Source organism: Stegodyphus dumicola, chromosome 12, assembly GCF_044657685.1.
Source record: "Stegodyphus dumicola isolate Sdum_Otavi_A_Nest chromosome 12, ASM4465768v1".
NCBI lineage: Eukaryota > Metazoa > Arthropoda > Arachnida > Araneae > Eresidae > Stegodyphus > Stegodyphus dumicola.
In genome coordinates this window covers 1187628-1257183 of record NC_140779.1, presented here as the reverse complement: position 1 = coordinate 1257183, position 69556 = coordinate 1187628, and the positions used below count along the sequence as shown (strand labels likewise).

The following is a 69556-nucleotide window of genomic DNA, read 5'->3' as shown; positions in this document are numbered from 1 at the left end:
GAATCATTCGGTCGTTTTATAAGGTATTTCTCCCACCTTCTTAGCGTGCCTTCGTGGTACAGTGGTTCTGCACGCTGGACCGGTATTCCAGAGTCCATGGTTCGATTCCCGGCGAAGGCATTTGCTCATTTTTCATCTCTCCGCCTTCCAAAAATATACCTAATGTCTCTACAGTTTTATAGAAATAAACTAAAGGTATTCAAAATATTACATATATAACTCAAAGAACTAATTAGGTAATTTTGCATTTAAAAAACCTAATACTTGCGCTAAAGCTGCTAAGCAATAAAATAAGAATTTATTTACAAGAACCGTTTTTGGATTATTTCCTAAGAAAATTAATAAAGTGAGTTTTAATGCTAGTGCAGTAAAAATTCATTAGTAGTAAAAAATATTTCTAAAAACATATTTCTACATTTGAGACCGTTAGCCAGATATAAATTAATTTCTTTTGTTTGGAAACGTTTTAAAGCCAATTTTAACTAAAGCAGAAAAAGTCTCTTGCCAAATTTAAGAGAGCCCGGATGCAAACTAATTTTCTCGCCTTCCTAAAATAGCAACCAGCATGTCACCTTCTCCTTCTCTCCTTCTAACTACTACAACCCTTTTCGAATTCCTATACAGCGGACTTCGAACAGTGCATCCATTTTGTTTCCAATTCAAACTTAATAAACATGTAAGTTAACTTTAACTCATTCCTGGATCTTTAAATCCAATTATGATCTTTACAAAACTCTTCTACTTTTTTACTATTTTACTCGAAAAATAATACATTAATTTTTTAGTCTAATAAGAATGTATTAAATTTTATACTGTTTAAGTTTCTTTTATGTTTATATTATTTTATTTTTGTTTTGGTTTACTATGATCAGCCGCGAATGTGTCGGAGAATAAATTTCTATCAAAAAATCTAAATCTTTATTTGAATATTTAGTTTAGTTTAGTTCTTGACTTGTACTTGGAATCAATTTGGCAAACTTCTAAATAGTTACTTATTTTTCATATTAAGATTGATACGAAACAATTTTGGATCAATAGCTTCCTGGCTTGAAATTTTACAATTGTTTATTGCATATTAAGACGACGAAACACATTTACTTCTATTAATTATAGTTAATTGATCGCAAATTGTTTATTTCCTCTTGAAAGGTCAGTTAATTTCTGTTTAATAACAAACATTGTTTCATGTTTTCTTAACATTCGTTTTCTATTTTTTCACAAATTTACTTTTAATTAAACAATTTTTCATTTCCTAAGGACAATACTTGAATTTTTTACTACTGATAAATTTGTACTATACTAGCATTAAATTCTGTAGAGAGATTAGGCTATTTCGAAGCAGAAAAGCTGAAAAAAGAGGAATGCCCTCGCCGGGACTCGAATCACGGACCTCTCGAATACGCGTCGAATGTGCTGACCACTACACCACGAAGGCAATGCTAAGAAGTCGGAAGAAATACATTATATACTCCCCTCTTTTAAAGGGCGACTAGGGATCAGGGTACCCAATCGCCAAATCCTGGTGGTGGAGAATCATCATCCATCACCTTTTTTAGTTCGGGCGCCACTGTACAGACATTAGGTTATTTAGAGCAAGAAAGATGAAAAAAGAGCAATGCTCTCGTCGGGACTCGAACCACCGACCTCTCGAATACGAGTCGAGCGCGCTGACCACTACACCCCGAAGGCATGCTAAGAAGGGGGAGAATTACCTTATAAGTTCACTTTGTTAATTTTACTAATTTTATTTTCCTAAGAGATAATCTAATAAACTACTTATAAATAAAAGTAAAAAATATTCTTCTTATAAATAAATTTTTATGTGCAGTGTGAATGTACGAAGATGCTTTGATACGCGTGGAAATAAAGACTGAAAATTCTACTAGTTCATGTTTTGGTATCTTTATCTGTAAGCCTTCATCATAAACCACAACGACTGCAAGCTGATTCCTCTTCTGTGCTTCAAAAATATTACCTATATATATATATATATATATATATATATTGATTGAATGTACAAGTCCAATAAAAGGTTAATAAAAATTTATTCGTATGAAAAGAAATATAACAGAACGCTGCAATTTTCCTCAGAGATGTACAAGTGTCCAAAATATCACGCAGTATAATCAGTAGTTATACTTCAAACTACTAAAATCGTTAAAATACAACGCAATGAAAAAAGCAAACTAATCTGATCTCACCCTGAACTCGCAGCAATAACAACAGCAGCTAACTAAACAACTGGACTAAAACGCTCTTTTTTCGGTCTTTTATAGGTTTCAACTGATCGCGAGATATTTCTAGTCATTTCTGCTTCTCGAGATTTCTGGAAAGCAATAAGAGGATAGAATTACGGTTACAGCTCACATAGTGGTCGATTATATTTATTCAATTTCAATACAAATTAAAGAAATATTTATTAATTAAATGTTAAATGCACGTGCTCCTGTATTTTTTTTTCCCTTAATTTATTTTTCCGACATAGCTTTCTCTCCAAACTTGCCTCGCTCTGGGTTGCACGGGAAAATACAACAATTTTAATTATAATTAAACTAAAATTAGCTATTTAAATACAAAATTCGTAACACTGTCCCCTTCCCAAGGACTACACGTCTCAGGCAGTACAATCCCTGGACATTAAACCATACTTAAAACTAAAGCATCAATGCGATAATAAATATTACAATACAATAACAAACAACATAAACAATAAGTAACTTTAAAAAAATCAAACACCAAATTAATAAATGAGTGCAGAAATTTACAAATTTAGAAACAAGTTGCCAATTTACAAATGTAGAAAAAACCGTCGCCAAGTTGACTCGCTATCGTGCAAACATCTTCAACACTTCAAACCGTGCCTGGAAATCTTGTATCTAGTCTTCAGGCGATGAAGGCGCATCCGGAGGGCGACCAAACAAGAGATCGCAAGGCAGACGAAGGTCACGACGGAAGAGCATCTGAAATGGGGAATAGCTGGTAGTCTCGTGGTAAATCTCGTGGTCCAGTAAAATCAGAGGCAACTTCTTGTCCTAGTTCTGTTGGTTTTTGGAAATCACCAACGAGAGGTTATTAAGGATGGTTCAATCAAACCTCTCTACCATGCTGTCGGACTGGGGATGTAAAGTTATAGTTTGGGTTTTCTTAATGCCGAGTAGCTTGCAGAGTTCTTTAATTACAGCCGATGCAAAATTTCTTCCTTGATCGGAATGTAACTGTAAAGGCACCTCGAACCTGGAAATACAATACTGTATCATTACTTCTGCTATGGTGACATCCTCCTGATGAGGAATATGGTAAGCTTCAGGCCACTTAGTGAAGTAATCAGTGACAACAAGGATGTATTTGTTGCCCTCAGCAGTTCGTGGCTGAGATCCTAAGATGTCAAAGGCGATACGTTCAAAAGGCACTCCTACATTTGTAATGGTGTAGCTTACCTCGGCTGTGTTTCTCTGGTCCTTTCCAACTTGCACAGGTATCGCAAGATTGGCACTACTTTTGCACGTCCTCCTTTGCATTACACTGCAATAAAAGCGCTCTCGAGCACCCTGCAGTCTTCATTATTCCGAAGTGGCCTCCTATGGGGCTGCTATGTAGTTCTTTAATTATGTCTGGAATCCGAGATCTTGAAAGTATCAGTTGCCATCGGAAAATATCCGATTCGAATTTCCGGTACAAGACCCTGTTTTCGAATATGCAGCGAGTCCCAGAGAGCCCAATATTGTTTTGTCGTGGGACTACAGATCGAAATGTCCTGCCAGGTAGGTTTTCTGTTTGAAGACTTCATTAAGTCAACTATAAGTTCAGTGTCACCGCCCTCCAGCTGCTCTTTCCTGACTTCTTTGACCTGGGTCTCGCCTATCCAAGGTTGATGTTGTAATTTGTTGCCCGACTGGATTAAGCAGCTGGTATTCTGCTTCGACCCTGGAACAATATAGGCAGCTTTCTGGACAAGGCCTTCTAGACAGGACGTCGGTGTTTCCGAGTGATGATCCCTTCCAATGACGTAGAGTGATGTCATATTCCTGGAGTCTCTATATCCACCTGGCTATTTGACCTTCAAAATTTTTGAAATTTAAAAGCCAAGTCAACGATGCATGATTCGTGAGGAGGAGGAATTTTCTGCCGTAGAGATAGTGATGGAAATGTTCTCCGACTTAACCATAGCGAACAACTCTTGCCTAGTGACAGAGTAATTCCTCTCCCTTTAGACAGACACTTGGTCCAGTAGGCCACGAAACGTTCTTGGTCGTTTATTTCTTGGGCAAAAAAAGCACGGAAACTTTCATTGCTCGCATCCGCATCGAGAATAAATGGTCTGTCGAGCTGAGGATACGTCAGGATTCGAGCAGCTGTTAAAGCTTACTTCAGTTTCGTAAATGCATCCTCACATTCTTTTATCCACAAAAACGTTTGCTTGTTCTCTGTCAGATTTTGAAGGGATCTTGTGATGGAAAAAAAGTCCTTTACGAATCTCCTAGAGTAGGTGCAAAGCCCTATGAAGCTTCTCACCTGATGGACATTTTAGGGACGCCTCCAGTCTTTAACTGCTGACTCCTTTTGTAGATCCGTACACACACCTTCAGCAGAGATGACATGTTCGAGGTAAGTAACTTCCTCTCTGAATAATTTACATTTAGTGGAGTTTAAGTTTAGACTGGCTTCTTTCAGTTTCTGCAGCACGTTTCTAAGAGTTTCTAAATGATTTTAAAAACTCTTCCTGGCGATGGTGATGTAGTCCAGATATATCAGGCAGGCTTCGTAGGAAGGACCTCCCATCACAATCTCTAGAGGCGTTCGAATGTTGCTTGCGCATTACATTGTCCAAACGGCATCACCTGCAACTCCCAATTCCTTTTCCGGTAGTAAATGACGTCTTTAATCTTCCAGTTTATGAGAACGATTTGTATTTTGATGTATTATATCTTGTCTCCAGGACTCACTTAGGCATTTCTGTCCCTGCATCGCTACATGAAGCAAACAACTGAAGATAGCCTGTATACAGCTTGCACCTTTGCAAGTTAGACGCGGAGACAACGGCAAACGGAACGTAACCTATGCGTCAAATTCGCAAGAAGCGATATTTCCGTTAAATCCGACATAGCCAAAGCGAAAAGCATGAGCCAAAGACACTAGTTGGACGATGAAATGCGTTGGAGGGCTGTCGAAATGGTGCAAACTTGTGCAAGGCAATCCGCTATTGCGAGAGAGCTGAATGTACATCGTAGTGTCATCATTAGGCTGTAAAATCGTTACCAAAGGGATCAAAACTCCCGTAAAAGGTGTGGGTCTGGACGCCGGATGGTTATCACAACGGCAGACGATCTCTTTCTGTTGTTGTGTGCCGTAGGATCTACACTGACGCCATGGATGACTAACAGCATGACAGCTGGCGTCGCATCTCTCTGCTGCTGTAGGATGCCCATATTCTGCCAAACCTGTGTCGCGTAGGCAGCATGAAGGTGGACTGTACGCCCAATTACCTCTGGTTTGTGTTTCTGGTTTGTTGTTAAAGCGCGGTTCAATTAAATCCCTGAACATCCCACTCAGACACCACAGTAGTGGGGCCATGCACTCTTGACGGATGTGTCTCGATTTAACATCCAGAACGATTCCCGAAGGGCAATGGCGAGAACTCGGGACACGCTATCGGACGCCAGATATCGTCGAAAGAGACCGTTATAGAGGAGGAGGCTTACTTGTATGGCCTGGGATAGCAACGAACGGCCGAACCGACCTGTATGTGGTTGCTGATGGTTCCGTCATAGCCGTCCGATATCGTAACGAAATTCTGCCCCGTTTTATATGCCCTTCTATTAGTGTAATGAATACCGACGCGATATTTATGGACGATAACGCCCGCCCGCATAGAGCTCGAGTGGTGCGAAGTTATCTAGAGAGTGAACCCTTCCTTATCTGCAGTGGCCTGCTGGACCACCGGACTTGAATTGAGCATTTGTGGGATATACTGAGACGATGGATAGTAGGTCGCAGTGTGCCGCCAGACATCTTGTAGTAGCTCCGACATGCATTAATACAGAAATGGGCACTACTGCCAAAACAAGCGATCAAGGACACTTGCCTTGTCATCTTGCCTCTCCGTTATCAAGCATGTATTTCATCTAGCGTGATGTTCCCATTGCACATTCATCCGCCCCATTTGGTCTTCTGCGATGTGGTGATCGCAATACATGTGTTTTTGCATGTTTTGCTTTAATGCATGCTACGTAGTCTAATAATGCCACACTAACCTCTTGGATCAATATCCCGCATAGCCATTAAATAGTTTTGTTTTATTATCTGTTTTGCCTTTGTTGCTTATTTTTTTAGCAGAAGTGATTTAACATATTTATAACAAAACTCGATATCTTGACTAAAGACCTGGAAATGAAAATCGTGAAATATTTTCAACAGTTACGAAAACATAAAACATAGTAATTTTTCGAAATATTCTTGACATTCAAGAAAATGCTATCAAAACGTATTTATTATTATTACATAGGAAATAAAACAAGGTGCTCACAAAATATTTTATTAAATAAGTCTAAAAAATACATTTTAAAAAAATACATAATAAGTCTAAAAAATACATTTCACTTTATTTTATATCCATACAAAACAGAATTCGAAACAATGGAGTTAACGGAATTTATGTAACTAGAAATCCATGATTCAGAATTAATTGAATTTCAGATTAGCATAGTGTGAAAAATAAATTTAAAGCCAGTTTTAGGTAAATGTAATGTTAAAAACAAGAAGTGGAGCCGGATCCCAAACTACTATTTTTCAAAGTTATAACTAACATCGGTTTAGTTTCTGAAATGTTGTATCAATCATAAATAAATAATAAAAATAAATGAATGGCGAGTCTCAAAATTATTATTAATAGCAATACTTACTGTATCCATTGGAATATGCAGCCCGTTTACAATACAAGAGTATTGGTTATTTATATTTTTATGATGGGCTTAGAATTTTTATTTGTTTATTTATTGAAATTTTACGCGTTCGCTGCAATATCGTTACTTATTTCTTTCTGCTTATTTGTTTCAGTATTTTGGTCGAAGTTAATTTCATGCTAATAATTTTTTCTCCTTTGCTTAAGCAACACAGCTTCGATTTCTCGGTACCTACACTTTTTTCATGGTTTGTTTTGTTCAAATTTATTTTTTTGGTTGTTTTTTGTATAAAGTATCTATATAAACATCAGCAATGCAGTATTCAAATTACTTTCATAATATCGTTAAAATAATTCGTGGAATGGCTCACTTTGTTGTAATGTTTCTAAAATAACTCATGGTGGCTGGAATATCCCGGGCGGTACTTGCGTATTAACACCAGAATAGCTACCTTAACTCAATTTGACGATTTTTTACGCATGAAAGAGTAATAACTCGTGTCATCATTCAATTCAATCGCAAAAATTTATTTATTGCGCGCACAAACATTATTACATATATGTTTTACACTCTAATTAGATATTTATCCTGAAAATTAATAAATAAATCGACCTCCAAGCTGGTTTTTATTTCTTCTGTTCTGGTAGAGATGTAATGACAATTTTTTTAATAACAGATTCAAAACGATCGTTTCCTTTAGCATTTTTGGGATCAAGGGTCACTTTAGCGATAACGGGTAGTTTAGCAATAACATGATAATGTTTTCAGTAATTGAATTACAAAAATTATAAAGTAAACATAATTTAGGTAAAAGAAGTTGGATAATTAAAAAAAATATTAACATAATGCCGAAAATTTAAAGCATTTTATTACACTTACGCAAATAATATGAAAGGCATTTTTAACTCCGAATATAATGTAGATTTCTATTGAAGCTATAAAAGATAATAAAACTTGTGAACTCTTCCATTTGAAATGAGATCGTTCTACCTGAAAATTAAGTAATTAGGATCATTAGGTACTATTGTAGAGACATTAGGTTATTTCGAAACAGGAGAGATGAAATATGAGCAACGCCTTCGCCGGGACTCACACCACAAGCCTCTCGAATACGCGCCGAGCGTGCTGACCACTACACTACGAAGGCGGGAGAAATACCTTATATACTCCCCCTTTTAAAGGGCAACTGGGGGTACTCAATCGCCACATCCTGGCGGTGGAGACTCATCATCCACCGGTGGCTTTGCAAATGCGGTCGAGAGCAAGAGACTGACGTTAATTGGGGAAAGTAAACGGCTGTGTCAGGATCGTAAGAGGCGATATATTTTAAAAGAAGAGTGTTTTTAGGTCTCATTCAGTATCAGTATATCAGTATATCGCGCGCTGGATATAAATTTTTTTTTTCGTACAGTGTTGCTATTGCTCGCTTTGAAATGGCTGAGTTTTTTAATCAAAAATTCATTAAACAACTTTGAGCTTTCAGATGCCGATATTCTATGGAAGATTACGTTATTCAAATTTTGATGGCTCTAGGTACCGTCGTTTTATCATAAGCGAGAAACATACATACATACATTCATGCAGACTCTTCATTATTTAATTTCTTTAAATATAATACAGGGCGATAATATTTGGTGGCAACAATTTGAAAAGTGATACGCCGTTTATAGTTTTCAACGCAAAACGCCAAAATGAAATTAATAATCCTTCTCGGCAAATTGCCCCTTTAGACTAATAATGTATTGTAAGAGCGATGGGCTGATGCCTAGCAGTAAGGGTTTGGAATCAAGAATATATTTCGCAGAACTATTATATTACTTGGAAGTATTTCATTAACTGATATCGTTAAATTTTGAAATTTCATATAAACTAGAAAAGGGATATAAAAATTAGGAAATATTTTATTTTTAAATAAACATTCAATTTATGTGTAGATAGCTGCAAATATTTCACTCAGTTGTTGTCGCAGAGCTGTAATTTTATCGCGGGGGGGGAATAGGAAATTCCACTGGTTAAGTAATGGAAAATCGAGAAATTTTTGCGATCGAGGAGCAAAACGCTTTTTTCTGGGAAGGGGGGAGTGTTTATGTCAGAAAGGAAGTAATAACACAGATAACTAACATGTAACTAAATAAAATATTATACATTTTTTTAAATTACAACTTTACATTTATTAATCAATTCAAGAAATGCATACAAAAGCATCAAAGTCAAGATTATTGTTTAATTTGACGATATTTTTAGACATTACGCTAAAACGGTTTTTCTTCGTTAAGAAGTTCGTTTTTAAAAAGGTACCCTTTTTTCATCGAAATCGTAGGCACTGATACGAAATTAAGGGCGATTTATACTGTACCTCAATTTCCTGGGCTGAGACGCGCAGTGATTTATCAGGTTAAAACTTGGAAAAAATACTTAGACAGAAAAGGATTAAGTACCTATTTTAATGATAACACTTTATACAACGAAAACGGAACTGTTGCATTAAAAAATTAGCAAATACATCAGCGTTTCTTAGAATCCCAGAAATTCGTCATCACTGTTGCTAAAATCATAGTTATTTTCACTTAGGTTGTCACTGTAACTAGATTTGCCACTTTCCTAAAACACAATGTCGTCCTTATTTCCACCTAGTGCACTGCTAATTCTACACTTAAAAAGTCTTTTAAAAAAAGATTTATTGTAGGATAAAAGGATAAATGTATTTTTCAGTATTAACTTCATTCTGAAGAATTTTCTGCAGTCTAGTTTGCGTTATTTTATTCATAAGTCTCAAATTAAAAACAATTTAATGTTTATATGTCATTAGAAAATTAACCAAAAAGCAGCGACCACAATATAATTGAAAAACTGTCCTTAGATGTGAAAAAGTTGAAGGCCATTTGGGTTAAGACTATTTTCTCAGATACTCAGCTACTTCGCATACATGGAACATAGCATTCAAAATGAAAAATTCAATATTTACTACAAATTCATTGGTGTAACAAATATCTGTCTTTCTATTCCTACTTTAAAAAAAGATGTTATTTGCCTTACAGTTTATAGTTCAATAATACATTTTCATTGTACAAAATTGCATTCATTCGAAGAATTCAATTTGTATTTTCCTCTGCATAAAAATTAAATGTAGAGAAGTTAGATGTTTAAACGACCCCCACATTTTCTCAAGACCACGAGCAAAGAATCTCTAAGGAGAAGAATGAAAGCTTCCATAGACGGAATGTAAACCTGTTTCGCCTCTGCGCCGCTGTACCGAAGAGCCACGGCTATGCAGTGAAACACCAGCGCAGGGTGAAATTTAAACAGCGCAGTTCGAGGAGATAGTAAATTTTTTACTTTGAAATAACTCAAAATGTTTTATTTTCATGCATTTCTGGAGTTTTATGAGCAAAAGGATGTTAGTTGGAATTTTGGGGCGAATTATAGAAATCCTGTCCAATTTTTATTTCAATTTAAACAGCGAGCCGTACGAAGACTAAATTTAAATGAATTTCTTAATTCTTCTCTTCTGTAAACTTAAAAAGGGAGGGAAACACATGCCATACAAAACGTAATAAATTTTTATGGATCCATAGTTAAAATTTTGCAGTGAAATTTTAAAAGCAAAATTTGCAATAACTAACTGAAACAGAAAAAAATATTTAAAGACAATTAAAGGCATCCCTAAATAAATTGAAAACACTGAAATACATTATAATTATCCGACAACAACTTTAAAAACACATTACCATGAAAACGTTTAAACAATTATTTGGAATGACCATTGTGAAAACCAAGAGCAAAGTTTTCACCCAATAGCCAAAACCATTTCACTTACAGCATTACATTTAAAAAGGCCTTTAAAAGAATTTCACATAGCTAAAACCAAGTACCTCTGACTACAACAACAAAGAACGTTTTCGAACAACGTGGTAAAAGATTGCTAACATGGCCGACGGCATGCTGCATTCTTTGATGCTGCTTTGTTGCCTCCTGATGTTATTTCGCACATGCGCAGTGAGGTACGGAGGGTGGATAGCTTTGCCCCTTTAAAGTAAGCTTCAGGGATATACATAATGTGTCTCTTCGGTCTGACGGAGCCACATTTGCCCCGGGGAACCTTTAGTTCTTCTCCTTAGAGATTCTTTGCCACGAGCAAGATTATCCCCTCCTTTTCAGCCCCCCCCGTGAAAAAAGGGGTTCTAAATTTACGACCTGACCGCATATAGGGTGTTTTCCATCCACCACCTTTTAGTTCGGAAGCCACTGTAGAGACATTAGGTTATTTCGAAGCAGAAGATATGAAAAATGAAAAATGCCCTCGCCGGGACATCTCGAATTCGCATCGAGCGTGCTGACCACTACACTGGGAAGGCATGTCAAGAAGGTGAGAAAACTATGCGCTGGGTTTTTTATACATTTATTTTCGAGTACTTTCTCAGCAAAAATAAGTGATAATTTTAAACTGAAAAATATAAAATCTTTTTAATTAATTGATGCAGGCATGACTGAAATTCAAGTAACTTGACAAAGTGAAAAAGGAACTCGATAAACATTGTTATTTTATTTCATTTTATTTTTTAAATTGCGCTCATTGATCCCAGTTTTAACTTTACATTCGTGTAGAAGCCGATTTATGGTCATTTCCCGTAAACATTCGATGTAACAGGATGTTGTACAATTGTTTATATCCGCACTGAAAAGTGCGCGCTAGCTGATTGAATGGAATTGCAGTTTGTGAGAAATATGATTGTTTTGTGGTTATGCATATTTTTACTGTCACCTGGCCAAATAATATCAAATAGCCTTGTAGGTAAGATATTTAATGTTTAAAGATCACAGTTTTGCCTTAAACTCTGAACTTGTGAAATTTGTGTTATGAATTAATGAGATTTAAGTACGTATAAATGGCCTATTAATGTCTCATTAAAATTTGCTGGGAATTTTTAAAGATAAATTAAGAATTGTACTTTTATATTGTACTTTTGTTGCTGTTTACTGTATGCTAAAATGACAATAAAGTAATATTAATAATAAATAACAATAAATTTCTTAATTTTATGCCATTATTTAAAAATAAATTAATTAATCAAATCTGAAAACATCAAAATTAATACCACGTTATTTATCCATCATCTCTATCGACCCTTCCTAACTTCCAAGAACCAAAAGTTTATAAACTAAAATTATATTTTTCTTGGATTCAGGTTTTAAGAAATAATGCTAAGGCTTTAAAATATATTTAAATATAGATACATGAAAATTTTAATTACAGAAAAGCCCATCAAGACAAGTTTTATAGAATCTGTTGAAAATGGCCTCCTTGTTTACTGCACGTGAATACATATGTTACTATTCTAGTAGCATAATGGCAAGATCAGTCTAATGTCCAAGAGTGACAAACTTTTCTATCAGTTGCTTCAAACTCGGTTCTCGAAATGTCTATAGAGGTAACTCTCGATATTTGAATATTTCGCTAACTATTTTTGTAATCACTAAATGTTTTCTGCTGCTCAAACAACGCAACATTTCTAAAAGAATCTGCTAACAGCTAGACTGTAACAATTTCTAGCAAAGTCTTTACGGTATAAAGCTTTTAATTACTGGATTATAGTTATAGTACATATTTTGTCCGTATGAATGTTCGCATTTTTTCCTGTTCTCTTCAATACAGTATTCTATTTTTGCCTGTCTGTCCTTTGATCTTGTATGACACTAATTCTTGGAATTGTCTAAAACGAATATGGTGAGAGGTTTTGTTTTTTTCGTAGAACTTTTAAGTCTACTTTAAGAAATGCCTCAGATTAGTGTCGACGAATATTTTGATAAAGACAGAGATGTTCGTTTTATAGATGAATAAAATACCTCCCAACCTATTAACGTTAATTTAAATTACACATTTAGGTGGTTTAGAATTTTACTGTGTGTATGTGCAGTTGTTCCATTGAACTGAAGGCGCATTCTGAGTACTGATCATAACGTCATCAGAATACACTGTGAATTTGAATTTGTGAGTATGCTGTATGCAGAACTGAAATTGCGCCGGAGTTCACCGAAGCCTGGCTCCGGTACTTCTTAGCTTTTGGGATAAATCATAATTCTAGACGGAGCGCACCGGAGCCCTAAATAAGAAAGCTCCGGTACTTCTTTTATGTAACTGAATAAACAATTTCAGCAGAAATCTGATCTCGAAAATTTTATTCTTAGCAATAAAATTATATTAAAAATCGTTTATTAAATTTTAATTTATCTCTATACATTTAATTTAATTTCTCTATCTATACATTTACTTACTTTAATCTTTAATTATTAATTAATTGACTAATAACCATTAATTAAATAACAATACAAATATTAATTAATAATATTAATTTAATAATTATTAATTAATCTGTCAATAATTAATTTTTTAATTATTAATGACTTTAACAGTCATTTTATTTATTTACTCTTGTTCCTCTTTCCAGACGATCCTGCTTCGGCATTTCTAATTTTAGAAATTAAGCCCTGGCTGTATGTCCTTCGAATAATAAGTGATTAGAACACGACTTAATAATTAATAAATCCTAAGAGAGGAATGCTGTCTTAACTGATAATTAATTTATTATAAGGGTTGTAAGGAATATTCTGTGGTGAGATTGCTTTGCAATCCATTAGCCAATACAATTTTAAAATGCTGGAATTCAAATTTTTCTTCAGAAGTAAATGTAGACTTTGAATTTATTTTCCTTTATGTCATTTTTACATTCAGTCATTTGCTTATACCAACAGGAGAGACAAATTCAAAGACTGCCCCGGCGGACACACTCAGGGTCCGCCCCGGGTGCGTAATGGCAAACCGCACATTGAGTTGATCAATGTTAAATGAATTTTGCTTACTGCGCAGGCTCAGAATAGAATTTGGCGCAACTACAACTATTTGAAAAGAAGATAAATGCGGCATATGGTTGATATTGTGTTATCTGGGCGTAAACCGTTCAGGGTTTTAAAACTTGTTAGGCTGTAAGTTGCTTCATTATTTAGAGTGTAACTATCGATTGTAAACTATGCAACTTTTCGTTTAAGAAGGATAACAAAACAGGAAACATTACAAGATATATTAGCTGAATGCTTATTGATTATACTTCTAAGGAATAAAAGCGATTGAGTATTTATCATACGTTCCATTCGTATATACTTTATCAAATTAAGGAATAAATTCAGTTCAAATTACTGAATTAATTTAAATTGCTGAATTAAAGTCAAATAGCTGATATTAACTGTAATATTTATTAAGAAAATTAAAAAAAAAATTAAATGAAACAGAAGCACATCAATAAGCACACAACAAATTTCTATAGTAATGGAATTGTAAAAAAAAAAAAAAAAAGTACACGTCCCCAATGCTCAATAGTATACCGCTGCCGTGTAATTCGGTAACATTGATCAACTCAATGTGCGGTTTGCCATTACGCACCCGGACGTCAAATGTTTTATCTATGCCACTGGTGATATATATATATATATCATATATTATTATCATATATTTATATCATATATATATATATATATATATATCACACCTTAAAACTCTGATTTATCATTTAAATTGAGGAAATTTACAGAATTTACAAATCTAAATGAATTCGATGAAGCAGAATTCAGTTTTCTTCTTTCTCAATTTGGTAATTTTTATTTTAGGCTGTGATCCATACGATGTAATTCTACCCGTTGCTTGTGGTGCCAGTTCTCTCGATTCTATACCATTCACCGGAATCCCAGATCACGTCGTTTTCACACATACGCTTGAGAAATCCTGCTACGGCTTAATCGAGTGTTGTGACATAGTGCGATCGCTGCAGTCATATCACGTTGATGTTCTTGGTAAGTTGCTTGTTTATCTTATTTTTAAAGACTTGCTACATTACCAAGTACATATTGCATATAAACATAATTTTTCCCCTTAGCTATCTTCCCTCCCCCCCCCAAGAAAACAGTACTGTATATTCTGGCACACTTGAAATACTGAATTCAAATCCTGAAAATAATAACAAAGGCAAATGCAAATTGGGATAAAATCTGATTCTATGTTGCCTCCACATCATTTCTGAAATAAATGGTGTCATTTTCGATACAGAAAATTTGTAGAGACATTAGGTACTTTTTAGGAAGCAGAAGTCGGGAAAAATGAGCAACCACGGACCTCTGGAATACGCGCCCAGCGTGCAAACCACTACACTACGAAGGCGGGAGAAATAACTTATATACTCCCCCTTTTAAAAAGCGACTGGGGTTTTTAGGAGACCCAATCGCCAAATCCTGGAGGTGGAAAATCATCATCCACCACCCTTTTATTTCGGGCGTCACTGTAGAGTCATTAGGTTATTTTTTAAACAGAAAGAAGTGAAAAATAAACAACGCCCTCGTCGGAAAGTGAACCACGGACCTCTGGAATACGCGCCCAGCGAGCAGACCACTACACTACGAGGGCATGCTAAGAAGGCGGGAGGCGTATTTGCTTCAGCCTGTTAATGGTTTAAAAAGTAAAAGTTTATTGTTCAGATTTTCTAAAGTCTTTGCTATCTATCAAGTAGCCCTTGAATGATTTTTTTTGGGGGGGGGAGAGGGCAGGGCTTTATAGGTATAAGTTACAGGGGGCCACTTTCTTTTAGAAATTTCTTCAGAAAATATAAAACAAGCAATCTGAAAGCCCTTTCGTTCTCAGAACAAATATCCATTTTACAAGACACAAGTGTAACAAAGCGATTATACATTTGCGTGCGTATGGGTTCGTTAAGAATTGAATGTACAAATCCGATGAAGAATGAATAAAATTTATTATTATCACAAGAAATAAAACAAAAAAATTCTTAAATTCCCTCAGATATTCGTACAATAGCTCAATATCTCGCAGTAGTTTTCGTTTAAATTACTAAAAACGTTCAACAGAACTTAATTCAAAACAGAGAAACGTAAAGAAAGCTAATCCGCGAATTCGGTATAGTAAAACAACAGCAGTTTTTTAAACAAAACTGATAAAACCACTAACTAACGAATTGAGAGGTTTTCATGCCGCTTATATAAGCTTTTTAAATGCACGAATGTTCTAGCAATTTCTCGAAATCTAAAAGAGATATTTATTTATTAAATGTTAAATGCATGCGCTCTTGTATTTTAATTTTCCAGCTTTGCTTTCTCTTAATATTCGTCACGCGCTGCACTGCACGGGGAATAAAACAATTTTATTTATAATTCTACTAATATTAGCCATTTAAATACCAAATCCGTAACAATACATTAAATTAAATTAATTAGTGTAGTGTATTACTATTATTTTTCACTAGCCAGTTATTTTATGTTTTGGATTTTTACAGTGACTTCTGGTTTCCGTTTCACTGTGAAAATGTAAATTGGTACTTTTCCGTTTTGCCGGCGCAAGCGATAAAGTCGCCAATAATGGTACAACCGATGCCAAACGGAATATTCTCGCTGGTAACCTTTTACGCCTCATTTTCAAAAGAAGTCGCAACCATTTCTTACCAGATTGCGCCGGCGAAACGGAAAAGTACCTGTAAATTTAGGTAGAAAGAGATTGTATTTTAAAGGAAGGTTTAGAGAGTTAGTTCAAAACATGTTCTGCCTCTCGAGGTCTCGTTACTAGATTGTTGCTAGCTCAGATAAGATTTGTAGTTTTCGGCCTTGAGTTCTAATTGCTGATATATGAATATCTATGCCGGTTAGATTTGTGAGCCAGTTTCGCTTTAAATGGAATTTTTTTTGGGGGGGAGGTGAGAGGGCAGGGCTTTATAGGTAGAGGAGAGAACTTGGGATTACTTTCTTTGACTACTAGCTTATTTCAAATTTGAACTTACTGCTACTTTAAGTTACATCGCCACAAATGGTAACTGAATTGTAAGCACAAGCCCTGCATTTATGTTTAATTTCTGATTTAATAAAAAGGTTTGTTTTAAAATTTTTTTAAGACTCTGTCGTTAATTTTTAGATTCGTAATTCGCTATCAATCTAAGTAGACTTTGGTTCCAGCTCATGATAGTCAAAAATTCCAAACGTTATACTAGGAATGAGTTTCTTATGTTTATCATATTTCTTGAGTCTCCTCACTCCTTCTAGTCCGTTTGAGAAACGCAGGTTATTAAATTGCGTACTGCTGGGTGCCTGGGCATGCTGGAATCAAAAGCAATGAACTCGCCGATATCGCAGCAAAATCTGCTGATATTACCTCTGAAAATGATGTCCCTTTTACAGACATACGGAATTACATCAGAACAAAGATCTTGTCCAGGAGGCAAGAACTCTGGGAATCCAAATTCTGAACAAATTAAGGCACGTAAAACCCAATTTGGAGTATTGAAAGTCGAGAGGGAATCGAAAGGAGGATGTACTACTGACTCGCCTACGATACATCAGTATCATTGCAGACTGACACATCAGTATCTCTTGAAAGGAGATAATAAGGCCTATATGTGGCACTTGCAACTTTCTCGTTTCAGTCAATCACATTTTAACCTGCTGCCCTGCTTTTAGTCAGAAACGTGAATTTTATTTTAACTCTACGAATGTTAACTTTAACAGATCTCGTTGAAAGAAACCCTCACATTAACCTCATAAGATTTTTAAAAGACATCTCTTTTTACCATATGATTTGAACTACATTTTATCCTTCTTTACCTGTTGCTAGAGCATTTCTCAAAGCCATTTCTCCATGCCTTCATCAGTATTTCAGGTTCATTTCATCAATTCACTTGATACGGTGTATTTGTGCATCTTGAATTTTTTTTTCACCATTTGTCTGGCGCATAATAACTCTCGAGGTTAAACTTTTTTCAGCCACGACACCTTTTTATCCCTGAGATTTTTTCGCGACCCCATAATATTTACAAAAATTTTGTGGGACCCCATAAGTATTGCGCAAATCCGACACACGCATGAGTGAAACTGTCCATTTTTTCACTTGTACTGTAATATTCTATTGCAGTTTTAGGTCATTAACTTTAATTTCTAATTTTAAAACATAGAACAATGTGAAAATTTTAAATAAGTAACAGATGAAATGACAGCGTCACGTGCAAAGAAAGGAAAATGGACGTTTATATTACAAAAAGAATGCGTCGAAACGTTTTCGTTTTTTTCTTTGCGTGTATTTTCTTATCTTTATCTAGTTTCAGAAACATTGTGTAAAAATATTTGGTAATTGCAAAATTATTATAGCAAGTTAAAGAAATATCAAAACTGCTAACATTTTTGGCGACCCCCTTGGGTGTCACGACCTGATCACGACTGATTTAAGAAACCCTGATGCAGACTTCGCCTATCAGAGCAGTAGATATAGATGCTATCATAGCAGTAGGAAATGTTTTTTATTTTATATACTATCCTCCTGATCTCAAATAAGATGAATTTCATTTTTTGAATTTTTTTTTTCTTTTCCCTAACCATTAGCCTCATGAAGGTTTAGGGATCTCCAAATCCAGCATGCCCGTGTTGCACGGGCCTACAGTGTGCCCGGATATTTGGAATTACAGGATTTGTCTTAAGAATTTACCAGAACGTTGTGTTAAGACGATCAAGACAAATTGTTTCTGATATTAATAGTTTACGTAAAACTTTCCTTAAAGGCGAAATGGGCTGCCTCCCGCCAGATGACTAATGAGCATAAATTGGCATTTGTGCATATGGACATATACTCAATTAAATTTTTTTTTTCTTGTACAATTTGCGCATATGGATAAATTAGAATTTATGCATTTAAAAATATGCAGCAAAGATATTCAATTAAAATTTTTCTTCTTGTGCAGTCCTCCAAATAACGAAACTGATTTTGAAAGGACTATACTTGATTGGGACAATAAATCACTTGTTCTCCAAGATTTCAATGCCATTTCAACTCGATAGGGATTTTTGACAACAGAATGGAAATGATAGCATTGTTGAATATGTTACTGATTCAAATCCTATCGATTTCATTGAAAATCGTAGAGTTTCTTCAACTTTCCTGTCTTTTGGGGGAATTGTACTTCATCCTGATTTGCTTCTGACCCATCCTGCTTTGTCGGATAGAATACAGCACGATCTAATCGATAGTCCGGGTGTGATGGACTCTCGGATTTGGCTCTCCTGATACGGAGCCTGGTCGGAATTTTTGTAATCTCGAAAAAGAAAACAGGACTAACTATGAGGCCCTCACTGATGGACATATTACTAGCTTTCTGATTTTGCCAAATCTGGAATATATTTCTAAACGTTTTTTGCTCGCGGTTTTTAAATGTCCCTCTCTTTGTATCCCAAGAGGACAGCAAAAGAAAGATGCTCCTTTTTGGAATGAAAATCTGCAGAAACTCAAGAATGACAAAGATAAAGCTCGCCAGAGGTTTCATTAAGAGCACTTTGTGAGGCACTTTCGAATCTAAGCGCTCTGCATTTTAAAAACTTACAGGGTCTAGTATTCTTAGGAAGCATACACTAACGATTTCTAAGAAGACTGTAGAAGAAGCTGGTGTGATTTCTGAAAGGGTTTTTTGAAGACATAGATGAACAGCTGGAACAATAGTCCCCTTAATCTCAATAGATAAAGGATGGCTTTCAGAGAAAGCAATGTACCCTTGCTGTATTCGTAGATTTCAAAAATGCTTTTGATAAAATTTGGAGAGTTGGATTGTTTAGAAGTCTGATTTCCTGTGGCATTTCTAGCAGCTTATATAAATGAATTAAAAGTTTTCTTGAGTGCGATTTATAAGTGTTAAATATAGTCAAAATGTGTCGGGTATAGACAAACAAAACAAGGTTTATCCCCAGAGAGTCCTATTCATTATAATGTTATGATAATAGACTTAATTGACAATATTCTAGATCTGTCCCGGGCATTAATATCTTGTTAATTTCTGATGATATAGGATAAGGGCTACTGGAATCCAACTTTATGGGCTGGAGAGTCTCTTACAACAGACTTTAAATGTTCTTAACACCTAGACTCTTGAAAATAATATAGTAGTACATACTGAAAAAAAACTACATTCTAATCGTTCATTTTTAGTACTAAATACCATGACATTCACCTTCATTATAATAATTAAGATCTAAATAGAATATATGATTTTATTTACTTTGGCATTAATTTAGACATAAAATTATCCTGGAAAAAACAAATAAATGCAGTCATTGATCAGAGAAATTTGTCATCTAAACTGCTGAAACGTTGTAGAGACATTAGGTTAATTGGAAAAGCTGTAGAGATGAAAAATGAGGAATCACCTTCACAAGGAATCGAACCACGGACCTCTGGAATACTGGCCCAGCGTGCAGAACCACTACACCATGGAGGCACGCTAGGAAGGCGGGAGAAATATCTTATACACTCCTCCTCTTAAACGGTGACTGGAGTTTTTAGGGGACTGAATTGCCAAATCTTGGGTGAGGAGACTCATCGTCCAACACCCTTTTAGTTCGGGCGCCACTGTAGAGACATTAGGTATTTTTGGAAGCAGAAGAGATGAAAAATTAGCAAACGCCTTTGTCGGGAATCGAACCACGGACCTCTGGAATACGCGCTCAGTGTGCACCACGAAGGCATGCCAAGTAAGTGGGAGAAATACCTTCTTATAACGTTTGACTGGTATTATTACTTGGGGTGCGACCCGAGATGTTTTATGTACGCCTATAAAAGTTATATACCTCCTTTGTTGAATATGATGAGGTTCTTATTACTGTCTCATTCTCTTAGAAACAAGCTGGATATTTTCCAAAACAACAGGATGCAATTAATCACTGGTTTCACAAAATCGATTCCTATTGTTGCTATGGAATTACAAACAGATTTGGAGTTTTTAAGTGAAATGTGCCAAAAAAATGCTATAAATATTGTTGAAAAAAAAATTTTTTTTTATAAATTGCTATAGACCAGCAAATGAAAGATTAGACTCATAAATTCTTCCTTTCAACTGTATATGAACTGTATAAAACCTGACGATAACCCTACACCCAATTATCAGGTTTTCTAACAGGAGTGGAATCCCGTTTTAAATTTAGATAAGCTGGAAAAACACCTGGATCTTGTTTGGAATGTGAACAAGCACCTTTCCACTCCGAATGAGTTAAAATACTGTTCTGGTTACCATAGATTACGGGTAACCTCCATACAAGTGATTCAATCTTTACGCAGATAGTTCAGCAGAAAATGCGGTTAAAAATTACGGCTCTGGAATCCATTCAGGGAATTAGCAGGCAGATAAACTTGCCAAGGCGGATCCCTTATGGTCTAATCTAATTCCTCTTTGCGTAATATTAAAAAAAATTACATATAACAAAATGAAAAATGGCAGAATATCCTTATATGCCGATGCAGCAATGGATAAGAAGTGGAATATCCTGCTCGACAAAAGAAATAAAGAACCACATCCTTACCTCAGGCTATTGGAATTGCTTGCTCTTGTTTGACAACGGCCATGATTATTTACATAGGATTAGATCAAGTATTCAGTTTGTTGCTTTCTGTGTCATTAGGATGGTGATCACCTCAAGAACTGCTTTCTTATTTTAAAGTTTATAACAGGAAGAACTTCTCTATGGAAGCTAATTTTTATCCTTATTTTACTTTTTACACTCGGATCATTTTATAGGGCTGCTTGTCGACTAATAACAGAAATGCATTTTATAGGGCTGCTTGTCGACTAATAGCAGAAATGCCGAAGATGGGTGCAGGATAAATACTATGCCCTTTCTTTCCATGCTTTGGCCTAGCTAGACTGCTGTCTGTCTGCTGCTGCTTTTTTGCTACAAAGTTATCAAAAATAATAAAACTGAAGAATTATTCTGCATTCGCTTCCAATTTCCTAGTTATTATGGATCAACACTTGTATATCATCCAAATTCATATATATTTGGAATGATATGTCTAACTGATGTTCAAGGGCTTAATTCGTGGTTACGTTAACAAGATATGCAAATTTTACAAATTCGAAAAAAAGAAAAAAAAAAAAATTAAGTATTTCGGATTTTATATTACTCCAAAAGGGGCGTTTTCTTCATTTGCACATACATATACGTTTCAAGAGCATCTCGAGAGCATTTGGGATAAAAATATTTAAAAACAGCATATCTTTGAAATTTCCAACAGAGAGTCTCGTGGGTTGAAGATAAGTATCTTATTCTGTACAGTGTTGCCACTGCTCGCTTTGAAATTGTCGAGTTTTTTAAATTAAAATTTCGTTAAAGTTTTAGTTCGGTCCGAGGTTCGAATTCCGCGAACGGGCTGGCTGCATGGGTGTTTTTGTGGTTTTCCCCATGTGTAACGTGTATACAAGCCAGTTCCCTTAAAAAGTCCTCCACGAAGGCATCCCTTCCCTTAGGCAGATAGCCCTCGAGGCTTTGCCATAATTAAATAACCTAACCGTTAAAGTTTTAGAAAATGTGAAATGTACGACAAATTCAAAATTCGAATTTCGGGCTTCCAGGAGCGCATATTCAGTTGGAGGACTATGTTATTCAAAATTTGATGGCTCTAGATACCGTTGTCTTTTTACTTTCATTCATGCAGATGCTCCTTTATTTAATATCTTTAATTATAACACAGTGCGATAACATTTGGTGGCAACAATCTGAAAAGTGATTCAACGCTTTTAGTGATTTGACGCAAAAGGCCGTTTCGAGACTAGTGGACCTTCCGAGCTAAAACAAAATTGTTTTAAAGTTAAGAGTAAATAAAAATTGGTAGATCTTTTTCTAAATTATTACATTATTCTTCACTAGAATGAAAAGCTTTTTAGAGTACTCTAAAAATCGTTTGAGTTAGTATGTAAAAAGAACATCTGTAGTCGCAGTACAAAAGCTTAAAATTTGTGTGCTGTAGGAATATACTTTCCTGAAAACAGCACAAAAGCAAAACGAATAATTTATTTATATTTATACTAAATAACTGCATCAATTATAAAATGCAGCACCATTATTAATTGACTTGAAACAGTTCTTCAAACATTGTTTTATTTCTTTTAAAATGGCAACTTTTTTTTTTCTGCCTGCATTCTAACAGGTGCCTTCTATTGACATGAAGTATAACGATCCTTATGATATATACTGCTTATCTTAAAACAAAAATGTACTGCATAATAATTTGCTTCATATAAATATTTTGCAACGTTAGAATATTATTGCTATTAAAACTTTTACCTTTTAGATTGGTCGAACATTGGTTTCAACTTTTTAATCGGAAATGATGGACGAGTGTATGTAGGTCGAGGATGGAATCAAGTAGGCCAGTTCTCGACTCATTACAATGAGAAATCTCTGTCTGTTGCTTTTATAGGTAATTACTACGAGAAACCTCCAGAACGTAAAGCTTTAAGTACCGTCAAATCCCTACTAAAATGTGCAGTTTTTAAGGTATGTTTGTTACTTTTTTTGCTATTACATTTTTCGTAAATTACCAAATATATAACACTTAAAATTAATTTCTAGAAATAAATTTAAAAAAAATATCTAAAATTAATCAACATAAATATATTAGAGATATTTACATCATATTTTTAAACATATACACATTTCTATTTTCAACATTCGATTACAATAAATTTCATTTGGTTTTAATGTTTGATGAAATTCCTAATTATCTCCAGAAATCAATTATTAATTCCTTTGAAAATCTTGTGATAGTAAATCTGTAAAACGATATGTGATTTATTTCTTTTTAGTCCAAAGGGGCAATTATTTTCATTTTGGCATTTTGCGTCGATTCACGATAAGCGTTGTTTCACTTTTCAAATTGTTGCCACCAAATATTATCGCCCTGTATTATATTTAAAGAAATTAAATAATGAAGAATCTTCATGAATGTATGTATGTTTCCCGCATTGTGATAAAACAATGGTACCTAGAGCCATCCAGTTTTAAATAACGGAATCCCCTTGCCAATATGGGCATCTAGAAGCTCAAATTTGAAATTTATCTTATTATCGATTTCATATTTTGTAAAACTTTAACGACTTTTTGATTGACAAACTCAAGAATTTCAAAGCAAGCAAATGGCAAGGTTGTACAGAAAAAAAAATTCAACTCCAGGGCGCGAGACAAGAAAAACGAAAGTTGAATGTAGTCTTTTGGCCCAGTAGAGCGGGAGATGACTAGCAGGACTATTAATTTCGTTTTGACATTTTGTGTTGATTCACTTTTCAAATTGGTGCCACCAAATATTAGAGCCCTGTATTAGATTTAAAGAAATTAAATAAAGAAGAAGCTGCATGAATGTATGTACGTTTCTCACATTTTGATAACACAACGGTACCTAAAGCCATCAAAATTTGAATAACGTAATCTTCCATAGAATATGGGCATGTGGAAGCTCTAATTTGAATTTGTTTTATTATCGATCTCATGTTTTGTAACACTTCAACGAATTTTTTATTAATAAAATAAACGATTTCAAAGTGAGCAATGCCAACGATGTATGAAAGAACATTTTTATCTCCGGCATGCGAGACTGTATCAGAAACTCTAAGGATATGCTCATTTTAAAATTATTTTGCGATGTTGCTGTTGAAGTGAATTTTATGGTTTGAGTACGTAGAACATAATATTTAATAAAGGTAACACATAAAACTTTTAAAAAACACCCCTTTGTCCATAATTTAAAACCTGAATCCTTTTCAGACTTTTTTTCTCTTTTTATTATAATGATCTCAAGAAATGAATAATAAAATTTTCAGCAGCATCGAAGTTGTTTTCCAGTGCAGTTCATAGCAAAAGCAGAATTCTCAGTAATATTCTTTTTTTCGAAATAGTATCGGCGTTGAAATCAAGTTTTTCACTTTTCGATTTGTGGCACTTGGCAAAAAAGAGCCAATGATACTTGTGGCTAATCCGTGTATTTTTTCAATACCTACGACAAAAGATATTAAATACATGGTATCTTGATTTGTTACCACTTAGTCACTTAACTTAACTAAGCTCTAAATAACTAACTCTATTAATGAATACATCATTAAATACAAATAAGTTCTCTGGCCTTTTAGCCTGCTAGAATCAAATTCTCATTATATATTTTTACTCTTGCTACATTGCTCTGTATTCATGCAGTAAAAAAGAAAGGCTGCCCTTTTTAGCTTATGTTCATTTAAGAAAATCAGAAAAATTCATATTAGTTAATATCTAAATAATTTATATTTTATCATGCAAGAAATATTAGGACTGCTATTTGAAAATTTTAAAATAAGATGAAATTTGCCATGATTAAAAAATTCAGAAATAAAATACCTTACAAAAGAAATTCTTAAAAATGACAGAAAATATCTTTCTAGCATGTACCCGATCTGAATTTTAGTTGTTCAAAACTATGTCTTGTAACGATTCTCAGTTTTGATGAAACATCAGGTGCACTTCCTGTTCTCGTGGGAACTTAGCGAGTGTGCGCTTAAACGGCCAGAAAGTAATCAAGAGAAAAAAAATAGAAAAAAAAAAAAAAAAAAAACCTGTTAAGGACACCTCCCCCTTGTGATGCAAACAAAAAATTAAAGGAAGGGGCTTTTTATCTCAGAAATGCCGTAGGTATAAGCCCCATCATGCGACTGTATGATCTGAATATGCGGAAGCTGTGTCTTTCTTTTCGGTACTGTGCTGATGTTTCACATTTTATTTAACCAAGAAATCTTTGTTTAAGTTTAAAATAAATATTAAAAGACCACTGGTCTGATTATTTTCCATCTCAAAAGCTCGCTTACATTACAGTCTGTTTGATATTTTTTCTAAATAATGAATTTTTATGTGATGTGTTTCTTTTTCTTAATCTAAATGAAATAGTATTTAACATATAATAACAGCATAAAACCACAAAAGAAGTGCTCTGACGTTCCGAAAAATGCTTCCAGTTTATTTGCACAAAACATATTTTCTTCACACTGTATCTTTTGGTATATAATATATTTGCACTAAACTGATTTATTTATTAGCTTTATAGACTTTAATGCTGATGCATTCTTCCAGTTACAGAGATTTTCAGAATAATTTGAAGACAGCTAGCTATGAGAATGGGATAGTTTTGATAAAATAAATTTAACTTTTTCTATATAGCTTCCATACAGAAAATGTACCAATCAGCAAAATTTTATGCATTAATCTGTTAAAATAAGTTCTATTCATTTATGTTCAAACTTTGCAGTTATTATTGCTTAATCAATTTATGACTATCATTATTAGTTGATAAATTTTCTTTCAAATCTCTGAGGAATTTAAGATTGACATTTGGTACAGCCAATTAACACTTACAACAACTTTTTATCTAGTTCTGAGGTTCCCTCAAAGAAATTGGTACCATACTATACAGATTGGTACACAGTTTCCATGGTGATCAAACACCAAAAAAATGCATCTTTGCATCTTTAAATAATGCTCTTAGATTCCAGTCAGTATATCCATCTCTAAAAGCACCATAAATGCATGCAAAACCACAGGACCCAATATCTGACAGTCATTATTAGTCAAAAGGGGCTTTGTCCTCAGGGACTATTGTTTTCGTTTTGCACCGAATCACTCAACTATTGCCACCAAATATTATTGTCCTGTATTATATTTGAAGAGATTAAATAATGAAGAATTTGCATAAATGTATGTATGTGTTCTCTCATTGTGATAAAACAACGGTACCTAGAGCCATCCAATTTTGAATGACATAATCTGACTGTGGATATGGGCATCTAGAAGCCCAAATATGGAATTTGTTTTATTATCGGTTTCATATTTTGTAAAACTTTTAAAGAATTTTTGATTAACAAACTCTACGATTTCAAAGCGAGCAATGGCAACGTTGTACAGAAAAACATTTTTATCTTCAGCATGCGAGACTGTATCGGAAATTCTAAAGATTGCTCTAAAATTATTTTGGGATAGTGCTCTTGAACTGAATTTTGTGGTTTACGTGCAAAGAACATATTTAATAAATAAAAGCAACACACAAAATGTTACAAAAATGCCCCTTTGGATGTAATTTAAAATTTGAAATATTTCGGATTTTCTTTTTTTATTTGCTAAATTTTCTTTCAAATCTCTGAGAAATTTAAGACTGACATTTGGTTCATCCAAGGACACTTCTAGCAACTTCTTCTTATCTAGTTCCGAGGTTTCCTCAAAGAAACTGGTATGATACTGTACAGATTGGTACACAGTTTCCATGGTGTTCAAACACCAAAGAAACAGCAAATTTCTTTCAATTCTAGATGTTTTAAAATTAGTTTCTTCTGCATATTCCTATCACTCTTTGTATTCCGATGGCAGAATTTTTATCATGTTTCAAAAAATCCTCATTAAAAACAATCAAGCCTAAACTGGAATCTGTTTATGTTATAAATTTGTACATATCGAAATAACAGTGCGGCATACACTTGCCAACATCCAGATGTTCAGAAATAATCAAAACTTTCAACAGAATATATAGTAAGCCAAAGTGCAAAATTTTAGAACCTTCAAAAAGCTCATTATTAAAAATTATTATTTTTTAAAACTACTATAGCCAGTTAGTTATTTTGATAATAAGCAGTAAATTTGGAAAGTAAATAATTAGTAAATTTGTAGAATTTTATTTCTAATGCCCATATGGATGCCTGGATTCAGGAGGGACCTCGAAACAGTTTAGGACCTTAGTTCACACAAATCATGTTCTGAGAATATGCAGTGTTCTGTTGTTGTTACCTATCTTATTGTGAGTAGGCAGTTCTGAGGAAATTTTTCATCCATTAAAGTTTCAATCATTGTGTCAGAAATGACTTTTTCTAAAACCTAAGTTCAACCCCTCACGATAAGTAGTATGTAATGTGGCACCGACTAACTCGAAAGATACCTGAAAGCAGACTATGAATTCTGAAGATGATACAGCATTAAAAAAAAAAAAAAAAAAAAAAAAAAACACTGAAACTAAACTCTAACCATAATCAACTATATATTCTGTAAAAATGGAATTAACAATATATAGCAGGTAACTAGTATTAGTACAACTTTCAATGTACCTATAAGAAAATTCTGACCCAGTCTTACCCTGACATATTTTTTTTTCCTCACCTGCACCTACAGGTTAAAATAGTTCTTATCTTTTACAACACACTTTTATCAACGATAGAGAAAATGATTCTTTAAAGGATATCAATTGTCCTTGAGATATTGTACTTTCACGCAAAATTACTTTGTTTAAGCCCCCTAAAAATCATCAAATCTATTTAAAAAAATTATTTATACTTCTGGCATTACAAAATAAATTTTCTATTCATTTTCATTTTAAATGAAATTAGAAAAAAAAAAATGGAATTTTCCTGTGACAATTTTTAAATTTAGTTATTTTTATTTAGAAAATTTTATTTTCTTAGCAAGCATAAAATGTGTGAAACATCAAAGACAATAATTGGTCAGTCTTGTAAGGTAGAACGGAAATTGAGAAAGGGAGTAAAGAATTCAAATAAAAGTTGATAGATGGCACCACTCGTGCTTACAAAACATAGCCAGCAGTTATGGCTAAAATCAAAGATAATGACAAATATGTAAACTTAATGGCTACACAATTCGAGTAATGTAACAGTTGGCTCTGATCAACTTGTATGCATCCCAACAACATATCTCTTGTAGGTATTGCTGTCCCAATGACAACATCGCAGAATACTGCTTGGAAGAAAATCAAATTAGCTACCTAGCCTTCAGCAGGCACTGTTCTGTCCTGATTTCCTCTTAACCTTCCTTTAAATACTTTCTTCTACCTCATTTGAGTGTCACAGGAAGTAGAAATTTACATTCTGGCAGGAAAATGGAAATGAGGAGAATAGGAAAGCTGATTGACATAAAATAACTGGTTAAAGAACTAAAATGATACCTTACAAATTACTTGATAAAATTTCATGGGTAATCGTTTTTTCTTTTGGTCCTTAGATGATTGTTGTATTACAAGTTGACTGTAATATTTCATTACTTTTCCCATGCTTTGATAGCAAAAATTAAATACAATTAATATTACAGTAAAGCATTATAAAAAAAGTAATATGCAATTAATGCCTCAAAAACTTATTCAAATTTTATAATAACTGGTCTATAAATATCCATGTCATTTCTTTAAAGCATTTATGCTTATATTTACCTGTCAATTATGTTGATAATTAAAAGTAATTTTCATTGATTACTAATAAATAATTTATTCTAAAGAAGATAAATTATTCACTTTAGATGTCCTCAGTTACTGTACAAGTTTTCATCACTTCATATGTAAGGTTGCAAACTGCAATAAAATAGCATTTGTCACAGGAAAAAAAAATTCCATTACAATTAAAATAAATAAATAAATAAATAAATTTACAAAAACAACAATTAAAAAAATTGCAATTAGTTCTAATTTCACAATAATTTGATTTCTCATGTCCCTAATCTTTCAGAAGAGACTGGCTATGAATTACACTCTCCATATGCATGAAGATCTTGAATGCTCATCTAACCCAGCTCCAGGTCTAAAACAAGAAATAACTACATGGCTTCATTATGAAGGAAAAGCTGCAGACTATTTAAGGTGTTAACTTTCTGATGATATCATCTATATGTTAGTAAATATGAAAAATAGTGAAAATATTGCTATTAAAATGAAACAGAAACCACTGTCGCTATTTTTTTTTTTTTTTTTTTTTTTTACACTGAAACTAAAAGTAAACATCTACAAGCTAAAAACATATTTTATTTACACATTTCAAGAATAAATAAATTATTTTATTGCAAATTAGGTAACATATTCATATATACAATAGATAGAGATATCATGCATTATATTCCACAGACCTAGATGGATCAGTTGGGAAAAATCTTTGACACTGAGTCATGAGTCGCTTGAGAGCCTAAAAAAATTTATCAAACAAAAGATTAAAACCAAAATAAAACCAAGAAAAGTTTAATAATTAAAAAAAAACTGTAAATCTTCAAAAATACACAGAAATTTAATATTTTGACCGACCAGAAATTAAAAACCAATGCTCCCTTATAATTGCATATACCTTGAAATTTTATGGTTGCCATATTTTGTGAGATAGACATAGAGTTTCCGAAATTGGCATTACTTGTGAAATAAATGATTCTGTAAAAATTATTTTATTAGTAGATCTTTGTCTCCTTACACCCTCCTCCCAAAGAATACCGTTCACATAGAACCTGGCATGCACAAAAATTATGCAATTAATTGAATCTAGCAGCTTTTCGCATACTCTCTACTGAAAAAATGCACAAAGTGATATCACGTGAATAGTGTAGTCTGTATTATAGAGATAACAGAGTGAAAGGCTCTCTCTCACTATTCAGTGCAGCATTACATTTCAAGCAAAAGATCTTCAGTTTCTTGCATCAAAACTAATTCCTGTGATGCTATAACCACTTTACTTGAGAAATTTTCCACCCTCTGATCCTACTTGTTCTCTCTTATGAAAGGTATTCTATGGGGCTGATGTTTTCAGATAATTTAAGCCATCCAAAATGATGCAACAGCCATTTTAATAAGAAATATCAAAAGAGGCATTCTACTAATATTTGTAGAAAAATCAGAACCATGGGAGCTAATATGTGCATGTCCATGAACACTGCTTTTAAGGTGGATAGGAAATAATTTTTTTGCTACTGCCCTCCAAGCATTTTCGGTGAACCTTTTCAGTATAGAACTCGATCTGTAATAATCTGCAGATCAGAAGCACAGTTTAATCTTGCTTCTGTTAGCTTATCCTTTGCTTTTGGCTTTATATTACTAAAAAAACTGAGTTGATTTTTAAACTAAGATAGCATCGGTACATTAATATCATTAATAATATTTACAGATTAATATTAAAATTTGATTACTTCTTAAAGAAATTAATTGGCAAAATATAAACAATCAAAACAGATATACAACAAAAATCTTTTTGACAATTTAACTTATTGCTCAAGTAAAAGTGACACATATAGAGAAGACTTCATTTCTTTAAGAGAAAGCATTTTTAATGCAGAACTTTTGAAAAGATAAAAAATTTTGAATTCATTTTCATTTTGTACATTTTGTTTTTCTTTTTTTTTTTGTTTGATTACTTACTCAAATCTAATTTAATAAATTGCTTTTCAAAAAGTTGCTAGAGCTTGGTAGCTCGGTCACAAAGGATTTTAAAATTAACAAAATTTCAGATTGCTTAAAAAGTGTAAATTTGTCACTGAAAGAAATTATAAATACTAATTACAGAAAAGAATTAGCATTAAACTAAAAATCTCCACATAAATGAAATTTACAGATCTATAACATCCCTGAAGTGTATCCCATAAATTCATTAATGTATACGGTTTAAACACCCAGACATATCTAATTAAAACATGTGTGTGGAAATTTACAATAGGAGAAGTAAGATGACAATTAGAAGTATGCAAATAAAATGTAAAAACTAATAAAAAATAATACCTGAATAAATTTCCTTTGTGTCTCATCATTCAAAACATCTAAAAAAAGGTTAAGGTAAATTTTTGGGGAAAAAAAATCTTTAGCCTGAGCCATAGCTAGGGTTTTTTTCAGCACATGGGGTCAACTGAAGATTTCACTACCCCCCTCTTGTTTGCCAAGAATGGAAAACCTTTCCTTCTGAAATTTCTTAACATCAACTTAGCGGCCCCTACATGCTGTGCCTGGGGACATATGTCCCCCCTTTCTACCCCTAAGCTATGATTCTGCCTTCAGCTCAGAATAGAAATTAACTGTAATTCGACTGAAACTTATTTTAAAAAAATTTTGGGGGTGATAACATCTGAAATTGATTTTTCTGGCAACTTAATTTCTCATTACAAAAATCTATATAAAAAAATATTTTCTAGAAAGGAAAAATGCATTTTTCAATTCTCCAATATATATATAGATTAAAAAAAAAAAAAAAAAAAAAGCAAGCACAATTTTTGAAGTGATTTCAGTCTACAAATTGAGCAGTCAGAGGGTTGTTTGACAAAATATGATTAAATATGCCAATGCAAACTGTTTGCATAAATGATATTTACGGTGGAGGGAAACTTTTGTTAAAAACCAATACAATATTTGCTCACAATTTAATATTGTTTTGCTCAATTTTCATTCATATTTACTTAAGTGATATGTTTATTACATTCAAGATAAAAGGATACGAGCAATATTTTTTGAGAAGATTTTTTCTCTGCCAGTCCTAGCATGGATGCCCACCATGGTCACTCCAATGGGCCATGGAGCATTTCCAATAGCCATCTGTAGGTAAGCATCATTTGCCTAAAATTTTATTAAGTTCATTTAATTAAGTAAGTCAAAGCATTTTATTAAGTTCATATTACTTTACATACATGAAACTAAATTGAAAAGCACAATTTTTAAAATTAAAGAGCCCAAAGAATGCATCTAAAACCCCATAATGTTTAAAAACTGAGGGGAAAGACCACAACAATAAACAAATAATAATTAACTTATTGAATTATTAAATGAATTGCTTATAATTTTTACATAAAAATAAACTGTAGAATTTATTTAAATGAATATTCTGTAACTAAATAAAATATTCAACTACATTTACTTAAGACACAATAACACGCCGAATAAATACTAATTCAGAAGTCAAACAACAAAAATCAGCGTTATATTTACAAAATTTTCACAGAAATTTGTAAATGAAAAAAAAATGAAAATTTTGTAAATATAACGCTGATTTTTGTTGTTTGACTTCTGAATTAGTACATTTACTTTTAACCACCTCTTGGTTGGAATTTTTTTTCCTTTCCCCCTTTTCTTCTTTTTGCCCTTTTTTGTATTTTCAATCCAAAAAAAGTACTTTTTTTTAATTGTTGAAAATTAATATATGGTTTACCCCAAATTAAAAAATGCAATTTTTTTTTTTTTTTCTTTTTCCCCCAGTAAGTAAGCAGTTTTTTGCTTGACCTACTTGTAGTCATACATATTGCGTGATATCCCGTTCAGTGATCTCCAGTTTTCCCTGCAGTGCCTCTTAATAATCTATATCTGCATAAAAGAAATGATTAAAAATGTGTAAAATGTTTTAGAAAATGGTTTTACAACATTACTGTGAAAAACCACTTTACAATCTTCTTCGCCAATGACATCATGGTGTTTCATATTGAATGCAACAAAAAGTTTCAATATCATGGTGTTTCATATTGAATGCAACAAAAAGAAGAGTATAAGTACAAATTCTGTATTGATTTATTAAACGAAAACAAATGAATTCTGAAACTGCAACTACACAAATTTTACCTGGTAATAGCGAACAATCTTTTGGTTACGAAATCACAGCTAGAGGCACTATTAATCAAAATAGTACCATCCATGTAGGAGAAATATGCTATGTTTTGGAATATGGCAAAATATCATTGTTTATCATTGTTCAAAGATATTTTTGCGTACAATTTGGTAAAGAACCACTGCATTGTTACAACATTGAACGGTGGATGAAGCAGTGTCAGGACACTGAGTGCTCGTGTAAGAAAACAGCCCAGGATGAACAGCAGCCAAAACCGAAGTGGTTAAAAAATTTCGTGAAACGTTTGTATCAACACACAAAAAACATCAATTTGCCGTGCAAGTTGTAAACTCAATGTGCTTCATGTAATGATGTGGTATGTGCTATGGAAACATCTGCAATTCTGGTCCTACACCTTTCACATGGTGCAGGCACTAAAATCTCCTGACAAACCCTGCATAAAGTTTTCTATAAGAACTTGCACTATAAGCTGGAAATAGATTGTTTCAAGAACAGACTTCTGTTTATGAATGAAGCCACTTTTCATGTTTCTGGCAGTTAATTACTATATTTTACTATTTTGGCGCATAGAAAATCCACATGACATAATGGAAGATGGGCATGATTCTCCAAAAGTGCACCATTTCCAAAAGTTTTGTTTTGGTCTTTTTTTCTTCATGAAAAAAATCTATTAACAGATACATTTACCAACATATGCTATTAGAGTGGTTGTTCCCTCAGTTGGAGTTCAGTTCCCAGCTTCATTCTGCAGTTAAGATGGTGTTCCACCATATTGGCATAAAAACCTTTTGTGATTTTTTCCTACAAGGAAACTTACAGCAACTGAAACACAGGATAACTGTGCTAACAAAGGTCAACCATGAGTGTGGCAGGAACTGGAATACTGCATAAATATTTGCTAAGTCATTGGAGGGGCACACATAGAACAGCTATGGAAATTGTATAACTATAGTTTCAATGTAAATTTGATTTATAAAAATAAAGTAATTACAGCATTCATAGGTATACTTCTTTTTGTCCCATTCAATATGAAACATCCCATACAATGAGGCATATAAGTACTGACAAATTTACTGTCAACAATGCAATTGTTCTGTTTGTCACATGAGATGTGATGTCAACTATATCAAAAAGGCCTAATGGGTGACTCATGACACCCATCAAGAAGGTATAAATCTTAAAATCAATGTACAGATAATCAGAGCAGCTGTCTATTCGCTTCAAAGTGATACAATTTTGATGAATATTAATTAATCAAAATTAACTGCACATTTATTTCAAAAGGCAGCTGAATTTTATTTTCATTTATTTATTTCTCATTTGCAACTTAATTTTCTTTTTGCACAAACTTAAAAACTGCAAGAAAATTTCAAAATAGTCTTTAATATTTATTAAATGTATTGCTTCAAACCCATCATTTTCATCATATGTTTCATCTTATAATAGGTTTTCTTTCAGGACATAAAATATATACAGAATATACTAATGACTAAACTTTTTGGAGCTAAAATCATAATAAAACGTAGAATCTTGTTATGCAAAGATAGAATGCTTAAAATATATTTTAAAACAGCCAAATATATACAATTCCAGTGTTTAAGATCCACACAGTATCAGATCTCTTAACAGCTTTACTGGTTAATGAGTTACTCCAATTTGACAATGCACATAAAACCCAAAAACCTATCTGTCAAAAGTTCTGACATTTTCCAGCAACTTTCCTACCAGTTAAACCATTATTATCTTATTATTAATTACTGCCCTTTTCTGAGTTCCATTTGTTTATAAACTATACAACTAGACCTTTCACTCACCAAACAGGGCTGATAAAGGTAAAAAGTGTAGTACAGTCAAAAGTCGTCAGCACTATCCTTATCTTCAGGGCAGATGTTTTTATTTTATTTGGCTTATAATTCCTTACTAAATGCAGTATTTCATTTCGATGTACTCTGTCTTTGATATGATTTAAATCAAGTTCCTCGTCATTATAATTCGCTTCCGATAGTGACGCAGCGCGCAATGAATTGGAAGTTGATCTGTCAGCACTATCCTTATCTTCAGGGCAGATGTTTTTATTTTATTTGGCTTATAATTCCTTACTAAATGCAGTATTTCATTTCGATGTACTCTGTCTTTGATATGATTTAAATCAAGTTCCTCGTCATTATAATTCGCTTCCGATAGTGAAGAAAGTGACACAGAGGTTATTGAAAACGAAAAAATTTCGATTGACAAATTAGTCGGTATTCTCGATACAGCAATTATAGGACTTGAACAGCGGAACTTTGTAACTAAACAAGAAATTATGTTTGCTTAATAGAATTAAAGAGAAGGTATTATCACATGAAACGAAGCAACTTAAACAACTTACATTGAAAGAAATGTTTAATAAAGTAAACAAATAAATATTAAGATTTTTTTTTTCTAAATTTTGATACCCTTTAGATCATAATTGTTCTTTATTTCATAAATTACAGTTTCATATTTTTAATTTTATAATTTCTGCATGCCATCTTACCAGATTTAAACTGATGATCTATAATCCCGAAAAATCGATAATTCGAAGTCCCGACGAGTCCGGATTAACGACTTTTGACTGTACAGAAAATATTTAGAATCTGGACACTGCAACTTGTTTAAAACGAATTATGTTAACTGAACTGAATGAATACGAAATTTCAATTCTAGTTTTCATTAGATTATGCAAACTAGCTTTACTGATGCGAAAAACTTAAATTCTGCAAATTCAAAAAGGGAAGTGGAGAAAGAAAAAAACGAAAAGAACTTAACTAAAAAACCTTTTGCAGAAGCTTGAGGAATTCTATGGACTACCTTAAACACAGAATCTCTAATTTAATAAGCAGAGAAAAAAGAAATGCATTTCATTGCTTGTAAATACAGGAAAAGTATGTTTTGATAAGGATAAAGTGAAGTCTTAGTGTACTAAAAGCAAAAAAATCCTAATACTGACTCATTCTGCAGTAACAAACATTGCAAATAGCTCAGCAATTAAGCTAAAAGCCCCCAGCATCATTACCAGCAATGGATCCAAAGATTTCAGTCAAGGCAGATTTTATCATTAACAAAAAAACGGGGGGAGATTTACCAGTGTGCATCATGACACTTTTTCCCACTGGAACTGAGCTGTTAATTTCAAATCTCTTAATAAGACACAGCTGTTCAGTTTTTGAAAGATATATATATATATATATATTAAAAAAATCATGTATTATTAATTTCTTCAAACAATAATTTCACATAATTTTTATTTAATTAAAATTTCTGTGCCAAGTTCAACATAGATAAAAACATGTAAATAATTTTTAAACATAATTTTACTAGTTATTTAAATTTTAAATACATAAATTATTATTTAACTTATATATTGAACATTTAAAATTATGAATTAATATGAATATTTATTTCTTTACACTGACTCCAAAACATTCTTATGACACTGTTGCAATGCTTAGCCTGCAATTGAGATCCCACAGCTCATAACTTTTGCCATTTCTATACAGACTACCTATGAACAAAGTTTGACTCCATAACAATGTGCAACTTCACTTATTACAATATTTAATTTAGGATGCTATAAATAAAATTATCTCAACAAAGTTATAATTGTTCCTAATTTTCTACATCTACTTCATTTGAAGCAATTTTAAAGCCTTTCTAGTATTTTAGATAATTTATTCACTTTCTAAATACAAAATTTTAGTGTACTGAACTGGAATTGAGAAACAAAACATTTTATTCATTTCCATTAATATAAGAGGAAAAAAAAACTAAAAGTAAATATTTACAGTTCTTGTTTTAGAGATAAAACACAAAGCATAAAAATACACTGCATCAAAAATTCATCACAAAATTTAAAAGATGAACAAATACAAAAATAAATGAGTAAAAAAATAATCATATATTTACTTTTACATAATTCCTGTCCAGCATATAGTTAACAATAAGAACCAAATGCTCCAAAATATCTTCAGGACAATTTTCTTTTTTAAGCCTGCGAAATAAAGGTCGGATATAATCTTGAGTTTGTGTATAGGTGGCAGAAGCCAGTTTTCCTTTCATTGATGTTTTCTCAACTTCAGGTCGAGAATTTAGCTTTTGGCCCCATAGCTGCAGCAAAAACTATAGAAGAAAGAAACACATGTTATTCCAAAACTTAATTAGAATCATGTTAAAAAAAAACTCTAAATTATATTAAGATTTACTTCATTTTTAAAAGTTTAATGCAAAGATCAAGGAATGTTTAATTATGGCATTCCTATGATATATGTCTCTTATAACATGGTAAATTTCATTTTATTTTTGATTTTATGATACAGTATAAGATTTATAAATATACATCCAATTTTTCAAGTTAAAACTTGCTTAACATATTTTTGAAAACACAATTAGTTTTAAGTGCCTAGTCTATTTTCTAACAGAGTCTAATGAAGAAGTTTTATCGCCATTAGACTACATCAGAAAATAGTTTCATTATCTTAAACATATTTATCAAGAAACATATGCTATATTTCATCTTTAAAAGACATTTAAAATTAAGCACATAGTTTAGCAATTATGAAGAAAAATTAATTGATGCTTATTTTAAAATAAACAGAAATTCATTTAAAGGCTTAGGACAGAAATCTCGCAACAAAATTTTCAGATTGTTAAAATGTTTCAAAAGAAAAAACAAATACTTAATTCAATTTGAGTAAAAAATGAAGGCATTTATTTATTTTTCAAATAACACTTCTATTGTTTCTCCCATCAGAAATTCCAGTTCATTCAACTGAGAAATATCTAGAATTCAACTGGAAGGAATTATTTATCTAAAATAAGATGTCCTTTTAATAAAACATTACTAATGTTTCATCATTAATTAAATTAATACTTTTAAACTAAATTTTAAAACATCATCAACGAACATAATCAAAATTTTTTTGCATCTTACTCTCAAAAATTTTAAAATAACTTTTGCATCATCACTATCTGATCCTTTTCCTAGCTTTGCACTTGCTTCTTCCTATAAAAAATAATGCAATAATAAATATCTAACTTATTAAAATATTATTTACAAAAAAAAATATGTATATAAATATTTTTTTACTTTGAATAGGTCACTTAATACTGTATTACATTTATAAAATAACAATGAAACACTTTCAAATTATCAGTTAACAGTTCAAGAATGACTGCAAAATATAAAAAATTTCAATAAAATTCTGAAAGGTAAAAATTTCCATTTAAGTGTAAATGATTCTTGCAATAGTTTTTGCCTTAGACAACTTTATTCTGTCTATATTTTAATTTTCATCATAGAATTAAAGGTTCTTACTGGTAATTTCATTGGGGAAACAGATAATCACAAAGTAGTGAATTTAGTCTATGTCGATGTTTTATCGCCATTAGACTCCATCAGAAAGTCGTCAAAAAAGCTTAAGCATAAAAAAAACTTATGTTAACAGTTAAAACCAACTTCATTTAATATTTAAAAAATGAAATCACATCTCACAAAAGGCTAAATAAACATTAACACACACGGACTGATGGCAGACATCAGCAATCAGCAGACAAAAAAAGGTGGGAAGTAAGTCTTGGCAAAAAAGTTCCCAGTTTTTATCCTCATGCCATGGCAAACTCATATGTAGAGTCATTAGGATATTTTTTAAATGGGGGATGTGAAAAATGACCAATGCCCTCATCGGGACTCGAACCACAGACCTCCTGAATACGCTATGAGCGTGCTGACCATTATGCTACGAAGGCTTGCCAAGAAGGCAGGACAAATACCTTATAATATTTATATGCATACTACACAGAAAGCAAGGAACATTGCCACTTACTACAATGGGGATTTCCACCATAGTACTACTAGGTGCCGGAGGCACAAGGGGTCAGAGACACCTCGGGTTAAACTTGACTGAGGGTTAAACTGACTACTAGGTACAACAAAGGACTGCAATGGACTATGACATATAACTTTGGACCTCAGTCAGTCAATGCAAGCAGGACTTCAGGCAACACAATCCTTTGACACAGACAGATGAGAAAGAATTAATCTTTTGGTTTGCTGTATACCTGGATGAGAAAGTCCATGCAGTGAATCAAATGCTTGCTCTCTGGAATTGGCTGGGAATAAAGAGACGTATCTTGTTACCACTTATATCACAATATTTAGCCCAGGAGACAATTCCATCTTTTGTAGTTTTAATGAGCTACTTCCATTTGACAATAGATGATTCAGTTGGGGATCATTATGTTAAAATTCAAGAACCTGGTGCAAAACTTGTTATATTCAACTTATTAATAGCGGTAACTTGGGACAATGTATCTGCCACAATATTTTCTGGTCCAGGAACATGCTGTGCATCGGCACTGAATTGGGCAATATAATTCATATGCCTAACCTGCCTGGGTGATGCAGAATCTGCAAAATTGCAAAAACTTAGCCCTCAAGATTATGTTGAAAATGCCTTACAGCAGAGTAGGTAGTGAGTAACCCTCAATTGTATTTGCTTAGCTTCAGCTGGAGTAAGTTTTTAGGAGAAAAAAGACAGTGGTTGAAGGCCAATATTGCATTGTAAGCACAAAACAGCTCCAGTAGCCATATCTCAGGAATCGACTATCAATGACAATTTCTGACCAGTGGCATTGTAACCAAGTGTCACTTAATTTATTAGATCAGTTTTACATTTTTAAAGGTCTCAGCTGTTTTTTGCTGTCCGAGAAACAGGACGTTTATTATTCTTTTTAGAATCTTTTAAAAGAGAAGGAATCAGAGCTTGGCAGTAACTACCTTAGGCAATAATTGTTGATAAAAATTCAAAATTTATAAAACCCTTTTTAATTCAGATATTATTACAGGTTTAGGGAAGTTAGAAATTATTGCAGTTTCTTCAAAAACAAGCCAAACACATGAAGGGGTAATTAAATGCAAAGAAATGATACCAATGACTTTCTCAAAATACATTTAGAAGGATTCACTTTTAACCCGTATTTTTGCATTCTATCAAAAATCAAATGCAGGTGACTCTCAAGCTTATCTTCATTTGCTTAAGCCACAAGAAAATTATCCAAGTATGGAACACAAAAGTCTAAGTCAGAAAGTAATTGATGAATAAAACTTGGGAATTTTAGCTTGCATTTTACAAACCAAGTGGAGTTTTAAGGAATTCAAATAATCCAAATGAGGTAGTCACAGTTGTTTTAGACATGTCCTCTGGGTTAACAAGGATATGATAGTACACCGTACCGAAATCAAGTATTGAAAAAATAGTCCCCTCCTCCCACCCACCCCAAAAAATGTGTGTAGTCTTAAACATGCAGTACAGGATACCAGACAGGAATAATCACACCATTCAAGCAGTGACAGTCACCGCAAGGTCGGCAATCTTCATTAGCCCGACAGACCATGTCAAGAGGGCTGTCCAGGCACTTTTGGATGGCCGAATGATACCTTGTAACAAGAGGTACTCAAATTCTTGTCAAGCCACTTGGAATGAAGTCGGCAACAAACGACGAGGTTTAGAAAACACAGGGGACCGTCAGTCTCAATGTAATGGAAAATTGTTGAAATTTGGTCACATAAGAAGGAATATGAGCTCAATATACTCAGGTAGTAATTTATCAAATTTAGAGTCAACAAGAAGTACAGATATGGCTAAATCAAAAGAACTCTTAAATAGTTTGCCATACAATGACAAACCAGTTCTGGAATAGATAAGGCAATTATTATCAACAGCAACAAGTAATCCATATTTCTTAAGGAAGTCAGCACCCAAAACTGGTTGATTTCCATTCACTACGACATATAACTAAGTATAGATGCGACATAAATTTAAGTCCAAAATAAGAATGCCAAATGTTTTGGTTCCATTTAGGAAGAATAAAACCAAATCTTAAGAAAGCCTAGAACACTGAGAATATTTTTTCCTAATACCGACAAATCTATCCAGTATCAATTAAATAATTTAATTTTAACAAAGGGTTCCCGAAAAGTATACGATTTACCCGTCAACTACCACCTTGGCCAGCAAGCAATTTGAATTTCCTGTTTTAAGAAAGGAAGATGGACACTGACATTTCCTTGCACAATCGCCAAAATTTACATGATACAAACAAAGCTTGTCTCTTTGCTCTTTTTGTTGTTGTTGCTTATCCTCGAAAGATCTGACATCATCTTCAAAAGGTTGTTGACGGCCAAAAAATCAATAATAGTTAGAGGATTGGATGTTAACTCCCTACGATGCGATTGAGTATGTGATCTGGTGAAGCTGGATGGCTTCAGCATTTTTAACAAGCAGGGTGGATTTTTCTGCCACTATCAAATGAAAGATATTTAAGGTGGCCACTTGTATGTCTAGCCAGAGCAGTCTGGGAGCCACGGTCATATTTGATTTCCAGTAGGAAGCCGAGGGATGTTCCTGTGTACCATTGGTGTGTGGGTGGAATACGCCATTGTCCTTATGTCCTAAAGTCTTGCAGGTTGCCTCAAAGTCTGTTCTTAGTGGACGAAGGGATGTACCTGGATGGAATGGGTGAAGTACGTTGGAAAAGTAATCTTCTGGAAGGGTCACCTAAAGTGTGAAGGCCGTTCCATTATGCTTTAAGACCTGCAGGCAAAGAAGCAAAGACAGACTTCTTCCCTTGGACTTTGCCCAGGGGGCTCAAGGCTTTTTGGCCAACAGTCCAACTCCTTATGATTTTGCTCTTTATAGCAATTAGTGCAATTCGTGTGACCCACTGTGCCAGTATGAATGCCAAAAATTGCATTTATGAATAAGATAATTACATTCCAAGGGTGAGGTTAATTCACCAACTTGCTTTGTCAGTTGTGCTTGAAGTTCCAATGAGTTGCAGCTAATTCACTTAACTCAAGGGTCAGGATAGCCATGTAAGAGTGAGATGCGAGTTCTTATCAGCAACCATAGCCAATTTATTCAAATCATCTTCACTGAGAGCAGAAAAAATAGATTACGTATTATTGGAAAGTCTTGCATACGAATCAATAACTGAGAAAGGTTCTAGTTGCCAAGCTCAAGACCTTGCAATAGAGTATGAATTTCCAACACTTAACTTTCAGAATGTATTGCAATCAATCTCTGTTTCAGGATATTGTATTTTCTAGCAGTGGGAAATTTTAAAAGGATATCGCTAACAGAATTAAGTATATTAAGAATCCACAGCACAACATGGTTCAGTTTTGTTAAATACAAAGTTATAGTGGAAAGGGAAAAGAGCAATTTTAATTTAACAAAAAAATCATTTAATCCCACATGCATTCAAAAAACCAAAAATTTAAAAAGGTAATCCAGTTTCATCATCGACACACAAACCAACAAAAATCTTCACCAAAATATTCTTAAAATTTACTCATACTAACATAACACCACTGTGAAATCACAAAATACATACAGGTTGCTCAGAAACTTCATTCAGCAGCACATAAAACTACTGCATAATTCACTCGGATAAGTTCTGGACCACAAGATTTTATGCGAAGAAGCATCTTCCATACAAAATACATGGGTGAAATGAGAACCAGTTTTTCAAAGCAGGGATACCTGCAACTTATGGTGCATCCGTTACACTAGGTCAACAAGTATGTCAATGTTTTATTACCACTAGACTACAACAGAAGGTCATCAGGAAGGCCTACGAATCACAAAAAATTTCAGCTAACAGTTAAACCAACTTTATTTAACATTTAAAAAAGGAATATTTAGCTCACAAGAGCTAAATATTTAAATATGAACACGTAAGAGCCAATACCAGACATTGGCAATGAAGAGGCAAAAAAAGTGAGAAGTAAATACTAAGGCTCAGAAAAATGTTTTCTTATTTCAAAAACCAAACATATGAAAAAATAATTTAATCCTACCTGCATTCAAAAAACCAAATCTGGTCTCAGCACTGACACACAAATTGACGAAAATCTTCACCAAAATATACCAGTTTGAATGTTGCTGCTCACTGGAAAGAGGATTTACGGCGTAATTCTATAAACATTCATTTCCCAACTTTTTGTGCTGGGATACTTGTCCAAATTATTTACTACTTAATAAACAGAAGAATAAATAAAAATAAAATGTTAAAATTGATATTTTAATACAATCCAGGATACTAACAATTTTTTAACATTTTTTTAGAGAAGGGATTATTTTAATACGAAAATTGCTTAATTTGCAATACTGAAGATATTTTATTATTATCAAACATAAAAGGAATAAAGTAAGAGCGAAAATCAATCTTGTATAGTAATAAGACTCTTGAAAATAACTGTAATTTATGCCAAAATGCTATATACATAGATTGAACACCACATATGTTTTATTCATACTAATAGTGAAACATAATGAAACAGGAGAATTCCGATAATTCATGATTGTTAATCCGTGAGTGTCTGCAATCCATTTTCATTTTTACTTTTAGAAAATTCAACAGAGTAAAATAATTTGTTTTTACTTTTAAAAAAAAATACAGTACATTTGTAATATATTTTGATTGAAGAAGCAAATTAATTTTGTTATTGAAGTTATTCAACATTTTCTATGCAAGTGTGGTGATCTGAATGCATTATGCTTGCTTGTACATATTGTCAACTCTTGCTTGCATTGCCATCTATTTGCATAGATTGAAAACGTAGCACACGAGTTCTCCATGTCCTTCAAGATGGAAACTGACCTTGGGATTCAATCGTGAATCTGCTTCATAGAAAATGCCTTGAAACTGTTACAAAATGTAATCGCATGATAGTTTTGGATATTTTAACTGTTTCATGAGCAAAGTATTTGATTGGATCTCAGGCTCACTACACATGCATCAACTCTCTCTGCTTATGAGAAGATCAGAGATTAAGAACTTGTAAATTTTTTATTTTAGATAAAGCATTGTTTTTTAATATATATTCAATTTTTTTAAATTCATTTTAATTCTGCATTTATGTGATTAACATATATGAAGACTTTATTCATCCCCAAACTCTTAGATATTCAGTTCATACAAGCACTGTATAACTGGTTTCCTGATATTCTGCAAAATTAGTAAGTTAATTTACATCAGAACAGTAACATCAGAACAAACAGAAACATAAATCTAAGAAACAGCTCTTGTAGAGGTTTTTCTGGTATCAATAATAATAATAATAAAAAAAAAAAAAAAAAATTTGGCATGTGATTTGAAATAAATAAATTCTGTTTTAAGAGATCTTAAACTTTAATTATAGCATTTTAAGGCCCTAGTGGTGTTGTAAATCTAAGTGTACAAGTGTGGATAGTATAAGCAAGAAAATTAATTTAGGGAAAACTATACTGCCAGAATTCAACAGTGCATTTACTTATTCATCTATCTATTTTTTATCTTAAGATCATAGAAAATAATCTTAGCAGTGGATTTGTTATAAATTGTAGATAAAATACTTTGATGCCTTTATAAAAAAAGATTTCTTTATTGCCCTTCTCGAAAAAAAAAAATCCCTTATCATTTATTCACTTATCACTTTTTTCTTCCTACTAAATTTTTTTTCCCTTATAACATTTCTTTGTACAAAAATTTGTTTTGCACTCAGTAAACCCTAAATAAATAACCTTCAATCATAATTAGATCAGTTACATATTTGCAAAGAATCCTAATAAAAAGACACTATTTGAAAATTCCTTAATTTATACAACTCTTGATCCTAAGTCACATAGATTACAAAATTCTATTGTATTTCAAATGTTGAGAGATTCTTAATCCTTCAACTCACAGTTGGAAGGTTTCCTTCTCCATAAATGTCAGTTTAACTCATATGCAAAATTAGTCAAATAATTATATGCAAAATTAGAGTGTCTAAAATAAAGCACAGACACAAACTGTCAAAGAAAGGGTACAGTGTAAAAACATACAGTATTATTTCTTGTATTATGATTTATTAACATCAAAGCAGTTCTTTTTTTCATTTAAATACAGGATTTAATTTACTCTTCATGCATATATATATAAAACTTCTGAAAAGATGATATTCAAATTTTGAGAAAAAATATTTTAATAAAAAGTAAAAAAAAAGATAGCAAGCTTACTTTAATTTCTTCAATTGAAGTTCCTTCATCTTCAACTTTAACATCATTTACAGATTTTCCATCTTCTGTAGTCCCCTGTGTTTTTAAAATTTCATCCAAGTAAGCCTGATCAACTTTCTCCATAGCCTCCTGAAAATCATTTCTAAATCCTCGATCCACTTCAGGTTCTAAAATTTCAAGTCTTCTCAACCTCTGAAATGCCTCCAACTCAGTTTCACCAAATAAAAGAATTGGCTCTTGCCTTTCTCTTAGCCTTCGGATCACCTTCATAAAATATAAATGTTTAAATTTCTTAAATTTTTGTTATATCTGATGGAAATAAAGATACACACATACGTATACATAACGTTAAATTTAGATTTATATTAAAAAGCATTTTATAATACTTTTTTTTATAAAAATACACTACTATAAAACAAAAAAATTACTTTGAATATTTACATATTTTTTAACACAGTCATGTAAATAATTAGTATGACATTTGACTGAGTTCATGTAAATCAATCTCATTTAAATAAAGATAAAATATAAATAAAGAACTATTTTTAAAAGTATGTGAATCACTTAGCTTTATGATGCATTTATTGATTAGTTTATTTTAATAGACTATCTCTTATAAAGCTATGTATTTTTTTACGATAAGTATTACTTGCAATGAAAACATATTTCTATGGAGTCTGATCTGATATAAGGTCCTGACCTATCCATTCCCTCATGAGTTAAAATAACTAAAGCAATTATATTGAACTTCTATAATATATTTCAATCCATTTATTCCCAATGCATCACACATGACATGCTTTTTTTTTTTTTTTTAAATGACTGCTGCATTGCATAGGCATAACTTTAGTAGTGAAGCAATATTCATTAGAAAGAAGAGAAAATTAAATGTCAATTAAAAAATATAAACTAATATACTTATTTAAAAAGTTGAAGCAAACTATAATTCGCAGCTCATAATATCTTATTTACAATGTATATTAAAATCGTATTTACATTATATGTTAAAACAGAACATTTTGTTTGAATTTTAAAATCTAAATATGGTGTGTAAATACAGTGAAATATAAATGAATGCAATTAACTAGCAACCAATTAACAAAATAAAAAATGAAGAAACACCCATAGTAAAAAGCTTATTTTTTCTGCTCTACTGCTCATGTATACAGTGATATCTGTTTTAGCTTAAAAGAATATCAGAGAATTGCAAAAACTTGGCATCGTACACAACTTGACACTTTGCATACTGTCGTTTTCTCATGTACACAGCAATCTGTTTTCACTTAAAAAAAAAAAAAAAAAAAAAAAAAAAAATCAAAGAATTCTACAAATTATGGCACTGGCACACAAATTCAATTACTTACGAAGTACAACTTCATGGAACATGGATTTTTACATTCTTTGCTGCTAGGTAAAATGCTATATTTCTGAATAAATGCAACATTTTCTTCTTCATTAGACAGGAAATTCTAGTTACATTACAGTTCTTTACAAGGGAAAAAAAAATTTACAAACTCATCAAACACTAATCAGAATAGACACTAACCAGAAAAATGACCATCAAATTTGAAGCCAATATCCACACTCATATGCTGCATGCAAGCACACCTGAGCTGCCACATTGCATTTTTGCGATGTTACCTTTACTTATCCTGGTGATAGCTGTCTGATGAATTGTTCTCAGGGTTGGGTGAATAATCAGAAAGTACTGAACAGTGTTTAGAAATGTATCCCATAGGAGGAAAGAAAAAACTTATCATTTTTATATATATTTACTGTAATTAATATATAATAGGCACTATGATATATGTATCCATAATTTTTTGTTTTCTGTTTTATGAATGTAGAGGGTACCACATAAAACTTAACACATTTTTAAAAACTCTGATATGACCAGCATATGACCTCCCACTAATTCCATGTTTTAAATAACAATGAATAACTTTTCAAATAAAATGCTGCTGCTTGTTGTTGAATTTTAGTGGCATATATGTGAAGATAGTGATGCTTAATAAATAAAGCTAAAATGACAAATAAAATAGTTGGTCACCTTATTAAGAAAACTGAAAACTAATACCATGAACTGAGAAGACTGAAAAAATATATATGCTAACAATTTATATTCTACTGGGAATTCTAAAGATATTTTGGTGCTTTAAAAATTTTGTGACTAGCTACTAACTAGCTGAGAACACAGAACCAATTTCCAACACGAATTCCTTTTGTTTTCACTAGAGCTTCTAACACTGCATTTGCAACTGATTTTATTGCTGAACTGTTTTTATTGCTAAAATGTTTCTATTGCAACTGTTTTTATTATTGACTGTTTTTATCGCTGAAATATATGTGCATTTTGTGAGGATTTTGACATTCTATTGCAAGGTAAAATGCTGCTTTCTTGAAAGACAATTAGGCATTACTTTGAATCATACCTAGCAGAATTAATATGATGCCAGTGCACAGGATATAAAAAACATCTGGAACCATTTTAAATATAAAAACTACATGTTAGAAGTATGTACAAATGAAGTGTTTCCGATTAAACTTCGGGCATCTGTGCATACCCAGAAACTTTGATGACTCTAATTTTTTTCTTTTTTTTTCCCCGATTTATTACTATGTTGTTTCGAATAAGTGTCTTCTGTATTGAGTCTGAGTGTGTGTTACTATGATTAATAAATGATGCATGTTAACCTTTTAGCATTTTGGATTTAAAACAAAAAGCATGTCAGCGTCAATGTGGACATGCGAGCAGTCTTCCAAGCGTCGATATGGATGTGCAAGCGAGGAAAGAAATTTTATGATTACTCTATTTCTTCCCATTGCATTTAATCTGAATTTTGATTGCTCACTAAAGTCTTTGCATAATTTCTTAGAGAGCCCCAGTCAATTCTGAATGCCTCTTTTAAACTTCAGTTTTTTTTTCATGAAAAAATCTAATGAAAGAATGTGATTAATTAATTATTTTGTCAAGTTCTATTTTTTACAAAAGGGGATCTTGCTTAATACTTCCAAATTCATTTCATCCCATAACACTTCTTGCTCTTCAGAAATTTTAGCCCAAACCCAATGATTAGTTTCTTGTGAATCTGATTCATTTACTGCCTCAAATCCTTATTCTCCTAGTTTTGTACTATGACTGAGATATGAGCTACTATAGTGTTAATATTTTAAGTCCTACCAACAGTTATAATTTATGGTTGCAATTTGCACCAACAAGCATTTACTGTGAAAGACAATTAACTGCCCCAACTGGAGTGCTTGGACCAGGCAGCGAAATGTTTAGAATTAAAAGAGGCATTGGGTGGCAAAATTTAAAAGCTAAAAGGATTGCACTGGGCAACAAAAAAAAAAAAAAAAAGCTATTGATGCCCTGATGGAAATTTCTTTTATTTATAATGGAATCCTTAAATGCAGCAAGTTCCTTATCTTTATCTTGCAAATGGAAGATTTCTTTACTTATGACTTCATACATTTCAGATATTAGCTACTTGCTCATAAGTAGACAGATACGCGAATATGGAAATCAACTAGTAAATAAATACGCATGTGATAAATAAAAACACAAAGAAAAAAAACTGAAAGGTTTCACATTTTAAATAACTTCCAAAGGGGCTTTTTTTAACATTTTGTGTGTTACCTTTATTTATTAAATATCATATTCTTTGCACTTAAACCATAAAATTCAGTTTAAGAACAATGTCACAAAATGATTTTAAAATGAGCATATCTTTAGAATTTCCGATACACAGTTCCGCAAACTGGAGATAAAAAGTTTTTTCCTCCTCCGTAGATTGTTGCCATTGCTCGCTTTGAAATGCTTGAGTTTGTTAATCAAAAATTCATTAAAGTTTTACAAAATATGAAATCGATAATAAAACAAATTCCAAATTTGGTCTTCCAAATGCCCATATTCGTAGGAGGATTACGTAATTCAAAATTCGATGGCTCTTATGTACCATTGTTTTATCACAATGCGAGAAATATACATACATTTATGCAGATTTTTCATTATTTAATTTCTTCAAATATAATGCAAGACTCTAACATCTGGTGGCAACAGTTTAAAAAAGTGAAATGGACATTTATAGTGATTCAACGCAAAATCGCAAAACAAAAATAATAGTCCTTCAGGAACAAAGGGTGAATCTTTACATTACGGTAACTTGGCGATTTTTTGGCGACCAACCCTGCTACAGCAACCTGCTAGTTTTGTTTTGGACGCCATTTTGTTTTCACGAAGTAAAGGCAATATTTATCTATGTACACATCGACCTATTTCCACTTAAAAAGTCAAAGAAAATTGACAAAAATCCAATTCTTCTTACTCTTGTAAAAAGCGCCAAACAAATAAGTGGGCGATTCTGCACTTTAGCAGCGAAATTGTTTCTAAGTGCTTATTAGCTAAAATCACGATCAGAATTTTCCGGAAAATGTCACATTACATGTCTCAATCTCTCATTTCTCTGAGACAAAATAATCTGTGATTCGAACTGTGTACTTCTCAGATTATTGCTAAAGTCCTAGCTAGTAACCTTTATCGCCTTACCAAAATGTCGCCAAACTACCTGTTACCATATTCTAAAGATTAGCCGAACAAAGCCCCTTTGGACTAAAAATGAGAAAAATACATGTGCAAATAACAATGTTTATAGTTCCTTGAACAAATGACAGATTTAAGGAAAACGAAACTGAAAGATTTTAGCTTTAGTTTTCATAATTTATTTTACTTTATCTTAACTGTGGCTAAACAAAACCTGAATTGAAAAAAAATTACAGACAACGAGGGATTACTATACAATTAATAATATAATACACTTACTTCTTTTCTTGGTAATGTACCTTCAGAATCTTTTGATTTTTGAGATTCTTCTTCAGCTCTTTTCCTTTCATTCTATATAGATATAAAAATACTTCAAGTCAGGTAACATACTTTTATACTCAAAAGCAAACTAAATACCATGTAAAAAATTAAAGAAATTAAAGATGTAAAATTAATTTTTATTATGTTTTCGAATTAAATATCACCTCAGTATTCTCGTTTTCATCTTTTTGTGGACAATGGCGTTGCCAATATTCTTCCTCCTGCTGCTTAATTAAATCTCCTCGCTTGAAGTACTTTTTACTTGGTGTCTATAAAATATTTAGAGAAATACAATATAATTAATACAAAAATATCACAATTCAATTCAAGAATCATTTTATACAATTTATTTTTCATTTATTTCACAAAATTTAAAAAAAAAAAAAAAAAATCCTAAAAATACTGAATTTGTTTTTTCCAGTATTATTAGCGAAAATTAATTTCCTAAATGCTGTACTTAAATAACTTAGAACATTCAATATATTCTACTCGGACCTAAATTTTTCAATATCATAGTTCCTATGAAGTCATGCCACTTTCTTGCTCTAGAAACAACTTCACTGTACTTAACATTAGTAAGTTGTTTACTCTTCTCTCAATTTTTTATGTTGCACTTCCATTGTTCAGCTGTTTTCAAATAAAGTACCATATCCTCTATTAATATATTATTTTTTTTTTTATGGTAGGCTCCTTTAAATTAGAAGGCAATTCTGTTTTCTAATTCTCTTTGCAATTTTGTAGAAGGCAAATCTCATACAACAGTTACTGTAAATTCATATCTTGTTCACAAAAGCCAAACGTGGCTTAACGAGAATCAATCAGGGTTACAACAAACAAGAGGACAGATGTTATGCACGTACAGTGATGTTATTACGATTATTCAGAATTGGCTACTACACTATTTGGTGACAGTTCCACAGTTCATGGGATAATACATTAAGTACCAAAATATATACAATAAAACAAAAGATCAATTCACATACGATAAGCCTATAATATTTTTAATTATGTTTAATAAAAAATGGGATATGAGCTAACATACAAGATGCAGCAGAAAAATATCAGAACTGGTTTTATAAAACACAGTGCATATTTATAATTTACAAAGCAAGGCTATTTCCTTCAAATTAATTCTCTGAGAAGCTATAATATGAAATACCAACATATAATGAAATCCCTTGAAAGCGGCGCCCGATTAACTGGCAATATCAGATTAAAAGTACTTTAGTACACATTTCTGCTCACCGAAATTAAGTGCTTTTAAGTACTTTTAAGCACCATTAATGAAAAAATGAAGAGCCTACGAGCAAATAGGACCTAAATAAATTCAATTAAAAATATTAGCTATGCTTGAACTTCATTTTTGTAATACCTTCCTAAAAATAAAATAGATTCGTAAGTAGGATGCATTATTATTAAACATGATTTAATAAACATAATTATTCATAAGTTTGAAAATAAAATAAACTTTATGGAATTTATCAAGTAGTATTAAATATTTTACACATATAATAGTTGGACATATTTGAAAGAAGATTTTACTAACAGTTAATACAGATCATAGAACATAAATGAAAGTTTTTATGCTAACCAAATCAACTACAGCTCGTGGTGACGTAACTAAACTGGAACAGTCAAATTAAAATTAAAAATATGGACTAATAGATCAGGCCGGTTACAGAGCCGGTGTGGCAGAATTTTTAAAATTTATTGATTACATACAAATTACAAAATCTAGATATGGAACAACTTTTATAATTTTGAACAGGCACTGGAAGCAGAATTCAAGACCCACAGAAATTGTATCTGGTAGGAAAATGCCTAGCATCAGCACTGTGTGTGATGCATCGAGACATATTAGATGAATTCCTTAAATTGACAGTTTTCAATTTCTTTATTAATAGAAAAATTCCTTTTTATAGATGCCTGTCCATGCCATACGATTAGAAGCATTTTTGATATCTTTCATGCTTGTATCAAGTGAAAAGAAGAGAAAGGGAAGATAAACACATTAAGAAAAAGTCTTCTAGGATCAGAACTTAAATATTAAGTTTTCATTGCTCTTCCAAGAATTCTCCAACTTGTAATAAATTCATCACAATAAACTTCCTACAAAATACGTCCATTACATGTAAATTCCAGGAAGACTTTTTTTTTTTTTTTTTTTTTTAAATCTCCTAGAATCATAACTCTATGAATCATGGGCTCATATCTTTCTAAGCTTTCCAAAGTGCAATGTCTAAAATCCAAAAGAAAAATTACCTCTACAATTTTCTGGAAGAGTAAAAAGCTAGGAAAAGACCTTCCCCCCCCAAAAAAAAGACTAAGACCTCCCTCCCCCCAAAAAAGAGAGAAAAATAGTGTAAAATTAATTTTATAGAGGAAACTAATGTATATTGAAAATTCTGAATATTACCGTATTCGACGGCATATAAGACGCACTTTTTTTCCTAAATTTGGTCTCAAAAAAGTTACCTGCGTCTTATACGTGAAGGTTATTGCATTCAATAATTGTTTATTTGGTTTTTACGAAATGTGAGAACTAAAAGAAACCACGCTATTTAAACTTTTTTTCCTTGTGTGTCGCCATCTAAATAAGGGTGCTTCTTATATGCTAGTGTGTCTTATATGCCGTCAAATATGGTAATATTCAGAATTTTCAATATACATTAATATAAGATACATACATATAAGAAGCACCCTTATTCAGATGGCCACATACAAGGAAAAAAAGTTTAAATAGCGTGGTTTCTTTTAGTTCTCACGTTTCGTAAAAACCAAATAAACAATTATTGAATGCAATAACCTTCACGTATAAGACGCAGGTAACTTTTTTGAGACCAAATTTAGGAAAAAAGTGCGTCTTATATGCCTTCAAATACGGTATTTGTGGGCTGGGGACTGTTACCATGAAAAAATAAAGAAGACATTTTAAAATATAATTACATACCTATTTTGCTATTTGTGTTTCATAGCATTTATTAACCTGTTTATTTTTTAGATTAAAAATACTGTAATAATAAGTCACCAATGGAACTGCAATTCCAAAATGGAAAATAATATCTCTTTAATAATATGACGGGGGAAAATAAAAATGTTTTATTTTAATGTTACTTCTTAAATATAATTTTAATATATTACCATTATTTTAGTCAAATTTATCAATGTTATGTTTTAAAAAAAACATTGAAAAATTCACAAATTCCTGAATTAAAAATTTTGCATATAGAAACTGATCTTAAAATTTCCAAAATGTTGATAAGTAGCCAAACTTGGAAACATTTAACAAATGAATTCACATTTCCCAAAAGGAAAAAAACTGTTAAACAGAGCTTCATTAGAACAAAGAAGAAATAATTTCAAAATGCTTATGCTTCACTTCTTGCCCAGAAACTCCAGAATATCCTTTATATATTAGAAATGGGAACAAATTTATGCGATAACCCACGAAATACATATTTGTCAGTGAATTGCCCAAAAAGTTTCTTATAAAATGCTAATTCACACTCAAAATGGCAATTGTATAAACAAACATAAATTTCAAATTATTAAAATTAAGGACTTTCTGCAGATTTTGGCCAAAAGGGCCTTATAAGGATAAAAAATTTATTCCAAAAAAAAAGACCTAAGGACTTACATACGTTTGAGGACCGTACAAACCTTGTAAAATATATCATTGCACAGATAGCAACAGAAATACATATATAAAAACATACTTAGATCAGTATATGAACACTGATTTGAATAGTACTGAAAATGTATTCAGAAGCCTTTGTAATCATTCTAATTTTATATCTCATGATGAATTTGAATTAAATTTCATACAATACCAGTGATTAGAGCTTTACCACCTGGAGCAATCCTTGAATTTGCCTCCTTTCTAAATATACCCCGTCCTCCCAAAAAAACTACAAAAATGTCAAAATGAAATATAGAAAAATACATTAAAACTCCATGTTTATTTCTGGGGGAGGGGGGGGGAATTTCAATTCCAAAATTTAAAAATTACATTATTATTTTGCTTTTTTTTTTTTTTTTAGCCAAAAGGGCTATTAATTTTGTTTTGGCATTTTGCGTTGGTTCACTTTTCAAATTATTGCCACTCTTAGAGCCCTGTGTTATATTTAAAGAAATTAAATAATGAAGAAACTGCATAAATGTAGGTATATTTCTAGCACTGTGATGAAACAATGATGACTAGAGCCATCCAATTTTGAATAACGTAATCCTCCACTGAATATGAGCATCTGGAAGCCCTAATTTGGAATTAATTTTATTACTTATGTAATATTTTGTAACACTTTAATGACTTTTTGATTAACAAACTCAATGATTCAAAACGAACTATGGCAACACTGTACCGGGGGGGGGGCATTTTTATCTCCTGTGCACGAGACCGTGTATCAGAAATCTAAAGATATGCACATTTTAAATTATTTTGTGATACTCCGTTGAATTGAATTTTATGGTTTAAGTTCAAAGAACATGATGATAGATTATCGATAAGCCAACATTTGTGTGTAAGAAGATGGCTATAAATTAACTGTTATTGCTCTATTTTTTCCTTGCATTTTGAACAAAAAAATTACTCTAATTTGGGACCTACAGAATAACAAGCAGTAGATTAGTTTCAAAGTTATGATTGGCACAATACAGTCACCTGAATATAGCCAACAAAACAATATTAGATTGTTACCTGTAGAGTGGATTACCTGTGGGAAATATACACTTATAACATTCTGAACAGAACTTTAGGTAAAATCAGAGAGCTTAGCTGGACAGTAAAAATCCATGAAAGTCTTTTTACAAAGCTCAGAAATGAAGCAGATCAAATACCATCACAATAAATCATAAACAGGCATCAGCTCTTTAAAACTTCTGCAGGAACAACCGATGCAACTTTGGCAGAATCTCTGCCAACGTTCATGGTTCGATGGTAGCCAACTTTCAAGGACAGCAAAATAATACAAGAGTACCATTCTTTTGTTTACAAAGACTACTTAACTGCTAAGTTGCTGTTAGATGAACAATATTAAAAGATTTCTTAAAAAAAAAAAAAAAAAAAAAAAAAAAATTGCAGTTCTTAAAGATGTCTAAATACTTAAGATTTTTCTTAAGAAAACTCTTCTCATATTTAGCAACATGTACAGCAATTATGAGAAAAGTCCAATAGTATTATAATATCTGGTACTTTTCTGAAGATTGTATTTTAGAACAAACTGCAAAAATTCAAAAGCTCTGCTCTACCACATTACTATTTTGCTTTCCCTAATAACTTTAGTAAAACTCCGAAATACTTTTTTCTTAATGAAAAATTCTTCATTATCAATGTCACCATCATTGGAATTTAGCTGATATTGTAGTTTACAATCAAAAGTTCTCACGGAGTAAAAAAAAAAAAAAAAAAAAAGATAAACAGGTTGAAATTTCGTACTGATTTAGAAATCACTAGTAAAGAAACACTACTTTTCTTCTCAATTTATTTCCATATTTCAGTTCAGAATCTCAACAATCATCACCTACCTCAATGATCTACATAACTACACCTTATAAAATAACGTTTCGTGTGAAAATGCCATCCCAAAATTTATGCCTAACAGGATGAACCATCCCTGTTTCTTTAAGAATTTTTGGGTAAAGTGCAGAATAGCCCACTTATTTGTTTGACGCTTTTTACAAGAGTAAGAAGAATTGGATTTTTGTCAATTTTCTTTGACTTTTTAAGTGAAAATAGGTTGATGTGTATATGGATAAAGTCAATGGAATGCACAATGCCATTTTTGTGCAATTCTGGGATGTTTTTTTAAGTGAAAACAGGTCGATGTGTACATGGATACCGAATATGCGCAATTCTTAAAAATAAAAAGTGCCTTTTATTTAGCAAAGAACCAGGTTGCAAAATAAATATATCTTAGGAAATCTTAAGCATATTCTACTGTGTCACAGACTGAGCCAAAATATCATTGAGACGGTTCTTTGATTCCATTTAAGTTCTTTGACTGAGATGTTCACACTTTCTGTGTGATCCAGCAATCAATTGTTAACCTATTTTGTACGATGATCCATTTATGTTCCTTATCAGATCGGACATAGCAAACCAAATTTTGGGTCCCTCGAAGTTCATTGTAGTGGGGTTCGACTGTATATATAAATAATTCATAGATCAACATGCAGAAAAGCTTTCAAAAAACAAAATATACTATCCTCTCACAAAGACAATGCAAAAACTTCTGAAATTATTAATATGTATGAGAATATAAGTAAATATCGGTGTTGAAGACCACCACTCTAAAACAATCATCTGTATAGAAAACTAAAATCATTTGGAATCATGAGTAGTATTCTGTTTGTTCCTCGCATTTGGTATTTAATTATACTAAGATTGTTCAGTAAAATCCATTAACAAAGGCTTTCATTCTGAAAACAAATCAAGACAGATTATGTACTTTGCGAATTACCACACCTTTTGCATAAATGCGAGAAATTTCTTAAAATTAATATTGATGAACTTCGGAACGTCGAAAGGCAAACTTTTGTTTTAATTGTCTGACGCCAAATCGCATACGATGTGATGATCACATATGTGAGTCTCATTAAATTGTAATGTATAATATATAATATAACTAAGCTGAATGGCATTATAATTCGAAGGATATTCATATTTACGCGCATATTTGAATTATATATATTGTACTACCTACACAATTAAATTCAGTTTAAGAAAATTTTATTATCATGAAAAGAGTCTTATATAAGATATTTTAAATATAATTCTAGTATAAACTATTTAAAAACATTTTACCACTAAAGCTTTTTCTTCCAACAACTTCCTTTTGCGTACGATTTCCGCTTTTAATATATCCATCAAAAGCAAATGTAAAACTACGTAAACAAGCTACGAAAAGTCAGTACCATCGGGGTTGTGCTCCACGCATGTGCAATGATAAACTCCGTTGGCGTTATTGGCTGGCCTCCGTTATACAGAATTGGCAATGTATCATGAGATTGGCAACTAAAGACATGTTATTTTACTAAATTTTGCTGAAGTTAAGCGAGAGTTTGGTTTTCAGACCGACGTTACCCCCTGAATTGGAGGGAATGCGTCTTTGTGGTTTAACATGTAAATAACATTATATTTAAGTTGCAGCATAAGGCGCAAAAGGGAAGCCAAAGCTTCAAGAAGTTAATCTGTTACTGATTTCTTATATTTAGCGTGATTAGTATGGAAGGTAATTTCGTATGTTTGGAATGTTCGAAGACCTATTTTGGATTACTACTATGGTAAAATAAGTAATCAAGAATAAATTAGCAATCAGTAAATAACTGCTCGCATTTGGGCACAAAGTGAAAAAATTGCACATGTTCCATAGCACTTACGTATCGATGAAGTCTGAATTTGAATTGTGAATTCATCGCCAAGCCTGGTCAAGCGACGAAGGTTACCATGCTGAAAATATGCCTATTGCGCTTGCGTGAAGCATAAACCATGCTAGGTAGACGCTAGTCTAGAGATACAGACAGATGTCTTGTTTTGCACCCGCTAGTCTTTCTGCGCCGATCGGCAAAAAATCAAGCTTAGGTGCGAAGGAAAGGTATTTGAGGAGAGTAAAAAGGAACTTTGTACATTTTGTACGAGTTCGAAAGGCCAGGAAGAAAATATGGGACAAAATAAAATTTAAAATAAATGGTTCAAAAATAATAGAGGGGAAAAGAAAGGGCCTATAGAAAGAAAAGTAAAAGAAGTAGAAAATATTCTAAGATACCATTGTGTCCATGAGTGTAGTTAAAAGGAGAAGAAGCTGTCTTTATTTACAATAAATAGGTCTCACAGATGTGTGTGTGTGTGTAGTGAGTGTGTTTGGTAATGCTGAATAGATGTGATACTGGGGACAAAAAATAGTGACAGTGTTTAAAAGGCTTCGTATCAAGGTATTTAGCATGGAATACATAGTAATATGTATGCTTGCATCCTGAAACACAGCAGCAAAAGACCCATGACATCAGACAAAAGTATATATTAATTTAACTAAAGTAACTTATGCTATTTACGTTTCCAACATTTTCATACATTTTTCAAAAAACAGCAGCAGACAAAGAACATAGAACCATATACAGTACAAAACCACAACCGCACACACACAAAATTATGTTTATATATATGTGTGTGTGTGTAAATTACAGAGTATATGTATTAAAAACATAAATTAAACATAGTATTTATTAATTTAACTATCATAATTTATTACAAGTTTAATTATTATACTATCATAATTTATTACTAATTAATTAATGCTAGTATAACACAATGAGGCACACTTTTATTTATATAAGTTCATAGTTCTAAGAATTTATTTAAGGCAATGAAGAATAATCCATCCCTTAAATATGGATTTAACAGATAGCAAGAAACAGTATGAGAAAAATATTGGTGAGTTATAATGTTATTTAAAGGCGAAAATATATTTAAACGGTCTAAAAAAAGTAAACCAAAAGATCCGAGAGGAAAGTAGCGCGATGCCCCGAATCCCCAATTTGCCCTCTTTAGTTCGGGCGCCACTGTAGAGACATAAGGACTTTTTTTTGTAGGCCGGAGGGATGAAAACTTAGCAACGCCTTCGCCGGGAATCGAACCACGGACCTCTGAAATACCTGCTCAGTGTGCTGACCACTACACCAAGAAGACACGCTAGGAAAGTGGGAGAAATACCTTATATACTCCCCTTTTTAAAGGGCGACTGGGGTTTTTAGGGGACCCAATCACAAAATCCAGGGTGTGGAGAATCCTCATCCGGCACCCTTTTAGTTCGGGCGCCACTGTAGAGACATTAGGTTAATTGGAAAAGCCGGAGATATGAAAAAAGAGCAAACGCCTTCGCCGGGAATGGAATCACGGACCTCTGGAATACCGGCCCAGCATGCAGAACCACTACATCACGAAGGCACGCTAGGAAAGCGAGAGAAATACCTTATAAGTTAAAGATGGCGGCCTTCTGTTGCGGTTCGCGACCCACAGTTTAAGAAACGACAGTTAAGAAACTAAATTCAACAGTTTTAATTTCTACAGTGCAGAATATCAGCCTTTTCTCTGTTTCATTATATCTAAAATGAAGCTATTAAGCATACGCTCCTATTTGTATCGATTTGATAGTGCTTAAACACTAAATTATGAAATAAATTTTAATTTGAGAGGCTAAAAATATTATTCTTTGTAATTTCGATTTTAAAAAAAGGCTTCAGACTTATTAGTTTAATGAAAACTAAAGTACTTAGATTTATAAATTCCTTGATTAAGTATTAAAAGGAATTAGTATATTAGCAAACTTGATATCTCCTTCTTCGACATACTATATAGAAAAACGGTAAGAGAATGGTAAAACTTTCAAATTTTATTCTTAGAAGACGGTATTTTCATTTTAATTTACGGTTATTTAATTAAATTAAAATTTCATGGCATACGTAATAAAAATCGTTTCATTAATATGTGCTATGATTTCTAATTATTATTTAAATTTGAAATAACAAGAGTAACATAAAGGCAAACGGTTACATTTTGGTCCTTTAGTTCAAGCTAATATTTGATGTTTTTACCTTAAATACGAAAGTTGCAGTTAGCATTAATGAATATTTAAATGAATGTTTGAGCTGAACTTTGAGATAATTTGTACGGTTTTTTTCAAACTCATTTTTCACGGTAAAGAGAGAATATATAAAATGTAAATGGGCACTTAAAAGTCTTTTAATTATTAAAATGCCACCCAAAAACTGAATAGTAAAGTTTAAGAAAATATGTTTGTAAATGATAAGAATGACTTATCTTTGTTTATATTTCTTACGGAGCAAAATGTTTCCGAAATTTCATTTTCGTTTATTGAAATTTTCATCGTGTTAGAAAATGCAAACGTTGTGTTGAGCATTCTTCTTACACTACCCGACGAATTACGTAGAGCCAGTTTCCCTTAAAAGCTCCTTCACGAAGGCATACTTCCCTTTAAGCAGACAGTTCCTGAGTGCTTTGACAACATCTATGAAGCAAACAAACTTACCCCGTGGAAAAGGAATACGGATTATTCTTTTAAATTAGTTATAATTCAGTTTGCATAATCATTCTTCTATTTTTATAATTTTTTAATATCTTCATTTCTTTAACTACTTTTTAATACTGAATGGAGTTTCTGTCTTTAAAGCGGAAACACCAAATATTTTGGTTTATGTCATTACGGCAATTGGATTCGACTCCAGGGCTATCCTGTCTAAGGAGAGTGATGCCTTCGTGGAAGAGTTTCTAAGGGAAACTGGCTCGTATACACGTTACACTTGGAGAAATCCAACTGAACATCAAATACGAGAGTGAGTTAAATGATAAAAAATCTATCGATTTGCCCTAAGTATAGGATTGGATATAGTGGTATAAGTGTGGTATAGGGGTTAACGTCTTGCCGAGAAGGACTCGGGTTCGAATCCCGTTGAACGCATGGATGTTTGTAAATGTATAGTGTCGGTGCGGCATGGTGGCACTCCAAATTTGCGGCGAGCCGAAAGTCCTCTCGTGTGGTTTAGTGGAAGGAGTAGAGAGGTGGGAAACCCGCGGACCTGCCCTCTTCCCGGGGTGCTTCCATCAAAATAGGGGGGGAACTGACCTAAATCACATTGCCACCTAAATGGTTTGCCAACGGCGGGCGTAATCTAGCACTCCTCGCCACGAGGACCTTCGTGGGCTAGGGCTAACTATGTCGGACAAGTAGCAACAACACACAGCAACTAACCTATTACTTAATACTTACCTTATATTTAATATATATTTAATATTTACGTATTTGGTAAGTTGTCGCATTTTACATTACAGAGTATATGTGACACATTTGAGGTGTTAAGTTAGAAATTGAACATACAGGAATTTTGAATGGTAATTGTTATACATTTTTCTCTTGAAGCAAAATACAGGAGGCGCCAATGTATGTGATCGCGGTTAATATTATTCGGATATTGTTATGGAATTGCCGCAGTCCAGCCCATTTTTATACGAAAACTAGTAAAATACATCGATTATCATGATCAACAGTTTGGTTAATGTTCTCAAGAAGGTATTTTTGAAACGGAATTAAAGTCGCCAAATAAAAGTTATAATCGCCAAATAAAGTCGAAATACAGAAATTGCTAAACGACAATGACATGTATCCAACTAGTGCGCCTTGATAGCGTGAATTGTGAGGAATTTAACACTTGGCCGGATAGTGATGGCGGGAGGGGGGAATCTGAAAGCTTTCAGGTTTTATATTACGCCTATAGGTTTTTTTTTTTTTTTTTTTTTTTTTTTTCATTTACACATACAAATACATTTCGAGAGCATTTGGGCTAAAAAATATTTAAAAACAGTATATTTTTAGAATTTCTGATAGACAATCTCTGAGCTGGAGATAAAAATATTTTATTCCGCACAGTGGGCTGCCAGTGTTCGCTTTAAAATCGTTGAATTTCTTAATCGAATTTTCTTAATCGTTAAACTTTAAGAAATATAAACTAGATAATAAAACAAATTCGAAATTCAAGATTCGGGCTTCCGTCGGGTGGAGGACTACATTATTCAGAATTTGATGCTTTTAGGTATCGTTGTTTTTTCACAATGCTTTAAACATAGACATATTCATGCAGATTCTTCGTTATTTAATTTCTTTAAATATAATACATTACCAATTTTAAAATGGATGCTCCGATTCGATACAAAACGCCATTTCAAGACTAATAGCCCTTCTGGAACGGTCCATTATGCTAAGAAAATAAACTCAAATTGCAGTATCAATGGCCTACCAGCGGCCGAGCGCTAAAGTCGCTGAATACTGATGGTTCGGTCAGAGGCGTGAATCTCGCGAACGGCCTGTCTGAATGGGCGTTACGTACGAATACCACATAAGGAAGAAGTTTTTAATCAGAAATTTTTACAAAGTTCTATTCAAAGCAGAATTTAATTAAAATAGCTATAAAATTTATGAAGTTTGCTTTCAATTTTTGCGCAAAATGTTCTATCGCGTTCTTTCTCTCCTTTTCTAGATGCAATGTAATATGGTCAATGTTAATGTTTCTAGATGCAATTTCTAGATGCAATGCTAATTAATTGCATTAATATGCTTTCATACTATATGGAGCACTGAACAAATACTGGTTATGAGACCACTGAATAAAGTTACGATATCATTGAATTTGAACCTAATTTAATCATCTATGCAGTTTAACAACTTCTGTACACATTCCAGAACCTCATCATGACCATCGTTTCTATTTCATTTTCCTTGTTGAACATAAGACTACTTCTAGACTGTTTCATTCTGAGTTACTGCATCCTCAGTCTTCGTCTGAAAATAAATCTTATTTTTCCTTTTTTCTTTATCCACTCTTCGGTGTTTTCTTCATATACTTTTGCAAATCTTCAGCACCGCGAGTCATTTCAAAGAAGCCCGATCACAGTTTCAGGATTCAGTTTTTCCAGCCAAGAATGATAATCTTTTAGCTAAATTTCAGGTTACTATTCAGTGCATCAAATATGCGAATTTCTTCTAAGAAACTGTAAAATTTTTGCCTTTGTTAATAATTTTGAAGAGCAATGAAAAAAAATAATTTGCAAAGCGCATTTTTCCCACACAGATAATCGAGAATTCGGCCTAATGATCTTTGAGGAAGGTATTGGTGTATTTAATTAGGGAAAAGTACACTAGGGCTATCTGCCTAAGGGGAGTGATGCCTTCGTGGAGGACTTTCTAAGGAAAACTGGCTCTTATACACGTTACACATGGGGAAAAACACGAAACCGCCCATGCAGCCAGCCCGTTCGTGGGATTCGAATCTCGGACTGAACTACCAGTGTTCAGTGACTTTACCGCTCGGCCGCTGGTGAGCCCTTTGAGGAAACCAATTAGAAACGGCGAGCAGTATACGGGAGAAATTTCGAGCATGGCTCTGGATCTACTGGAAGCTGTGAAAACATTCAAGATACGTCATAAACCGAACCAGACAGTAAAGTTGAGGATAGGAATACATTCAGGTAAGCATACAGAATTATTCAAATAAAAAAACCTTACATTGGATGGTCATAACTATGCAGAATGCGATAGCTGACTTTTAACCACGGTTTGGATGTCAAGATACTACCTTCTGAAAAGATAAGTATCAATTATAAAACAGTTTTAATTTTTGCAGTATGTTCAAATGTTTTATATACACTCATGTCCAAAATTATCTTTACATACCCAAAAATGATGATATTCAATGAAATATCGAATCAATGTGATCCGTATTTGCAGGGAATGTGTGAAAACCAAGCCTAATTAGCATTATCCAATCAAAAGTAATCAAACGGTTTGTGATATGAAAATCTAGGCGTTACGTCATCCAAGGGTGAATCAAGCGCTTTACGCAAACTGAATATTTGAGTGAATTTCTGCAACATAGCGTTTGATTTCAGTGTGTAGGGACTCAAAGCGGTTTGTTATGGCTTCGAAGTATCATTTGGAAGAATCTGTAAAGTGGCGAATTATCGGCCGTTTAGAAGCAGGGCAGTCAATCATGGAAACAGCCACATGTCTGAATATTTCAAGACAGACAGTCTCTAAGCTATGGAAACAGTTTCAAAATGATAGAAGTGTTGTAAGGAGGGCTGGACAAGGTCGGAAACGAATGACAACTGCTTCTGAAGATCGGTATCTGGCATTAACTGCCCGTCGTAACAGAAAGGCTACTTCTCGCCAGTTAAGTTCAGAGCTTGCAGCCGCCACTGGAACTGTTGCATCACGGCAAACAATATACAGAAGGCTTAATGAAAAAGGCCTTTATGCCAGAAAGCCAAGGGTATGTGTTTTACTGTCTTCACAGAAAAAGAGGGATCGCTTTAATTGGTGTAAAGAACATCAAAACTGGACTGAACATCAATAGTCCCCTGTTCTCTTTACTGATGAGTCGCGGTTTAGTTTAACTGGTGATTCTAAACGTGTTTACATCTGGAGGGAGTCAGGAACACGAAATGATACCTCGAACATTGTCGAACGTGACCGTTTCGGTAATGGAGGTGTGATGGTATGGGGTGGAATAATGATCGATGGACGTACGCCCCTACACGTGTTAAGCAGCGGATCTGTGACAGGCCAGATATATCGAGATGAGGTCTTAGATCCTTATGTAAGACTTTTCAGGGGTGCATATGGACCTGACTTTTTATTTATGGATTATAATGCCCGTCCACATCGAGCAAACCTCGTTGATGAATTCCTTGAAAGTGAAGACATTAAGCGAATACCTTGGCCACCAAACTCTCCTGACCTTAACCCGATAGAGAACTTATGGGACTACTTTGGAAGAGCAATTGCACGTATACATCCTCCTCCTAGAGATGTAAATGCTCTGAAGACGGCATTGCTGGAAGAGTGGAGATTAATTCCCCAAACTGTGGTTAACAACGTTATTTCCAGCCTTAAAATACGTTGTGATATGTGTGTACAAGTCAGGGGAGATCATATTCCATATTAAATTCGTAAGACTTAATTCTTTTTCTGAATCATTCCTTTTTTTCTTAACTCTCTTTGTCACACTTTATTACCATTTTTATTGTTTCATGCTACAATTTTATATCATATGAGGTGATCTTCAATTTTTTCTTTTGCATTTATGTGTCATCATGTTATGTATGATTCCACGAAAATTCATTAAATTATAAGCCATAGTCTCTGAGAAATCCGTGAATTTATGCATGTAAACATAATTTTGGACATGAGTGTATAAAGGGGTGCAGAATCCGAGCCTCTTAATACTCGTTTGTTCGTAAAATTTGCGGGAAATACTTGTACGTTATTTTTGCTTCAAAATGAAAAAAAGTATTATAGGATCTAGGATCGTATCTTTTCTTCTTGCATCAACTTCTAGGAGTTCTAACCAGTAGTTAAACATTTTACCAAAGGCCCTTAGTAATCGTAATAAAATAAGAGGTGTATTGAAAAATACACCACACCCGAAGGCGAGATCGAAGTCATGAGATAAACTCAGTAAATAGTCATTTTTAAATGCAATTAAATGGCATGTCATGAGCAGTGGTCGTTGCAAAGTAAGTCCTAAGTTTCATAAAATTGCTGAATAAAACGTAAAATAAGACTGTAGAAGTTCAAAAAGGCGAATTTGAAGAGATAATAATGTCCTTATTCTTCAGAAACACAATTCGGGTACAGTACAATTAATTAATCATGCAAGAAAATTTATTTCCTTAAAGTTGCAGAGTAAACACCACGTAATGCGAGATGGCCAGTAGCGAGTGAAGGAGTCATAAGACCGCAAACTAAAATTTTTCACTGTAAGCAAAGTCTTTGCTATAAAACACTACACAGTACTAAATAAATTCTTGGTTAAATAGAAATAATAAGTAAAATAAGTAAGTAATATAAGTTGCAATCAAAGTCCATAAGCTTTGTCAGAGCATAGTCCAAAACATAAGCAAAACTTGATTCAATGAAGAGTATCAAAATACGTGAAATAAGTAGAATAAAATATATATTCTGTACACTACCACCATAATGCATTATGATGGATTGTTCGCGGTCTTTTGACTACATGTTTCTCAGTGGGATCATAGTTTGTGAGTTCTTTAATAGCCGGGTATTGCGAGTTTTTCATTTTTTCAAAGAAGTTGTGTGCAGTAGTTAGTATTTGGTCGTGAATCGGCACGCACAAACCAAGGTGCTTTGGTAATGCTTCGAAGAATCTTATTCTGTAAGACGTTTATTTTCTGGCGTTCAGTTTTTCCAGCAGTCGCCCATGCAGGAACTGCATAAAGTAGAATTGGTCTGATGAGGGTGATGTAAAGTTTTCTTTTGATGTTGAGATTTAATTTAGATTTCCTTCCAAGCAGGGAGTAAAGAGACATGAATGCTGCATTAGCTTTATTGATGGTATACTGGATATGATCCTTGAAATTTAAAGCTTTGTCGACGTACACTCCTAAGTATTTACATGAGCTTGCTACAGGAACTGGTAAATTATCTATTGTTATATTGTAGTTAACAGGATAATTTTTCTTGTATCTGCGGTATAAAACAACACAACATTTAGCTGCGTTAAGTTTAATTTTCCAATCTTCACAGTATTTGTTGATTAGATTAGCTTGCATTTGGAGTTTGTCAAGAACATTTTGTGGATTTCTAGAACTGGTTAAGATAACTGTATCGTTAGCATATTTATAAATACTTGAGTGCAGTGGGACAGGCATGTCATTTATGAAAATATTAAAGTATTTCGGTCCTAAAACTGAACCTTGAGGGACGCCCCGGAAAATCGTTTTGAAAAAAGTATTATTCATTCATTACTAATTATGCCGAAATATTGCATTAGATGGAACGCGTCCGGCTCATGACAAGTATGCCCGAAGGGCACATGACATATCAGTGTCTGGACCGAAAAAAAAGTATTATTACGTGCATATGGGGTTTATAATAGATTATTCAATCTACAGAACCGGTGGTAACTTGATGAAATTTTTTTTCCAAAAGAAAAAAAAAATATTTAATATTCAATCATGTTGGAATGACGGCAAAAATGTTGCTACCCGGGAAAAGGGCTGGAATATTATAGATTTCATTTGCTGTAAATTAAAACGCCAAAGGATAATTTTAATTGTGGTGACCTTATATGAAGCTAACACATTTTTACCGTTCATTTTTTTTTTTTTTTTTTTTTTTTTTTTTTTTTTTTGTCTTATATGTGATCTGTGGTATGTATGCCATTCTTAATTTCTGTGCCATTCTATTTTACTCTGAAGAATTATCGAGAAGAAAAATTCTTGTACGACAAATTTCAAATAACAGATGATCCCGTTTGTGAACATTCTAGTAATAGTGTGATTGGACGGTATTTCTCTAACTAGAAAACAAGTTCAAGAGTGTAGAAAAAATGTCTCAAAATGGCGGGGAGGTTAATCTTTGGATTATGGTAACTTGGCGATTTTTTGGTGAAAATTTGGCGACCAACCCTGCTAGTTTTTTTTTTTTTTTTTGGACGCCATTTTCTTTTCACGAAGTAAAGGCTTTTTTTTTAAACTCAACATTTTTTCCCAACAATCTGCTAGCCGAATTACACTTATGCTAGAACTTTTATGGAACAAAAGTATTTAGTAATCATGACGAAGATTAGGTGCGAAATTGGGACAAAGTGCAGAATCGCCCACTGCTTGCAGCGTTTTTAAGAATAGCACATAAACGGTATCATCCATGTACACGTCGACCTATTTTCACTTAAAAAAAAATCCCAGAATTGCACAAAAATGGCATTGCGCACACTCGACTTTATACATGTACACTGCTAAAGTCCTAGCTAGTAACCTTTATCGCCTTACCAAAATGTCGCCAAACTACCTGTTACTACCTGTTCCAAAGATTAGCCGGCGGGGAAGCCAAATTCCAGAAAGGTAAGTAGCACGTGGATAGTTTTCAGTCAGCCGGTTACAAATTTCGCCAACGTCAGATTTTTGGTTTTGACAACGGAGTTACATAAACCAGAAATGTAAATCGTTTCGAAAATTAAACAATTCATTTTCTCAAATCGAATGATATATTTCATTTAGAGTTGACAGTTTTTAACAAACTTAATAAATATATACTAGATAAATAGAAAAAAGGGCTATATTTAAGGATTTATCAGTTGTGGCCAGCTAACAGAATAGTATCTACTTTCTTCCTGATACAAGCGGATCGATATATAAGCCGACCATCTTAATTTAGCTTTATAAAAAAAGTTCCTAAAATTCTTACCGTATATACGGAAATATACTGTGTTTCTTCTGCAGAAAGCACGCGAATGTTTTCTAATTTAATAAGAATTTTGGAACAAAATCGTGTAAGTGAATAACTGCTTCGTATGCGTTTTTCCATGCAATAGAGTGTTACTTCCCTGGAAAAAATGGAACAAAAAACGAGTATCAAGGACATATCCCTACTAAATTTCCTGTTCTATCACCAATGTGTTTTTGAGCTTTTGGACTTTTACCCTTTGGCCTATAACCACGAGCCTGACTTGTGGTAAAGAATTTGTGCCATAAACAAAAGCCATGAGTCTGACTCGTCGTCAGGAATTTGTGTCATAAACAAAAGCCACGTGTCTGACTCGTGGTGTGGAATTTGTGCGTAAAATGCCGCGTATTATTAGAACAAGCGGTTGGTGTTGGTGTATTTAATTATGGCAAAACACACGAAGGCTATCTGCCTAAGGGGGGATGCCTTCGTGGAGGACTTTCCAAGGGAAACTGGCTCGTATACACGTTACACATGCGGAAAACCACGAAAACGCCCATGCAGCCACCCCGTTCGCGGGTTTCGAACCTCGAACCGAACTACCAGTGTTCAGCGACTTCACCGCTCGGCCGTTGGTGGGCCCAACAAGCGTTTGGAGTTATTCTGATTTTTCCTTTGATTGTAACGTCAGTATTTTTTTCAGTTATTTCTGACGAAACTGGATGATCTGTTACTTTAGTTCCCTGTAAAGCTTCGTTACGTTCACACATTTCATATATAATTTCGTATAAAAAACTCTTATACCCATCACATCCATCATGCAATTATTTTTTTCAACTGTACAATTGATTATGATTACACACAATTGATTATGTTTTAAAATTACTATTTGTACCTAAACATTGTTTATTATTTCACCATTCCTTTCGTTACACTGAAATGTATATGTCATGAAAAATATACATTTTGCGCCAGTTCGGGTACACGGCTGAACAGTTGAATGGCACGGCACGCGATCGATTTTCTTGTTTACTATAGCTCGTGCAATTGGCAGATATCGTGTAGGCCAAGGGTTTAAAAAGCGGTTTTTCTTAACGTCGACATACAACCTAATTAAACTTTGGAGAAGATGTTCGAGTTCTTCCGATAATGGTAAGCGCTTTATTGTTGTGGAAATTACGGTGTAGAAAGACAGTAAAGAAATATCAAATAGATGATTTAAAACATAACAATTTTAGTTAAACTATTTCTTTAATTACGGTAAAAAATGTACGAAAAGCCTCTGTACGTACCGATGTCACGAAAAAGTCTTCTGAATCTCTTTTTAAATCCATTTTATAATCCGTTTTGAAAATCATCAGTTTAGCAGAATTTCGTTCGGTGTTCTATCGAACAGAGCGAGAAATAATCTTTTAGAAGAACACTACTAGTCTTTTGCAATACCGCTCCGGCGTATTTGTCAATCACAGTATGCAGATCAACCATTGTGGTAGCTCCCTTACAGCTTATTGGGTAGTGAATTTTCTTATATAATTTATTAAAAATGTGCGAGGAGTGTCAAAGCTCCATCATAATTTTGAGATAACACACACACAAATATTTCGGCTCCAAACTTCTTAACCCTTTCGAGACGGCGCGCCTGTGTTTAAGACGTTCTCTCCGCACGGACGAGAGTCTAAAGGAATGCTTCCACAGGACAGGAGATTTTACAGGGCTAGGCCTAACTTTAGGAAAAAAAAAAAAAAAAATTAAAAAAAGTTAAGTCATAATTTTT

General features: G+C 33.0%; 2 protein-coding genes across 2 annotated transcripts; one reads left to right on the top strand and one right to left on the bottom strand.

Annotated features, from left to right (window-relative positions):
* The first annotated feature begins 11569 nt into the window (after positions 1-11569).
* LOC118184118 (peptidoglycan recognition protein-like) lies at positions 11570-29477 on the top strand. Its single transcript, XM_035353772.2, has 4 exons — positions 11570-11691; positions 14559-14741; positions 23044-23249; positions 29261-29477. Exons 1-4 carry the CDS (start codon positions 11601-11603, stop codon positions 29396-29398), a joined length of 618 nt encoding a protein of 205 aa, XP_035209663.1. The 5' UTR covers positions 11570-11600; the 3' UTR covers positions 29399-29477.
* A 56-nt stretch (positions 29478-29533) lies between these two features.
* Positions 29534-56987, bottom strand: Prp18 (pre-mRNA processing factor 18). Its single transcript, XM_035353761.1, has 9 exons — positions 56832-56987; positions 50194-50298; positions 49988-50059; positions 45166-45429; positions 38058-38129; positions 37034-37246; positions 31989-32106; positions 31282-31319; positions 29534-29710 (listed from the first exon to the last, which is right to left on the bottom strand). Exons 1-9 carry the CDS (start codon positions 56892-56894, stop codon positions 29633-29635), a joined length of 1023 nt encoding a protein of 340 aa, XP_035209652.1. The 5' UTR covers positions 56895-56987; the 3' UTR covers positions 29534-29632.
* Between the last annotated feature and the right edge of the window lie 12569 nt (positions 56988-69556).

Coding starts and splice junctions, on each gene's coding strand:
- LOC118184118 (XM_035353772.2), top strand. CDS start 11,601: ATGGAATTGCAGTTTGTGAGAAATATGATTGTTTTGTGGTTATGCATA. Junction 11,692..14,558: donor AATATCAAATAGCCTTGTAG/GTAAGATATTTA, acceptor TTTTTATTTTAG/GCTGTGATCCATACGATGTA. Junction 23,250..29,260: donor TAAAATGTGCAGTTTTTAAG/GTATGTTTGTTA, acceptor CTAATCTTTCAG/AAGAGACTGGCTATGAATTA.
- Prp18 (XM_035353761.1), bottom strand. CDS start 56,894: ATGGATATATTAAAAGCGGAAATCGTACGCAAAAGGAAGTTGTTGGAA. Junction 50,060..50,193: donor ATGAAAACGAGAATACTGAG/GTGATATTTAAT, acceptor ATATCTATATAG/AATGAAAGGAAAAGAGCTGA. Junction 45,430..49,987: donor GTACATTACCAAGAAAAGAA/GTAAGTGTATTA, acceptor TATTTTATGAAG/GTGATCCGAAGGCTAAGAGA.